This window comes from Aedes albopictus, chromosome 3 (assembly GCF_035046485.1).
Source record: "Aedes albopictus strain Foshan chromosome 3, AalbF5, whole genome shotgun sequence".
NCBI lineage: Eukaryota > Metazoa > Arthropoda > Insecta > Diptera > Culicidae > Aedes > Aedes albopictus.
In genome coordinates this window covers 401,740,188-401,800,779 of record NC_085138.1, presented here as the reverse complement: position 1 = coordinate 401,800,779, position 60,592 = coordinate 401,740,188, and the positions used below count along the sequence as shown (strand labels likewise).

General features: G+C 41.2%; 2 protein-coding genes across 2 annotated transcripts; both read right to left on the bottom strand.

Annotated features, from left to right (window-relative positions):
* Positions 1 to 7,296: 7,296 nt before the first annotated feature.
* LOC109426511 (probable G-protein coupled receptor Mth-like 14) lies at positions 7,297 to 23,249 on the bottom strand. The gene is made up of 6 exons (XM_019702035.3): positions 22,087 to 23,249; positions 8,700 to 9,345; positions 8,545 to 8,638; positions 8,300 to 8,421; positions 8,019 to 8,244; positions 7,297 to 7,954 (listed from the first exon to the last, which is right to left on the bottom strand). Exons 1-6 carry the CDS (start codon positions 22,600 to 22,602, stop codon positions 7,621 to 7,623), a joined length of 1,938 nt encoding a protein of 645 aa, XP_019557580.3. The 5' UTR covers positions 22,603 to 23,249; the 3' UTR covers positions 7,297 to 7,620.
* Positions 23,250 to 32,617: 9,368 nt separating this feature from the next.
* On the bottom strand, positions 32,618 to 47,201 carry LOC109408993 (probable G-protein coupled receptor Mth-like 14). Its single transcript, XM_019702036.3, has 5 exons — positions 46,469 to 47,201; positions 33,832 to 34,447; positions 33,568 to 33,768; positions 33,296 to 33,506; positions 32,618 to 33,231 (listed from the first exon to the last, which is right to left on the bottom strand). The coding sequence occupies exons 1-5, from the start codon at positions 46,889 to 46,891 to the stop codon at positions 32,949 to 32,951; spliced, it is 1,734 nt and encodes a 577-aa protein (XP_019557581.3). The 5' UTR covers positions 46,892 to 47,201; the 3' UTR covers positions 32,618 to 32,948.
* Positions 47,202 to 60,592: the final 13,391 nt, after the last annotated feature.

Genomic DNA, 60,592 nt, shown 5'->3' with positions numbered 1-60,592 from the left:
GCTTCAGTCCGCACAACGCTTTCTTGAACTTGCAGGCGCTCTTCGGACATCTGTGGTTGACGATACCCTTCGAACGCTGTATGTGTGGATGGCACCTTGCATAAACGCAGTTACATGGCTATAGCCATGTGAACTTTTAGGTTCTAACCAGCGGCATCACCGAATAGCGAATCGAATGGGACCATACCGGACCACGGGCAGCTCGACACCCTTGACTTGACTGTAGCTTTTGACCACGACACGGGCCTTGTGCTTCTTGGCAGATCCGTCGAGATTTGTCTCACCTTATACACCCAAAACAAACAAAAAAACTGTTTATTATTGAAATTAATGGTGTGAACTGATCTGGATGTTTGAATCTTCCAACGGTTTTGATAAAAATGTAGCCCAACTGACCATCTGTCCGGATAGGTTCTACCGATATGCATCCGGATGCAATTTGGTCACGAAAGAAATGATGTCTGATATCTATGTGTTAGCCCGTTCTTGAAGTCGGGTCATTCCAATGCATCCACGCTTGTTCTAGGGATGTACTTACCTTACCTTACCTTACCGGTCAGACTAAGACCTGAGTGGCCTCTGCTGTACAAAGCAGCCTTCTCCATTCTTCTCGGTTCATGGCTGTGTGTCTCCAGTTCCACACTCTGCAAAGGATCCATAGATCGTCCTCCACTTGATCTACCCACCCCCCCCGAGAGACGAACCAGCCAAGGGCTGAAAGTCTCTCTAATAAAGACAAATCAATCAATTGATCTACCCACCTAGCTCACTGCGCACCACGTCTTCTTGTACCGGTCGGATGACTCTCGAGAACCATTTTAGTTGGGTTGCTATCCGACATTCTGATGACATGACCCGCCTACCGTAGGACGATGGTTGGTTCTCTTAGCAGCTGATGCAGCTCGTGGTTCATTCGCCTTCTCCAAGTCCCGTCTTCCATCTGCACTCCGCCGTAGATGGTACGCAACACCTTCCGTTCGAAAACTCCAAGGGCGCGTTGGTCCTCTGCACGTAGGGTCCACGTTTCGTGCCCATATAGGACGACCGGTCTAATCAGCGTTTTGTAGATAGTTAACTTCGTGTTACGGCGAACATTATTCGATCGTAGAGTTCTGCGGAGTCCAAAGTAAGAACGATTTCCTGCCACAATGCGCCTCTGAATTTCTCTGCTGGTGTCGTTGTCGGCGGTCACCAGTGAGCCCAAGTACACGAATTCTTCAACCGCCTCGATTTCATCACCGTCGATAAAAATTCGGGGTGGCGGGTGCGGTGATTCCTCCCTGGAGCCCTTTGCCATCATGTACTTTGTCTTTAATGACATTAATGACTAATCTGACTCGCCTGGCTTCACTCTTTAGTCGGATGTACGTTTCCGCCATCGTCTCAAATTTTCGAGCTATAATATCATCAGCGAAACCAAGCAGCTGAACGGACTTCGTTAAAATCCCCGCTCTCCTAATTGCACCCTCTAAAGCAATGTTGAACAGCAAGCACGAAATACCATCACCTTGCCGTAACACAATGCGAGATTCACAGCAACTCAAGAGTGTCCCTGATACTCGAACTACGCACATCACTCGATCCATCGTCGCCTTGATCAATCGTATCAGTTTATCCAGGAATCCGTATTCGTGCATAATCTGCCATAGCTGTTCTCGATCGATTGTATCATACGCCGATTTGAAATCGACGAACAAGTGATGTGTGGGCACGTTGTATTCGCGGCATTTCTGCAACACCTGCAACACGGATGGTGAACATCAGGTCCGTTGTAGCGCGTTCACCCATGAATCCAGCCTGATATTGCTCCACGAACTCTCTTGCTATCGGCAATAGATGACAGCATAAGATTTGAGAGAGTATTTTGTAGGCAGCGCTCAGTAGTGTGATCGCGCGATAGTTCCCGAGATCCAACTTGTCGCCCTTTTTGTTGATGGGACACACGATACCATCCATCCATTCTTCCGGTAATACTTCCTTCTCTCAAATCAGTGTAATGCCCTCACCAGTGCTTCTTTACCGTATTTTAGAAGTTCGCTTGGTAGTTGATCTTCTCCAGCGGTTTTGTTGTTTTTCAACCGGCCAACCTTCTCCTTAATCTGTTGGAGGTGAAGCTGTGTATACATTATGTCATAAGGGGCTGTTCATAAACCACGTAGACCAAATTTTGGCCTTCTCAGACCCCCCCCTCCCCCCTCGTAGGCTTTTGTCCATACAAAAATTTTGAAATTTGTATGGAGCGTAGACTTTTGCCAGATAACCCCCCCCCCCTCCAAAGTCTACGTGGTTTATGAACGGCCCCTAAATAACCATGACCCGAAAGGACCTGAGGTCAGGTGGAATGTTACTCCTTTGATGGATCTGTCCCATGCGCGCTGCTTTGAGAGGCAAACCTGACAGTCCTGCGTATGCGCCTTCCTGAGCAGAAGAAAATAACAAGAGAATAACATATCAAGGTATTTATCTTAAATACTACCATACCTTGATATGCCCTTCATTAGGTGGTAATAAGAGGCAAAATAACAAAAACGAATACCAAAATTTTGTATAAATAACACCTGGAAAATAACAAGTCTTATTATTTCAATAATGAATGCATACCTAAAATTTCAAGTGCAGTTTTTGTTATCCCAAAGTTATTGAATAACAAACTAATAATATTTCTTGTTATTAAATGTTTCATTTATTCGATAACTTCATGATGTAATAGCAAATCTTGTTCTTCGGTTATTTTCACTGCTAAACCAACAAATACTACATCAATACCAAACTCTGCTCAAATACCTCCAACTGTTATTGTTATGTTCTCATAACATTTCGTAGAATAACGCAGCAATAACAGTTTTAGGTATTAGAACACATGTTGCTCTTCGCATGGTATTTGTAAGGTATGCACTTCTGCTCGGGGTACCGCGCATTTTGAAGTATCCTCCTAGATAAGGATGTCGATAGACACTATACGGGTGATGACACAGAGCGCATCGTGCGGCACAGTACGGTACGCACTCTCAGGCATATTAGCCTCTAAGTGCTTTGCAGCTTACCACGGTAGCTATCGGTACTTATTTAGTACCGTATCCCAAGCCAGGCCACCATAGCTTAGTTTGGACAGAGTGGCACTAGCAAGAAGCTTGCGCTTTCTGGTGCAAAGCTATTGGACATCATCCGGGAAATTGCCGTTATAACTGTGAAGGCCCTCTTGCAGGCATAATCAACGTAGCAATCGAACCAAAGGTAAGGTTATCGTCGATCATCATCTCCAAGTGTTTGACGTGGCGCTTCTAAGTAATAGTGCATTCGTCTACGCAAATCACCACTTTCTGCTCTAACTCCCGGTTGTTAACAACAGACAGTTCAGTTTTGTGGTGAGCCAATTCCAATTTTCTGGAGTTCATCCACGACTCTACAACGCTGATCGAGTGGACTGCAGTTGATTCCACTACATCGATCGATTCATTTGTAGAACTCCAGCAGTAACAACGTTAGCAAAGCCGACGAAGGCAACGCCCACCTGGAACTTTAATCTCAACACCTTGTTGTACATGACATTTCATGACACTGGATCCAGGATGAAACCTTGTGGGACTCCTGAAGTTATTTGAAAGCACTTTCTACTCATCACTGTGAACTGTAAACCAGTACTCGATTCTGGAAGAAGCTTCCCAGGTATCCCCAGACGCTGGAGCAGAAAGAGCAAGTCACTACTGCACAGTAGTCAATCCTATTTCACTGGAGCGCTGTCTCGGCGGTTATTTTAACCGACAATATAGCCTCAACTGTAGACCTCCCTTTCCGGATGCCGAACTTGGCAATAGTACCAGGCTCTGTCGCTTCCAAACCTCTGTCACCCTGAGAGGCTCTGAATTAACTACTTTTAAGGCCAGGTTTGGAACTCTGACCGGACCTGGGACCTTACCTACGCTTAGGGATTTTGTAATTCCCGAAAGTTCCTCATCGGTGACCCTCCCCTTTTCACTAGCCCCAGCCCCCAGCGATACTACGAAAGGTGGCCAAGGATTGCGATCTTTTCTGCAGACTGCTTTGTTGGAGCCATTACACCTCTTGTCTTGGCCATCACGATCTTGTAGGCATCCCCTACGAATTCGCATTGACACTCTTAACCCGGGCGCGGTCGCGTCGTGTACTGAGTACACGTACCATGAAAAATGCACGCATGTGGTACACAGCGTGAGCGCGGCTTCGCTGTAGGTAGTCAAAGATGTGACTGCTCGAGGGTTAACCTTCCTTAGTCCCTAAAAAAAATGTAAGACCCTGGGGTCAGTTTTTAACCCCAAACTTTGGACAGCTCGCAAAAATCTGTGGCTTGTCCGATTTTGGATCTCTTTGGATCTCTCGATTCCACGGATCCCTGAACGTGGTCAATTGTGTAACGACAATTAACTTCTTATAATTATAATTATAATGACCTGAGAATTGTCAATCATTTTGAGGTTAAGTTCGTTGGTGTAATAAAGAACTGCACCATGCGACGTAAGCAAGAGTACGATGATACATATTGCCCCTAAGTGGCATTTTATCAGATTTGCTGGTATGTCTGACACATACTGGAAAAAACTTGTAATTAGAAGGCACGAAATGTTGCTAATTAACAAGTTGCGAGATGAAATCCGTGAAAATAAATCGCGTTCTGGTGGGACTCGAACACACGACTCCGTAATGCTAGACCAGCGCTTTAACCAACTAAGCCACAGAACAGATAACACAGCGTAACAAAAATTAACTTTTTGCCTGTCTCAACAGCAAACTTATGTGTCTCCGAAGGATTTTGGGCCGCTGAATCCGAATCCGGGCTCAGATTTGCTCTAACACGTCACAATTTTGAGCTATACCTCAATTTATAGGACAAAATATGCGATTTTGGGCTTTTGTTACTGCCAGCCATTAAGCAAGGAAATATTTGTTTTAAGCAATCAAAAGGTTAATTGGTCAATTATCATCTAAATTAACGACTCATGCAAAATATTTCGTTGTACCAAATCGAATTTGATAGTTTTAAGCGATTTATGTTAGGTACGATATTTCCCATACAAGTCATCCTTCAAAAGTTGCATGCAAGTTTTCATACTAACATAAAATGCTTAAATCTATCAAATTTGATTTGGTAAAACGACATATTTTGCATGAGTCGTTAATTTGGGTGTTAATTGACCAATTAACCTTTCGATTGCTTAAAAAAATATTTCCAAGCTTAATGGCTTGCAGTCAAAAAAGCCCAAAAACGCATATTTTGCCCTATAAATTGAGGTATAGCTCAAAATTGTGACGTGTTGGAGCAAATCTGAGCCCGGATTCGGATTCAGCGGCCCAAAATCCTTCGGAAACACATAAGTTTGCTCTTGAAACAAAAAAATGTTGCGCTGTGTAATGATTCTTAATAGGTTTCAGGGGCATTTCAAATTGATTACGTAAATTTCAGGGACGTTTCATTGTGGTCATGGAGGTTTCATGGGCATTTCGAAGCATTTCACGGGTGTTTCAAAGGGTTTTCAGGGTCGCTTTAGGGGGGGGGGGTTTGGGATCCTTTTGTGGATGTTAAAAAAGGTTTCAGGCAAGGAAGTGGCATCCCTATCTCACCAATGCAATGTTATCGTAGCCAACATAACTGTGACTCAAGCGTAGGGCTCAAGCTGACAACCTATCTTTCAACAGAGCAGCATAGTTTTAATGCGGGGTAAGAAAACCATAACAGTCCCCTGGTTTCAGGCGCATTTAAAATGGCTCCATCTTGATCCTCTCTAGGACTCCGTTAAACTGTAAACCACATGAAGCCCCAATTAACCGTTTTGACACCCCTGTGAACCCTCTGAATCCCTGTCAGATCCCCTGAAACACCTTTGAATATCCTCTGAAACTCCTTGGGGCATCATTGAACGCCTCTGAAACACCCTTAAAGGCCGCTGGAACTCTTTTGAAAACCCCATTCTGTCCATTGAGATCAGTCTTCCCAAACGAACACTGAAGTCGCTAAGTACTGCTGTATTTATACTCCGCCTGTACTCCTACTTCGTGTTTAAACCGTAACACATAAATTTGTACCCAAACGTGCACTTTGAAACACAAGAACGAACATGTGTACAGTACATGAGTATCACGTGAAACGAAGTGGGAAGCGATCCTACAAAAAACTTTTTCGAAAAACGATTGACAGTTTAATACCACTTGTTCACCAATCCGAATGCCGATTTAGCGTTTTGTACTTCGATACGTACACAAGCTTTGTACTTGAGTACGCTTCCGTACGGAGTACGCTAGCAAACACGGCCGCACGGCGTTGTTTGGCGTTTGATGTTCAGCACAAGTACGAGAAAATGTGCAGAAGTTGAACTTGAGTTGAGTTCGTGGGAGACTGCTTGGGACACCCTGAAAGGCCTCTGAAAATCCCCTGAACTCCCCAGAAAATCCGTATGATCCATTTGATGGTTCCTGGAGTTCCCTTGAAAGGCTCCTGCCCTGAGACCTCTAGGTACCCCGCTAAAACCCGCTGGTACCGCATGAAACGCCCCATGAGTCTCCCTAAACTCCCATGAGCAGGGATGCCAGATGATTTTTTGAAAAATCTGTATCACTTTTTTGAAAATCTGTTTTCAATTCAAAATAGCTTCCCTAGCTCAAAAATTTGTATTTCACATAAAACGAAATCTGTACGGATGTTAAAAAAATCTGTATACAAAATAAAGATAAATCTGTATATATGGCATCTCTGCCCATAAGACCCCCTGGAACGCTCATCAGATCTCTGAAGGGCCTCAGAGACCCCGTGAATGCTCCGAAACCCCGCTTAAACCCCTTGAAACGCTCCTGAGACCTCCAGGTACTCCCTGAGGCTCCTTGGGAATATCTCTGAGACTCCCTAGAGCGTAAATGAGACCCCCTGGAACCTTCGCCCCCTTGAAACTCAATGGAAGCCCTAAAAACACCCCTGAATTCGGCTCTTTACACCATCAAATTATCGTATTTATTGAATATTTCGTTGAGAAGGATGTTGAAATTTCATCGATGTCATTTTGAACTTCCGGAAGCTCGCACCACAGCTCTACACTGAGCGTGTTAAGAGAAACCCCAGTGAATTCACCCGCCTGGGACCTTCTGAAATCCCCTGAAAATCCTCTGAGATCCTCTCAAGTGCCCCTGAGATCTTATGTTACCCCTTGAGTCCCCCTGAAACCCACTGAGTTCACCAGATACGCCTCTGGAACCCCTGAAACGCTCCTGAGATTTCCTAAAAGCTTCAAACCGAGTCATGTAACGAACATTTCTTCATGTTTAAGCCAAATATTTCATCATAATAGCACTATTTATTCGACATATGACGAGGCATTGTAACATTATTTGAACATTTTTAAGCGTCAGCGTAACACTTTTTTAAGGTTATGAATGAAATAATGAGAAGAATTGTCTTACTTACTTGAACATGGATAAAAGTGCATGGCATGATTTGATTAAGACAATCTGTAAGCCTATCAACTAGACGTTAAAACCACTGATGATCAACATTTAAAGTCTTAAAATAAAACATTAACTCTGATATCATCTATAAATAACCTATAACCTAAATACTGAAATTCGAAGCTTGGAGAAACCCTTCCCCGCATCACCAACTTAGGAAGCCTTAGCATTATTCAGCGGAACAGTTTCTTTGCCATTGGCAGCGTGACTACCACCATCAACCCGGTAATGCCGGGCGCCTCGTCCCCGTCGCAAATCTATGGCATCCGGATCTTCCCGGCATCCGCACAGTTCCCGCTTCTGGAACCATGCCTTCACCGTCCGGAACGGCCGGGGTAAACAGATGAAGATGATGAAGATCAGAATTCCCTGCAACCCGAACAGGATGTCGTACAGGATCGGAATGGTTCGGGTTGTGTAGTAGGTGGCTATCGTGATGACCCACACCCCGGACATGACCATGAACAGCAACGCGGTGTATTTGGCCCTGGAATTAAGAAGGGAGCTGTAATTCGGGGTTCATGGATGATATTTGTCTAAAAGGAACTTACATGTATTTGACCTTTTCGACGTCGGCCGTGTGGATGTCGGGCAGTTTGGCCAGGATGGCGTTCGCTGCTTCGCCTCCATTGCTGAGTCGACCCCGGAGGGTGAAGTGCTGAATTTGGATGTCACTGACTCGCTGGAAGCCCCAGAACGTGATGAAGAAGCTGATGATGTTCAACGCTATGATCACAATGATCGGCAGGAAGAAGTAGTGCTTCAGGGAGGTGGTATCTAGAAGGAATGCTGGTCAGAGTTTGATATTTTAGAGAATCTTGTCAAATGTTACCCCCAGAGTGCGCGTGTAATAAGATGATTGCCAAGGGTGCCATTTGTGCGAAGGTGATGTACAGAAGGAAAGTCCGCTTTTCGCCTCTCATTCGTACTTGAATTCCGTTTGGCAAAAAGTACCTATGGAAATATAAATTTGATAAACTGTAAGTTCGAAGAGCATTCATCCAGCATATCTTTTTCATGATTTTCCAATAGTAAAACGACATGATGACTGGATGGAGTCTTAATGAAGATACTTACCAAGCATGAACACAGTTGTTCATGCAGTTCACCAAAAGCCAGAAGAATGTTGCCAGAATAAAGTACTCCGCATAGTTTGCCATTACGATTGTATCTACAACAACAAGAAACATCAATAAACACTACAAAAATATCAGTATTTGCAATAAATTTACCATCAGTAGATCCATTCCCCCGACTCTGGTGTTGAAAAATACTCTCCAGCAGCAATGCAACGGCAAAGTTGATGCAATTCAGCGTCAGTGCCTTTCCATGAATGTCGTTGAACTCCGGAATAGCCACATAGAAGAACGCCGTAGCCAACAGCAATGGAATGGCAAACACCAAGCATAGCGCCAACGCCATCATCTGCCCCTTGAAAATGTCCCGCCCAATCCGGAACTCCGAAGGACACACGTAACCATTCAGCGTCCTATTAACTCTATCCACATCCAGGCAGTAGCTATTGAAAAGGTCGTACTCTTCGGCCAATTCGTTAACCACCAACAACGACCCATTCTGTATCACGTACAACCGATCACTCTCCTCAGCTCCGAACCGTATCAGACCACCCTCGGTCGGGCACGGATTCCCGTAAACCATCCCCAACGGGGGTGACTCCTCTTCCAGATCTTCGATGCACCCATGGAAGAACCGAGCGATGATGGCCTCCACCTGGAAGGAATCCCAGGCCGCCCCGGGCGAAGGCGCGCAGTGCACCGGTCGATTCTTATCGCCGAAGAGGAAGCTCTCGCCCGGTGGACAGCACATTCTGATTACGTTGAACGTGCCGTTGATGAACCGGGGCTGAGTCGGCAGTTTCTGCGAATCAATGGGGGAACGAGAAATTAATGTCGGTTTCTGGATTACAGCAGCGGTGATATTTTGACGCGGACTGATAATCGCGGAGAACGTGGTCATTGATAAGGCGGAAAGTACCTGACACTCGTCGTCATCGTTGCATTCCTCGGTGATTCAACGTGGGGAGATGCTTATCGCCAACAACGGTTTACAAGAAATGTTGTGTGGTAGACTAGGCTGCATATTGGCTTAAATTTCAATTCAACAAATCATATATCACTGGCGCACCGACAGCATGACAGTGACATATGGGGTATCATCATTACTTATATCAAGCCTTACTTTACCAGTATCTAACAAAATCCACGAACGGAGAAAATCGAAGGGAAGTTCGCTGTTTCCGCATGCATTGAGCATTTCCGAAACGTGAAAAATCCGGATATTTTTTTACGAATTACCCCCAAGGGTGAGTGATACAAGTAGTCCTTAATGAAAATCTCTGAATTGTACCTTTATGTAGATTTAATGCAATCAGTTTAAGTACATTTTCATTCATCATAAGAGAACTTTATATTTGTTCGAAAGCTGCTTGCAATTTATTTACGAATGATTTACAAAACTGCAGATAACTTTTGATAGGAAAAAAAGACATCGCTATTTTTTAATGTTGTGTATAAATGTCTCAGCTTTCAATTGATGCAAAATTTGTGAAAATCGGTGGTTGCCAACATGATGAAAAAAGTTTTATGCAATTCAGTATCATAATTTATATTTCATATAACTCATTTTGGAATCATAATAACCAATTTTTCCCAACTGGCTCATTATGCAACTGAAATGAGTTGCATAATGAAAAATAGTTGTATAATGTTCATAATGCAACTCATTTGAGTTGCATTATGAACATTATGCAACTCAAATGGGTTGCATTATGAAAAAATCATTGCATAAAAATTTGTATGGAACTCGTTGCAAAACTCGATTTTTTCAGCACTCTTCGTATTTATCCAACTCGGCAAGCCTCGTTGGATAAATGTACGACTCGTGCTGAAAAAATCAACTTTTTGCAACTCATTACATAAATAACTATTAGTATGAAAATCAAAGATGGCGATGAAAATCAATATGGCCCACACAACTTTTTATAACTGTAAATTGTAGCTCTATCATTCCTCTATCTCCTCTCAACTCATTTCAGTTGCATAATAAACCAGTTCGGAAAAAATGCTCATTATGATACCGAAATGAGTTAAATAAAATATAAATTATGATACAGAATTGCATAAAACATGTTGTGGCTCTAACTAACGGGGGATTCATCAATTTGAGTCTGCCGTGTGCAGCATAGTTGTCCCATGTTACTTTTTGGCGATTTTGACTTTTTATCATCAAAAGGTCTATTTCGCATATACTTTCAGAATCTACTCTCGATTAGTATACTTTGTTCAGAAACTCCATGAAAACAACATCAAGTCAATTTGTCCCATGTTCAGTTTTGTCATCATAAGTTGTCCCATGTTCCATTTTGCAGCATATGCAGTCCCATGTTCATTTATTTTTTCTCAAAAGCTATATCATGTTCAGTTTATACGCATAAAAAGCTGTCCGAGCATCTCTGAGGGAATCCTGAACATTTTCCGGAAATCCTGATATCATTTGTAAAATTCAACATGGGACAGCTTATGCTGCAAAACTCGACATGGGACAGCTTATGATGAAAATTACAACATGGGACAGCTTATGCTGAACATCTCACATGACATGGGACAGTTTATGCCGAGAAAATCCCGAAAATTGCTAGATTTATCGGCATAACAGTCTCACTAGAGTTTTTCTTTAAATAATCAAAGTAAATTGTATGTTTATGAAACTTTTTGTTCAAACTTCAATGATAAATACCAATTCTAACGCTATGATGGTGGATTCATTTTGTGTTTTTATTGCACTTGTCCGTAGAGATGGAAACAATGCTGAAACTTAAAACGCGTTTTTCTCAGTTTGCTGTTTTGGAACATGGGACAACTATGCTGCACACGGCAGAGTAATCAAATGCATTTTCCTTACTTTTTTGGCGAGGACTTTCAGAAAATCGCCACTTAAACCATTTTTGAAGACAAGGTGTGAATAGAAATGTTCCTTTAGTGAGTGTTTGAGGCATTGTTCAGGAAAATAATTTAGAAAGTCCTTCCAAGATTTCTTCAGACATTCCTACAGAGACTTCTACAAGGATGCATCGAAGAATTTCTCTAGGAATTTGCCTATTGCTGCCTTCAGTGATTCCACCATGGATTCCTCCAGAGATTCCTTCGGGGATTGCTCAATGGATTCCTTCTAGAATTTCACTAGAAATTCCTCCCATAATTCAATCAAGAATAATTTGAAGTATTTCTGCAGGATTCTTTTTTTTTTGCTCCCCTGTTGGGGAATTTAAGCCACTGCGTCCAATAAGCTGAACTTTTGTGGCAGGATTCTTTTACGCTTTAACTTTTTTGTTTCAAATTTCTCGCCAAAGTCGCCTAAGAACCACTTTTAGAGCTTCCAAAAACGCGCATTTTTGTGTGCTGAGAATGTTGCTACGTCATTCCGTTCAAAAGATATAGATGATTTTCTAGAAAAAATTGGCACTTTTCAAGTATTTTTCACTTGAGTTACAAAAATAACACCCCTCTAATTTTTTGATATGTTTTATAACAACATTTCTTCTTTTGAATGCGGGCAAAAGATATTTTTTATATATGCCCCAACTCGTCATAACACCTTTTTCAAAAACTATGATTTTTTAAGAAAAACACCTGCAACTTGAGAACCAAAAGAGTAACGACCATCTCAGCGCACGAAACGACGCGTCTTCAAATGCTCTACAAGTGTTTCTTGGGCGACTTTGATGAAAAGTTCAAACAGAAAAAGTTAACGACTGAAAACGGGTTTTTCTTGAACCACTCTAAGCTTATTCAGAAAAATACCACTAGATCAGTCAATTTTAAAGCTACATAAAAAGTGTCTTCAGCAAACTTGCTCAAAATTGATAGATCTACAACTTTCCCGAAAAATGTATATAGTTATTCTTGCAAATAAAAAAGTTTGCTTACCAATTTCTTTGAAAATATGGAACACCCTAATTTCCATGCACATTGGAAAGAGGGCCTTATTATTAGGGACAACTTTGTAGAAGACCATATTTGTCTAAAAGCTCATTTGAAGGTGTTGAATGCATCTTTCTTCGTAAATCTGGTTCGTGGACCACTGTGATTGGAACCAACCGGTTACAGAATTCCTCCACAGGTTCCACCAGGAATTTCTCAAGCGATTCTTCCAGGAGTTTCTCGAGGTATTCCTTTAAGAGTTCCTCCAGGGATTACTCGAGGAGTTCCTCCAGGAATTCCTCCAGGGACTCCTTTAGGTGTTCCTCCAGGGATTTCTCCAAGAGTTTCTCCAGGCATTCCTTCAAGAGTTCCTCCAGGAATTGCTTCAAGGAATTCTCCAGGGATGCTTCCAGAAGTTCCTCCAGGAGTTCCTTCGGGAGTTCCTCCAGAGATTCCTCCAGGAGTTCTTCCAGGGATTCCTTCAGGAATTCTTCTAGGAATTCCTCCAGGAGTTCCTCCAGGGATTCCTCTAGGAGTTCCTCCAGGGATTTCTCAAGGCATCGTTTCAGGATTTCTTGCAGGGATTCCTCCAGGAGTTCCTCCAGGGATTCTTCCAGGAGGTCCTCCAGGCAAGGGTTGCCAGATGATTTTTTGAAAAATCTGTATCGCACTTTTCAAAAATCTGCATCCCATACAAAATTTGTGTGAAAAATCTGTATCCCATGCAAAAATAAAATAGCCTCTCTAGTTCAAAAATCTGTATTTCATATAAAACGACATCTGTACGGATGCTCAAAAATCTGTATAATATAGATAAAACTGTATATATGGCACCCCTGCTCCAGGGATTCCTCCAGGAGTTATTCTAGAGATTCCTCCAGGAATTCTTCTAGGGATTCCTCCAGGAGTTCTTCCAGGGATTCTTCCAGGAGTTTCTCCAGGGATTCATCCAGGAGTTCTTCCATGGATTCCTCCAGGAATTCTTCTAGGGATTCCTCCAGGATTTCTTCCAGAGATTCCTCCATGAGTTCGTCCAGGGATTCCTCCAGGCATTCCTTCAGGAGTTCATGCAGGGATTCCTCCAGGAGTTTCTCCAGGGATTCTTCCTGGAGTTCCTCCAGGGATTCATCCAGGAGTTCCTCCAGAGATTCCCCCAGGAGATCCTCTAGGGATTCCTCCAGGAGCTACTCTAGTGTTTCTTCAAGGAGTTCCTCCAGAGATTTTTCCAGAAGTTCCTCCAGGGATTCTTCCAGGATTTCTTCAAGGTTTCCTCCAGGAGTACCTTCAGGAATTCCTTCAGGGATTCCTCCAGGGATTCTTCCAGGAGTTCATTCAAGAATTCATCCAGAACTTTTTACTGAAATTTCACCAGGAACTCCTACAGGAAGTTTCTTCCTATCGAAAGCTAAGACAAATTAGGAAATTTCGAGTTCCTCAGGTAACATTTTGACAAGGGCTGAAAGTCTCTTTAATAAAGACAAATCAATCAATCAATCAACATTTTGATGCTGTACAAACGTTTTTCCAACTATTTTAAATCAGCCTTCATTTGAACAAAAGTTGAGCACAAGAGGTACAATCCTTTATTTAGCTCCTAAATATCTAACTTTGTTAATTTTATTCAACCTTTAGCTGACTTGAGGTTCATTGGAAGGCTGATTTAAGGCTTAGTATACGCTTAATCAATTAAATTTATTTATTGTGTGAAAATAAAATAAAAACACTTTCGAGAGCCTATTTTACCATTAGCTGCATCTATTTGCAGAAGAGATGTTTAGGAATGTATAAACTAATCTGTGGGAAAACTGGGAATTGAACTCGGACCTCCTGATTTAAAGTTACTCACCTTAGAACCAACATCACACCCAATTGTAACAAATCCTCGAAAACAAGAACATTACTTGCTGTGTCTGAATAGTCAAGAACATAAGTTGAACTAAGTATGTATTGAGTCTGAAGAAGCGATGTGGACTTCACGAAAACCATGCTTGGGTCAGCTGTCTAAAATTATTTGATTAAAGGTTGAACAACAGATGATTAATTCTGCATGTTGGTGTATGGTTTACAGCTGGTAACCCAGATAAGTACCCAAGTAACACACTTGTCACCGAAGAGTCACGGCGGCGCAGGTTTTTGTTACGCAGAAGTCACTGTGACTTACTTCTAACAAATAAATACTTACTTGCTAAAAGTAGGTCACAGTGACATTTGCGCAACAAAAACCTGCGCCGCCGTGACTCTTCGGTGACAAGTGTGTTACTTGGGTAATATTATATTCAGCCATCTATGTATTGCTGATTAAAGAGGTTGAACAAGCCATACTTCAGACCAATATTCAGCTGTCATTGTGTTCAGCCATTGACACTATTTTGGTTGAAAACCTAAAATAGTTAGAATAGTTAGAAACAAGGCAAAGTAGTGAAAAGTTGCCAGTTTTTTCGTTTTGTCCTGTAAAATAGAAATTAATGAACAACAAAAGCTTGACAAAAATTATCGAAAACAATTCATCTGACAAAGAACTCAACTTTTCTAACACTTGAAGAAGATTGAATATACAATCGAACCGTCGGGCGTAGAAAACATGCTTTGATTCTGACCGATCTAAAGACGGAAAGCCGAAAAAGTCTCCCGGTACAAATTCTCAGCAGTCGAAAGCATCCAAGTAGATGTTGTTGCAGTGGTGTTTCTAATCCAGTTTGACTTTCTTTTTCGCTGAATCGTAGCTTGTTCTGTGGCACAAGTGGTAACTTTTTCACATTTTTTTTCTCAATTTGTCAATTAAACGCTACAAATGCTTTAAGTTTTAACTTCTATTTCAGACATACTGGCCGACTGGTATAGTCGGAAAAGGGCAATGAAATAATTGTCATTGAAATTATTTCCTGTTTTCTTAAAGGACCCCGGAAGAATGTCTGAAAAAGAAACTCTTAAGTATGTTCAACAGGCATCGATGTTTAAGTTTCTGAATGTAAACACCTGGAGATTTTTTTGCAAAATTTACTGGACAAATTCCTGAAGATATTCGTGGAGGATTTCCTAAAGTAATACATACCAAATTTTCTAAAAGATTTTTTTGTGAAATTTCTTGAGGAATCCTTGGAAGAATTGATGAAAATACTTTTTAAGAGTATTTCCAAAAAAACTGTAGGGGTACTTTTTTACGAAAGAACTTTTGAAATGGAGGTGACAATGGGTCAGAAGGGCGAGATCGGTTTGAAACATTATCTGAAATATCTCATCAAACATTGCGATTATCGAATCAAAGATTTTATGGTGTCATCCTCGTGGTTGCCAGCAGATCTTGTCAAAAAATGCCAATTCAAAGGATCCAATGGGAATTCTTTTCGATATAAGTGCTGGGATTCCTGCCGGTATTTCTTGAACGATTCTTTCTGGGATTTGCCAATGATTTATCTCGGATCCCGGGATTTCTCCACTAATTCCTGCCAGGGTTTCTACTGTGATTCTGTCAGGGATTCCTTTCGAGCTTCCAGTCAGGATTCCTCTCAGGATTCTTCCACATATTTCTCCCACAATTCCCGTAGGGAATCCTACGATGTGTTGTATCTTTAACGGTACTTAAGAGAGTTTAACTGATATGTTTGATTTACCTACTTTATCGGCGCTGCAGGCTTGGGGAATCAAAACGACTGTTTTAGATTTAACCCGACGTTTCGACTCTATTTCTAGTCTTTTCAAAGGGAAAATGCAGGAAAAGTCAGAATTTTCCCTTTGAAGAAGACTCGAAACAGTTTCGAAACGTTAGGAAAAATCTAAAATAGTCGTTTTGATTCCCCAATACTGCAGCGCCGATAAAGTAGCTAGTTGTATCTTTAGGAACGGATTACAGGCGTACCCTCGATAGTACGTACATTTTGCCTCGATTTAGTTAATTTTTAATCTACAAAAAATAGTTCGAATCATTAGTAGGCGTATAGCAGAGACTCTGATACTATGAATTTGTGTTATGCAGACTCCTATAACACGGATTTTCAGTAAACCCAAATTTTTTAGGTGTGCGACCCCCTTTTGTCAGTTGACGTGCATTCGGCGACTCACCATAGAAATTCCGTCATTTGTTGTCTGTTACAGTAAATAATTCAACTGACCCTCGCGACCCCCTGGATGAAGGCCGGCGACCCTCCTGGGGGGTTGTGACCGACCATGGAACAGTTTTAAAATGTAGCGAAATGAAAGGCGTGAACGAATACGTTTGATGTAATGATTGCAGTATTCTTCGCTTTACAGAGATATTTTCTGCCAGCCATAATATCTGGCATCATCATTCTGGCGTTACATCCCAACTGGGGAGGACTGCTTCTCAGCTTAGTGGTCTATAAGCACTTGCACAGTTATTAACTAAACGCTTTCTTTACCAATATAACGTTGTAAAAGAATAGAAAGGCACATGATGGCTCTTTTTTGTGTGGTAATAAAAAAAAACTAAATTTCTCGGCGAAGATTGCTCTCCAAAACATGAGTCAAACCCATCAAGTTACTTATCCAAACCATTGATTTCAGTTCACTTATTTGTTTTATTTTTTTCGTTTTCCAACAATTCGGCACCAACATTTCAAAAGGGCGTAACTGCATTTACAACCAATGCCTTCTCACAAAGCTGTGGAGCGTATCCCATCCCTCTCGAGCAATCCACTAGCACAAATAGAAAGATAAAATCCTCCTCTTTAGAATAATGGATGTGAATTGCGTGAGATGAATGAAATACGACCCACAGCACTGTGAGAAGGCATTGGTTGCAAAAGCAGTTACGCCCTTTTGAAATGTTGGTGCCGAATTAAGGTTTTTTTTTTTTGCGATGCGTATAAAATATTTGACAGTTTTCCATGAGTTCGGAAATTTAAACAATTTTGAGTACCGTAGGGCACTGCCGCGATTGCTAAGGAAAATGTTCTTAGTTTTTGTCGTTGCGCGGCTACGATTCGGACTTAAAAAATCATCAGCTCTCGCATTAAAAAAAAAATTGCCAGCTTATCATGAGTGGTTAGATTTAATTCAAAATAGGGGGTATGCGTGCATGTGCTGTTTTATAACTTGATGGTGGCTCACCTCATGGAGTTCCTTCTGGGATTCCACAAGAATTCCATCCGGGACTCTCCTCGTGGTTTGTCCACAAATTTGTTCCAGAGCTTTCTTCTGCAATTCCATAAGCTCTTAATGAAATTCTTCCGGAAGTTTAATTAGCATTCCTTCAGAAGTTCCCTCTGGGGTTTTCCCAGAAGTTTTTTTTTTTCTGCGAGGTTCCGCCTGGGGTCCGTCAATAGCTCTTGCCAGGATTGTTCCAGGAAGTTCCCCGAGATTCTTCCAGAGATTCCTGGATTTCTGTAGAAATTAATTTCGAGATTCCTTCAGCATTACTCCTTCTAGGATTACCTTAGTATTTTTTCCTGTAACTCTTCCAGGTATTCCTTCCGTGGTTTCTCCATAAACTTATTCTAGAATTCCTCTAGGAGGGAGCTGTAACTAAGTTGCTTTTTTCTGTGTTTATTCAAGAAAATCTTACAGAATCTACATGAGGAATTCCAAAAACAAAATACTCCAACAAATTTATAATGAACTCCAGGGGGATTTCCATTACAAACATCTGAAAGAATTCCAGAAGGGTTTGCAGGAATTCTTGACTGAGCTCTTAGTAGAAACCAAAAAAGAGTTTTTAGATGTTTCCTGGAAAAAGTCCTCGAAGAAATCCCGGAATCAGTTTCTGAAACAATTCCTAGAAGAAGATCTTAGAGGGATCCCGGAAGAAGTTCCTGAAAAGTAATTCCTGACAGTCACCAAGAAGAAATTCTCGAAGGAATCCCGGAAGGAATTTCCGAAAGAATCCTTGAAAACCTGGTGAAATTATTGTAGAAATCCCAAAAGGAATACTTGAATCAGAAGTAGCTCCCGAAAAAAAAACAAAAGATGTTCCTGGAGGGATGTCGGAGGAGCTAGTACTGTCAGGAATCTTGTGGTATTTCTGGAAGGGTTTTAGAAGGAATTCCTGAAGAATTTCCAGAAGATGCACCGGGAAACATCTCGTATGAAATTCCAGGAATAAATCCTTACGGATTGTTACAAGGAGTTTTTGAAGGAATCTCGGTAAGAATTTCTGATACAATTCCGAAAGAACTCCTAGAGAAATTCTGGGTGAAGTCGCTAAAATTTCCAGGAATACCATCTGGAAGAACAAAAAAATAAATCCAGAGACATCCTAAAAGAAACTATTGGGAGAATCTCTGATGAATTTCCTGGAGGATTCCGGGGACTTCTTGAGAAATTCTGGAAGAAATCGTTTGAACTCCGAACGTAAACAAAAAGGTCACAAAACATTAAAAAATCTTTAGCAACCGCGGCTTGCATTGTCCTATAGGCTGCACCAATTCAATTGTTTCTGAGTGAACCCGAATTGTGGGATTCGGGGAAAGACATTTCGCGTTCTCGCTTGCTTAGGGATTTCTTCAAGTTTCAAGTTTTTTTCAGTTCCGAAATTCCTTTAGGTGTTGGTTCTGAGATCTCTCCAGGAATTCTTTCTGGGATTCCCTAGGGATTCTTCCAGGAGTTTCTTCTGCGATACCTTATGAAATTCCAGGGTCTCTTTCAGAGATTTCTGAAGAGATTCCTTCTGAAACTTTACCCAGAATATCTTCTGTAATACTTTCGGGACTTCCAGGATTTCTTCAGGAATTTCTTCCTGAATACCTCCAGGAATTTAGTTCTGGGATTTCTTCATGAATTCATTCCAAGATTCCTCCAGAAATTCATTCCTACAAGAATTCTTTCTAAGATTCATCAAATATTTTTTCCTTGAATTTTTCCAAGAATTCCGGGATTCCTCCAAGAGCTCCGGGATACCTCTGGGAATCCCGTCTCGTAAAAAATTTAAACTCTTGGAGGTGTCCTAGAAGGAGCAATGTTCAGAATATTTTGAAAATATGCAAGAGAAAATACTTATAGAATGTTTCTATAACAAGATATAACTGATCAAGATCGATTTAATTATATCTAGATCGGTTTGAAAAGATAACTCAAATAAAATCAATATAAGTTTCCAGAGACGAGATGCCTCTACGAAGCATCCCCAGAGCACAAGAAGATTTTTCCAATAGATAAAGATAGGATCCTAAACAAGCAAAATTACGTAATTAATAAACGGACCCTTAGGCCACATGTGTTTTTTTGGCAATCCTGACGTTCTAGAAATAACATTCTTTGATTTGAAAATGAAATTTGAAATAAAAATTTGTGATTCGATGGTACGTAGGGAGGTGGGGGTAAGACGGACATGATTAGGAAACACTCTATTTCGACAGTGTAAACAATGCGATAATTAAAATTTTATCTCCATAATATATACTTCAACTAAGGTACTTTACAGTCTGCAAGCCGATTTTGCAATAAAATTTGATTTTCCATGACTTTTGAGATAATTAAAAAGTGATCTCCAAATGTATGTTTTTCAACAGTGTGGGTAAGACGGACCGGTAGGGTGGGTAAGATGGACACGTTTGGTAATTTAGCTAATACGCCTCTAATTGTGTTGAATGATGTTTGTGGCCGTTTGTATTCGGTAGATCAATCATAGTAGAATCTAAATTTGGCCTTAAATCTCCTAGCGAAAGGTGTTTTTGCAAATTAAAATCTATTTTGTAAATTGGAAACCTCCACAGACTGATAAACGCCTAACAGTATGCAATGCTCTGGTAATTTTACAAAGTTCAAACTGTTCCAACAACAAAAATTCTAATATAATGAATTTTTCAACAAAAAATCAATAAGAAATGCTTTATACGGCTTCCACAATCATTTTTGTACTCCATAGATTTCAATCTGTGAACAATGTGTGGGTTTTAATGTGTTTCTCATGGCACTATCAAAGTAACCCCAACACTGTCCGTCTTACCCACCCTCAAGGCGGACCGTCTTACCCCCACACAACGCAAAATATTCATTCCACCACCGTTATTCATAATCCATGAAATTTACCTGAATTTCGTTGTTTATAGGACGGAACAGTTTAGAACTACTGGGAAACTCAAAATAAAATGCAAAAACTTAGCAATTTAATGTTAAAAAGCTTATTTATTGCCGCCTCAAAATTAGATCCCAGCACAAAAGCGTGTAGCCTGGTAAATGATTGATTATTTGTTGCACTTTTGACATATGTATTCTCTCATGGAGTGGTTCAATAATCATCAACTGATAAGAAGATAGAGTTAATCGTAAAAGAAAGTCAAATTTCAGCTCTTAAGTGACAGAACTAGTCAGTGGTCCGTCTTACCCACCCGGTCCGTCTTACCCCCCCCCCCCCCCCCCTACGTTTTGATAGTACGTACACTAAACGAAGCGGTGGTGTACGTACAATCGAGGTATGCCTGTACAATGAATGTATAAAAGTTGTGCTAAAATAGAGTTTTTTGGTTTTTTTTTGAAGCACACTATTACATAACTTCCAATTTTTTTTTCGTGAAATCATATTTATTTCATTGGAACTTGACTGTTGATTACAATTATTTATGAAATTTATATTGAATTCTCTCCAAACTTGAAATTTTTTACAATACTTTTCAAAAATATGCTATGTGCATTTGCAAAAGTTCTTCTCTGCTGTCTTCATTGTTCAGCGCAAGAGCTTACTATCATTGACATCCATCTAAAATTTAAAGGTTTTTCATTAAACCTTAAAGAAAATTCCAGTAATGAGCTCGAACACATAATTTTTAGAAATGCGTCGTTTTGACGTACCACCCCAGCTGCAATAAGGCCTGGTTCTCAACTAAGTGGTCTATGAGCACTTCCGCAGTTATTAACCCGGGAGCGGTCGCGTCGTATACTGAGTACACGCACCATGAAAAATGCACGCTTATGGTACACAGCGTGAGCGCGGCGGCGCTGCAGGTAGTCAAAGACGTGACTGCTCGAGGGTTAACTGAGAACTTTCTCTGTCAATGACCATTTTGCATTGGCATTTCGGGTAACAAGCAAGAAGGTGGAAACTTTATGCTCAAGGATGACAAGGAATATTAATTACGAAAAAGTCCTGGATCAACCAGGAGGATCAACCCGTCATCCTGAGCACAGTGCAGAATACGTGATTACCTTAGCTTATTTATTATATTGATGAATTTCATGCAGTTTAGTATGAAGTATAGCTAAAAGCATGAAGTATACTTTTTCCATGATATATTTTAAATGTTTCCACGTATGATAATATGCTAAATTCTGTTGTTCTATAAATAAAACCGATGTTCATCTAGTTACAATTTTCTAGTTCAGACTTAGCGAGCAGTGATTAAAAAAACCCTTGTCAAAGTTGCTTCACGAAATAAAAACTGTTCAAATCAATTAATATGGATAACATACGCGACAAGTAATGTTTATTCATTTGTACGTGTTTTTTAGAATGCATAGACATGGGAACAATGTTTATCCATGAAAAATGCTGATGCCCTGTATACAACCAATTTCCCTGTATCAAATATCGCTACATCGGCTTGTCTGAAGAGCTACTTCACATATTATCGAAACCTTCTTTGTTTACTCATAATCCACGTCCATTCAATGACCATCATTCAATTGATGCATTGTAAGTCGTTGTAAACGTAATAGCTACCCTACGAAAGAATCGGCCTTATCAATGCACGAGCTTGCGATGCAACACCTTCAACGGTGCTATATTTACCTGGAATCCTCGACAATCCGGCGCCGGTGTGACGGCCAGATCTCCTCGTGGCGCATTGGCCAGTTGGATGTGATCCACTGTTACGGTTGTGTTCAATTTAGCACTTTCATCCGATTCGAACGTTTCCAACAACCCGAAACGAACTGGCGTTTCCACCAGATTAGTTGCACTTTCTTCCGTGGACCCTAGCGAAGATGGTTCGCTGTCACTGTCCACCTCTGGAACCACTATCTCCAGCGGTGGCTTAGCCACGGATATGTTCAAGGGTGTCCCGTATTCGTCGTCATCTTCCGGATAGGAAGTGTCTTCAATTGGATCTAACACATCATCGTCACTAGAAACTTTCATAAGCGGTTTACTGGCACTAACCGGTTCTGAACTGTAATCGTAATCGTAGTCTCCGCTTCCTTCCAGGAGGATTGCTGATGGTAGTGCCCGGACTTTCGAGGCCAGGAGCAACCCCACCGTAATCACTGTTAACACCATCACCGCTGTCGTCACTCGCTGAGCAACCATTCTTACGAATAATATTGTGTAATTGGGCAACTGTTTGCGTTTCGAGATAAGTCCACCGGGTTCCGTGCGTACGTATCCAGGCCTTAGGTTGGGTCGCTTGTTGACACACACTTTGCGAAGCCTTCACGCAAAGATAACGCCAAACGACTTTGTCACCCAGCTTTTATTGATCACACTCACATTTTATCCCGCCCCGATTGGTTATTAGTAGCACACTTTTGGGCTCCGAATAGAACGCTGCCACGGCACTTGTTGGGTTGTCCCAGGTTCCTTATCAGTTGGGAATTGACGCCGCTCCTGAAACTCGTGGAAAGCTATCTACGCAACACTAGTAATATCCCTCTTCACGCTTCGTCACTTTCTATCGATGACCCGCACACCACAGGTATTAGCTGTTCGGAATGTTTGCCCAATCGCTGATGTAATGTTCGCCGGTTTTGGTTATTGACAATTGAATCACTTGCTACCACCACCGCCGCGACGTCGGTATGCTATCTGACTGACTGACTGAGGCAGGGTTTGCCTAATTGTCGATGATCGATAAGAGGTTCTTCGATACCGCGAACCGCGTGCGCGAAATGCTTCCGAACCGAACCGAATCTGAGTGCTTTCTGAGCGGGATACTGGCGCGCTACAGTCCGACCGAGGTTTGAAGGTGATGATACTCACCACACTCTATCGGGCGGGGTGTGATAATTCTGGGTAAGCTTATCAGCCGTATGTCGTCGTCTGCGCGCGGAGCTCTTGGACGGCCGAGGAGATGATAAGCCTGAAGACCGGTTCGAAAATTGCAACTAGGGCCATTCGGGACACCACGAAGCAATTGTTTGATTGACGATTGTTTGTTTATGATTGGAACATGTTGATCTAATGTTGAACAGAATGGATCGGTAGGAACAGAAAATAGAGTATGACTTGCTCTGTGAAAGTTATTCAACGGAATGTCATTGACAATAAATTAGCAATATGATCCACATCACGTTTTCAGAACGTCATAATGCTTGAGGAATTTCGTTTCATATTTCGTATGTGAGTAATTCGCCAAACATTCGATATCGTAAGTGGATTATTCACTAAAAATAGCGTATCCAAAGGTCGTTAGTTTGTATTTTATATGTGAGTCATGTTATAAAACCCATTCCCATTGGTACACGAAGTGAGCCATTAAATTACTAATTAACTGCATAAAAATAATTCAACCAATACGCATCGAATTCACTCAGCGTAAAGCTGTGAATGAAAAGATTAAATTATGACCATCGAATTGGTGGCGTTTTTGGTGATTATTTGCTCAGTTTAATTTGACATAGAAATTTCAAACAGGGTACTAAGAGAATTTGGGCGTGGGTGGGGTGGGGGTCAAACATCAATTTTATCCGTTTTGAGATGTTAGTTCAGTAGTCGGAATGAGATCACTTGGACCACTAAGCCCCAGAACTATGATTCCCATTTTTTTAATTCTTCAATCACTTGACCTAATTTACAGCTCTTTTGTCCACTGCGTGAGCGATTCCAATTGGAAGCTGTACTTACACTTTGTACAGCGCCTAGATGTATTCTATTATAATTCTACTAGATTGAACTGGATTTCGTTGCGCTGCTTTCACTTTCTACCCTATCATGGTAGAATGATGGGCACGGGGATGTTGATGTGTGGCTCTTGTTCCTTTTCCAGTCCTATTGGGGGTCCATTATGAGTTGCCGTTAGCCGATATCCAGATTTCCGGGTCTGTTGGAGCATATGCTCTGAAGAGGGTCAGGTTCCAGTCGCTCTCGGGGGGAAGAGCAACTGACGAAAAATTGCAAGTGCCGGAGCTGGGAGCGAACCCATGACCATCCACTTATGAAGTGAACGTGTAGCCACTACGCTACGGGCCCCGGCTACTATGATTCCCATTAAGCGTTCGAAATGATCTAAAAAAAATGATCAATTTTTTTTGACCATTGTGGACTATCAATAATAAGTGAAAACAAGTCCAAGATGCCCACTGAATCATAAAACTGAAATTCGCCAATGCTTGAACTGTTTGTACTGGTTTGTAATTTGCATTTATTTTTTCGTGCATAATTCCACGGCAGTAGAAAAACATCCCGTGATCGTCTAGATCCGGTACTTTTTTACACTTCCCATTTAATTTGAATTCCCTTAAATTCCATTTCCTAATAGAAATTTATGTTGAATGTTGAACGCATTCTCCAGATAGTTCATCCTAATGTTGATTGATCTTCACTAATTGTTGTACGGTAGTTAAAATTTAAATTTATCTATTACTAGCTGTTCTGGCTTTGTTTTGCCAAGTTGTGTTGGTTTGACGATTGTTAAGGTCATTTCAGTACGGCTCTCTAGATTAGTATCATTCCGATCATGTTGATTTTCTTACCAGATTTTGCGAAATATGCACTTGAACCGGGATCGCTCAAGTAATTTTCGTTCAGTGCATTATTTTTCTATGACCGGAATGGTCAAGAAATTTAACACAACAAGCCCCATTTGATTTGACGTTTCATTTCAGCTCCATACTAGGATTCCTTGCCTGAATTTTCCACGTATCGAGGCCAAGAAATTTCTTACGATCTGCGTACTACCCATTATGAAAAAAAAGTACTTTATCAATTTTCTTACTTTTTCAGTGCAACACTTCAGAGGGGTTTCCAAGAATCGAAGGAAAATTTCAAGAGGGGTTTCTGGTATGTAACAGAAGACATCAAGGCTTTTCAGGGAATTTCAGGAGGGTTCTAACGATATTTCCGTTGGATTGGGGGACGCTCCTAAAATCTCCTGAAATACCATGGAACGCCCTTTTAACCCCATGAGACCCGTAGAAGATCCATGATACGCCCATGAAAGCTTCAGGAATCTCCTGAAATCGCCTTAAATCGCCTCGGTCGCGCCCGATGTTCGCCAAGTCACGCTCCACCTGGTCCGCCCATCGTGCTCTCTGCGTTCCACGCCTTCTTGTGCCAACCGGATCAGTTGCAAACACCAGCTTTGCAGGGTTGTTGTCCGGCATTCTTGCAACATGCCCTGCCCACCGTATCCTTCCGGCTTTGGCCACCTTCTGGATGCTGGGTTCGCCGTAAAGTGCAACGAGCTCGTGGTTCATCCTTCTCCGCCACACACCGTTCTCCTGCACACCGCCGAAGATCGTTCTTAGCACGCGTCGCTCGAAAACTCCGAGTGCTTGTAGGTCCTCCTCGAGCATGGTCCAGGTCTCGTGCCCGTAGAGGATCACCGGTCTTATTAACGTTTTGTACATGATGCATTTGGTGCGTGCGTGAATCTTTTTCGACCGCAGTTTCTTCTGGAGCCCGTAGTAGGCCCGACTTCCGCTGATGATGCGCCTCCGAATTTCACGGCTCACGTTGTTGTCAGCCGTCAGTAAGGATCCGAGGTAGACGAATTCCTCCACCACCTCGAAAGTATCCCCGTCTATCGTAACATTACTACCCAGACGGATCCGGTCGTTTTTGGCTCCGCCTACCAGCATGTACTTTGTTTTTGAGGCATTCACCACCAGTCCGACCTTTGCTGCTTCGCGTTTCAGGCGGGTGTACAGCTCTGCCACCGTTCCAAATGTTCTGGCAATAATGTCCATGTCGTCCGCAAAGCACACAAATTGTCCGGATTTTGTGAAAATCGTTCCCCGGCTGTTGAGCCCGGCTCGTCGCATCACACCTTCCAGAGCGATGTTGAAGAGTAGGCATGAGAGTCCATCACCTTGTCGCAGTCCCCGGCGAGATTTGAATGAACTAGATAGTTCACCCGAAATCCTTACGCAGTTTTGCACACCGTCCATCGTTGCTTTAATCAGTCTAGTCAGCTTCCCAGGAAAGCCGTTTTCGTCCATGATTCTCCATAGCTCTGCGCGGTCGATACTGTCGTGTGCCGCTTTGAAGTCGATGAACAGGTGATGCTTTGGGACCTGGTAGTCACGGCATTTCTGGAGGATTTGCCGTACGGTAAAGATCTGGTCCGTTGTCGGCCGGCCGTCGATGAAACCGGCTTGATAACTTCCCACGAACTCATTTGTTCTAGGTGAAAGACGACGGAAGATGATCTGGGATAGCACTTTGTAGGCAGCATTCAAAATAGTGATCGCCCTGAAGTTCTTACATTCCAAATGGTCGCCTTTCTTGTGAATGGGGTAGATTACCCCTTCCTTCCACTCCTCCGGTAGCTGTTCGGTTTCCCAGATCCTGACTATCAGCCGATGCAGACAGGTGGCCAACTTTTCTGGGCCCATCTTGATGAGTTCAGCTGCGATACCATCCTTACCAGCTGCTTTGTTGGTTTTGAGCTGGTGAATGGCATCCTTAACTTCCCTCAGCTTGGGAGTTGGTTCATTTCCGTCCTCCGCTGCACTGGCGTCGTCGTTTCCTCCGTTGCCGTGGGCTCCCGTGCCTACGTTCTCCACGCCGTTCAGGTGCTGATCGAAGTGCTGCTTCCACCTTTCGATCACCTCACGTCCGTCCGTCAAGAGGCCTCCGTCTTTATCCCTGCATATTTCGGCTCGCGGCACGAAGCCGTTGCGGGATGCGTTGAGCTTCTGATAGAACTTCCGTGTTTCTTGGGAACGGCACAGCAGTTCCATTTCTTCACACTCCGCTTCTTCCAGGCGGCGCTTTTTCTCCCGAAAGAGGCGGGTCTGCTGTTTCCGCTTCTGTTTATAACGTTCCACGTTCTGTCGAGTCCCTTGCTGCAGCATTAGCGCCCTCGCTGCATTCTTCTCCTCCAAAACCGTTCTGCACTCTTCGTCGAACCATTCGTTCCGTCGATTCCGTTCCACGTACCCGATGGTGCTCTCGGCTGCGTCGTTGATGGCTGCTTTCACTGTACTCCAGCAGTCCTCTAGAGGGGCCTCATCCAGCTCGCCCTCGTCTGCCAACGCGGCCTCGAGATTCTGCGCGTATGCTGAGGCGACATCCGGTTGCTTCAGTCGCTCTAGGTTGTACCGTGGCGGTCGCCGGTATCGTACATTGTTGATGACGGAGAGTTTTGGGCGCAATTTGACCATCACCAGATAGTGGTCGGAGTCGATGTTGGCGCCACGATAGGTCCTGACGTCGATAATGTCGGAGAAGTGCCGTCCGTCAATCAGAACGTGGTCGATTTGAGATTGCGTCTGCTGTGGTGATCTCCAGGTGTAACGATAAGGGAGGCTGTGTTGGACAAAGGTGCTACATATGGCCATATTTTTAGGCGGCGAAATCAATGAGTCGTAGGCCGTTTTCGTTCGTCTGCTGGTGGGCGCTGAACTTACCAATCGTCGGTCTGAATTCCTCCTCCTGGCCTACCTGAGCGTTCAAATCACCTATGATGATCTTGACGTCGTGGCTTGGGCAGCGATCGTACTCGCGTTCGAGCTGCGCGTAAAATGCGTCCTTGTTATCATCAGTACTTCCGGAGTGTGGGCTGTGCACGTTTATTATGCTGAAGTTGAAGAATCGGCCTTTGATCCTCAACCTGCACATTCTTTCGTCGATCGGCCACCAACCGATCACGCGCCTCTGCATATCACCCATCACGATGAAAGCTGTTCCCAGCTCGCGTGTGTTGCCGCAGCTCTGGTAGATGGTATGATTACCTCTAAACGTTCGCACCATGGATCCTGTCCAACACACCTCCTGCAGCGCTACGATGCCGAACCCGCGGTCCTTCAGTAGATCGGCGAGTATGCGGGTGCTCCCAATGAAGTTGAGAGATCGGCAGTTCCACGTACCGAGTTTCCAATCACAAGTTCTTCTTGTTCGCTGGGGTCGTTGCCGTTGGTCTCGGTTCGTATTATTCTGTTGCTGATTTTCCGTTACAATGGTTTTTTACGGCTGGCTCGTAGGGCCTGACACCAACCCCCTACTTTCCGGAGGACCATAGTGCACAGTTGAGCTTAGAGTCCTTCTCTGGCACTCGGACGTAGATCAGGCACCCCTAACATGGGGATCAGACGCTGTTGTGAGCCGCTCTTCCTGGAGAACAGACGCTCAGGTTTACCGAAGCAAACCCCCCCCCCCTTCCCTGTCAGCCTAAGTTCCCACCGGGGTTGGTTACCCGATCTTCTCTAAGGTTGCTCATAGTTTCCGGCCGGTACCGCGTGGAGGTAGGGATAGGAGTTGCTGGGCAGAGGCTAGTGGATCACAATGGGATCTGTATTGCGCAGCATACCCAGCCTTTACCGTGCCATTTTCATAGGTTTATTGATTATATTAAAAAAAAAAAATATCGTACCCTATGTCTGGAACATGCTTCGCTTTTTGGTGGGATTCGAACCCACGATTTCGTATTCTCAAGACCGGTGATTCAACCAACTAAGCCAAAGAACAGGTAACGATTCTGCGTAATAGAAAGTCAAACTGACTCCGATCCTACACCATTAACATTCCTTTTTTCACAAATCCATCTCGCTTTCGGCTTAGGTGCCAAGCCACACCACACTCACGTTTGTGCCCATTAACTACAAGTGAGAGCGAATTGTTTATATGAAGCCGAGACTGACTTTTGCAGTCCGCATACCTAGCCACCAAGCAGTCTGTTTGCTACTGTCCAATTTAGTATGTGTCGAAAGTGAGACTGTGAGAGTCTGGTCAATTTCAGTCGTGTCTCCTATTAGACGCTGCCACCCTTTTTACGCCCACCGCGTTTTCCAGGCTGTATTCTAACCAATTTAGTTCATTTTTTGTATGTATATGATGAATCCATAGTAAGCACTAATTGCGCTAAAAAAATCAGCTTGATTGAATGCAAGATAGCTGAGAAATCGCGGTGGACGTAAAGTTGGTGGCAGCGTCTAATAGGAGACTCGACTGTAGTTGATGCATCAGTTCAGTTGTGTTAGGCACTGTTGAGCTTGCTGTTTTGCAACTGTGAAATTGAAAATGGTGGGTTTTGTCTTGCCACATCGATGTACCAACTAAATGACCAGGCACTCACAGTTTTATGTAGAACACCTACACTACCCGTCAAAAGTACGGACTCACAAAAAGTATTGCAACAATATTGCATCACCCTGACTCAGCTCGATATCTCCAAAACCTGAGGACTTACAAAGATACTGTCTTCAACAAAGTTATTCAGAAGCTCAAAAGCAACAACTTTTCTCAAGACGGTATTTTTGAAAGTGTTCTGGCGTTAGAGATATCGAGGTTAGTCAGTATGATGCAATATTGTTGCAATACTTTTTGTGAGTCCGTACTTATGACGGATAGTGTAAGACCAAAAAATGGGTTTCTTTATTTTTCATTTCTTGTCACTTCAACAACACAGCCGCTTAAAGTTTTGCTCAAACAGCATTAAATATGTTAAGGAATCATAATATCTAGGCTTCTTGTAACCGAGATTTCATCATTTTACCATACATAAATTCAGCTAATTACACTAGTTTACAGCATTTTTGAACTCCGTAAGCTGATGATCTTTTTTGGTGTAGAATCATGCCCTGAGTTCGAAAACGCGAAGGAAAAAAATTACACTAGAGTGGATTTTTTTTCGACTTTCCATACAAGGTTGATGATTTGAAAACGATTTTTGTTCTATTTTTAAGCAACGTCGCTCACTTCACACATCTCATTCTCCGTAATCAATGCTCCGATTGAGCTGATTTTTTTACTTTAACTCGCCTACGTATGATATGTAAAATAAACGTTGAGAAAGAATTTTTAGATTGTTTTTTTCTTACTTTTCTTACATATATTTTTGGAAATTTGGCTAAAATTTAAGGAGATCGTCCCTAAAACTCGCCAATATCTTGAATTTCATCAATCTGACGCAAAATATGCATTCAGATGATCGAATGGTATTGTATTCAGCTTTCAAATTATGGAAAAAGATTTGAAATTGGTTGAACAAAACGCAAGATACTTGAATTTTAGTAAATTCCATATTTTTAAAAGTTGTAGGACTCGATATTGAGCTAAAACTTAAAAACGGCTCTACTCAAAATTTTTTGAAGCACGGTTTCGAAATCAGTGCTAAATTGTACTTCAAAAATGTTGGTCATTGACAGAAGTTCACTACTTTCGTTTTATTTTGTAAACTAGTGTTACTTACATTTAATAGTATGTACAATAGATTTGTACTATTACTACACTATTGGTTCAAAATTGACATCGGAACAACGTAAAAAAGCCCAAAATAGAAGCCCTATCGAGATGGTTCCACTTCCCTACGCTTTTTTATTATTGCGGGTATTTAGTAAAGTTTTTCGTTCGTCGCGTAATTTGCGTGCCACACCCAAAAAAATGTTTTAGTTCCTACCGAATCCGTGGTAAAATTAAGAACAGCACCAACAATTTTCAACCGAATGCAAAATTCTGTTAATTGTACTGAAACATTGTCAATATTGCCATGCCACCGTTGACTGAAAATATTCTTGATGCTACTATTTTGGCACTGTAATTTCGACCATGTCGACTTGAATGTTGCGCGTCTTGGATAAACATGGTCAAAAATACAACGTCAAAATAGTAGATCAAGAATGTTTTCAGTCAATGGTACCGTACGTATGGCAATATTGACAATGTTTTAGTACAGTTAACAGAATTTTGCATTCGGTTGAAAGTTGTTGGTGCAGTTCTTAATTTGAGAATGGTTTCGGTAGAAACCACAAAAAATTGATTTCAGTGCAGACAGTTACGCACAGCCAGTGCTGCGAAGTGTCAGTATCAACCGGCATTTAAAGCTGAAATTGAGATAGGTAACCACTCTTTTTTCCATTTAGCATAGGAATATCAATTGACTACCTTCTGATCATTCAATTGACATCAGTTCCAGCCTCAGTCAAGGCACATATTATTCAATTGAGCCACAGCTAGGTAGAAAAAAATGTGGTGTTGTAGATTTGAAGTTTTTACCATCATTGATGACGTCAAACCTATCATTCACCTATTTTTATTTTGGCCACCAAACCCAACATAGATCCAATAGTTGTTCGATGTTGGTCCAACATTTGACCCGACGTAACCCAACAATCGATATTTTTTTCAGTCTGGCGGATTTTGCAGGGTTTTTCGTGTTTCTTGCTCAGCTCCTTCGAATGACAATTTATTCAATTGACAAGGTTTTGCTTCTCATTTGATAGGTGCTTTGATTGAATGAAATCGTTTTGCACATAACTAGAAGGAAAAATGACTGAAAAAATTTGTTGGATAGAGTTCAAATGAATGAGATGATTTTTTGCAACACTGCGCACAGCTCCTCTCCAGTTGCGAAGACGCGACAGCTCGGGGATTAATAAAGATCAAAAAAAAAATTCTCTCAACACTGTCATACAATATGATATACGTGTCTTGCTATATATCTTGACTTATAGGCAGATTGACATAGATCGTCCAATAATTGAGGATACAAAAGTCATAGTTCGATTTATGATGCACCTTTGCAGTTTAGGACGAGCAGGGTTTGATTGGTATGATTAATCTCAGCTGCGTTAAAAGCGCGTTTGCAATCTTTACTTTTAACACGATGTTTTGACATTTGAAATCTGCAACGGCAAACAAACAAGGTACAAGCTGTAGCTCGAAAGAAATACATCATACGTTTTATTGGGATATTCCTTGAAGTTGTGCATATGCATGAGTTCTCAAGTCGACACGACACGGTAAATAAGTCACACTCCGGCAATTCCTTCGATTGATGATGCCAGTATGTAGATTACAGTTGCAATCCATTACGGACAGGCGACAATGTGGGTAATACCTGAAATAGGAATCTATGGGGTGGTACAGATGGTCCCTGTATTGTTTTAGTGTTTCTCGATATGAAAAACGTTCTGACGAGGAGCGCAGCGGGCAAAAAAAAGTGAAGCAGGTTGAATACCAGCAACATGGGTGTCTGAAGATGTGCAGTAAAATTTTAGTAATGGCTAGTCAAAAAACTAGCAATGTTTATTTTTTATTATTGCGTATTTTACATGTTGTGTGGGAACTTCACCTTTGAGGGGTCATTCTGAATATCATCCTCAAATGTCTTCAGCAATGCTAGCTGGAATGTTTTCTGTCATCATGAAGTCAACTTAGTCAAATATTCCGCAAAAGTTTAATTATTCTATTTGTCGGTTAAAATCTCCAATTTCTACACTAATTTAGGTTCTTTTCGCCAAAATATATATTAATTAGTCGACATTATCATTATTCTGGTCATACAACATCCGTACATCGGGTCTACAACATTCTGGCTATTCAATACTACAACAGGAATAATACAAAGCAGTTCCTTCTTAGAACTACTCAAACTCGAATAAGCGTATACCGTTAAAACTGGTAATCCACAATAAACTCGTATTCGGTCGGCCTTAAAATACTATATAAATACACAGTTCATTCACTCTCACACTCGCACCTCCTCCCTCCAGCTTCTACGACTCTATCACAGGCTTCCGTTCCATGGTTCGCATCTCCCGTTCCGTTTCCACCGCGTGCAGATCAATCGATCCGGAGTAGCTCCAGCACTCCCGAATGATGGTCCACTTTTTGCTTCCACCCACGAACAGCACTCCCACGAGCATCCCCTGGAAGATAACCGCGAATGCGGCCCCCAGCCGGAAGATGTCGTACTGACTGTCCAGCTGCTGCTCCATTAAGCTGAGTACCACCCAGCAGATGACGGTGTAGATGGCTTCGATCGTACATAGGCGGTTCCTAGGAAGATTTTGGAAGGTTGAACGTTGGAATCGTGTGAAGTTCAGCACGATCGAATACTTACGTGGTCCGCACTTCGTCCAGCCGTTCCTGGTTAATTCGAGGCTGAGCATTGACCGCTTCCGTGTAGGTCAACTCGTGATAATTCTGGTGCGACACTGTAAATCGGATGAATTTACTGTTCGCCAGTGTTCGTATGGCACGGTGGCAGAGGTAGAGAACTACGGCTATTGCTGCGTAGTATATGTATAGAGCGATATGGAAGATGAGAGCTTCTGTAAGAGAAAATTCGGGATCAATTGAGAACTGATTGGGAACATGAAGGCGGTTTTATACTTTTCCACGGGAAGAACATAGGAATAACGGTGATGGTGTAGAGTACAGCTAGGAAGAAGAACACATCGGTTTTGTTTTTGGTATCGAACTCCAATCCGTTCGGGAGGTAGTAAGCAGCGTAGACATAGTTGTAGACATTCATCAAGACAAAGGCAAATACAGATGTTATGAGGAACACATGGCCAAATATTGCGAGTCCGTCTGAAACAAGATCATTTCTTTAGAATTGATGAACCATCAAGGGAAATTTCAGCATCAACTCACCAACCCTCCCATCGGGAACGCAACGATCGCCGCAAGCTGCCAGCGACATCAGTATCATCCCCACCAGGAACGATCCCGCGTGTCCGACCAGCAGATACCCGAACACGTCGTTCAGCTTCGGTACGAACGCATAAGCTACGCAAGTCAGCAGCAAACCCAGTGAAGCGATCGCCAAGCCAACGTAGATCAACACAGCTGTAGATCTCAGCACGATCGGTTCCACTTCGTCACACGCTTTGGCCAAAAGCTTACCCCGGGTATCCACCTCGACGCAGTAATGATCGAACACCGCCATGAATTGGCCTTCCGCGATCACAAGCAACGAACCGTTCTGGATTACGAACATCTCGTCGCCTTGCTCCTTACTATACTGGAACGTCAAATTGTTCGAATAGCACGCATTACTTGGTTCGTAGTCAAAGTGGATGAGATGGTCTTTGTCTTCGATACACTCTGCATCGCCGTAGAACACGGCGTAGATCGTTTCGATGTCCAGTTTGCGTTCACCGGGGGTACAGCGTAGACGGCCGGAACCCACGGATTCGAATATTTCTCCATGAGGGCAGCACTTTTTGATGTGTGAATCTTTATCGTAGGATGGTTGATGTGGGGATATCTAAGGGAGTGAATAAGAAGAGGTTGATTAGTATTTTGAGTAGTTGTTATTTGTTCAATAGTCAAAAACATAAAAAAAAACCAAAATGCTTTGAAAATTTTAAGTAATTTCTGTAGTTAATATAAAATCCCAAATTAGAAAACAAATCATTACACTTGTAATTTGGCATCCTGCTTCGGACCCCGAGGGAGAGATTGATTGATCTATTATAATCTTGGGCCAGTAGTCTGGCACCAGTAGGTCCTTGCCATTAGCAAAAAGAGCTGAAAATGTCTACTGTATTGAGTCGATCCACGAGAAATGTCACCCACAGAATTTTAGGAGCCAGTCAGTGATCCGATACACGTGGTGTATTGGATCTAAGACACCCCATTAGCAACGAACATCTTCCAGCGACTTAGAGAAGCGCGCAGCCAGAGAAATCACCAGACGAGGAATTCGAACTTCGGAGAGGATGGATTGCGTAGTGTGGACCATATTCAACACCTGCTGATGTTTTGCTGGCAACGGAGAATCCCACTTGCAGAAGACTCTATCCTGCTTCAGCATCAATTACCACTACTTGAAGACGAAGAGCTTTGCCTTCACGATAACTGACCATAACAGACCCAGGAGGTCGCAAATATGAGCGATATATGACATCACTTTGCGCTTGGTTAGGATAGCAGCGGAGAGCGGTAGGTCTAACATTAAATGAAGCGTTTGACACTCATTTCTTCAGGGTAAATCCAGCGGACCCAAGACAGCGATTGCTTGCTGTTGGAGAACTACAGCACATTCTGCGTCCGGTGCGCCAGTTTGCGGCACCGTATGTGACGGTTTGTAGTTCATATGTCTCGATGGGATCGGACCAAGGTTGCGACCATTCATTTGCAAAGATTTACATTCATTTGTTATTATCTCAGTTCAGAAGCATGCTATCGAAAAACAATGTATGGATGAATTAAACCTTGTAGTTTTATCTGAAAGTTTGCCGAATAACATTGGGGTCGCAAACGTATACCAAAGTCGTGAGCGAGCTGTGAAGGTAACTCTCCACGCGGTGAATGTAAATTTCATTCACGCTGTGGAAAGTTGCCTTCACAGCTCGCTCACGACTTTGGAATGCGTGTGCGACCCCAATGTTATTCGGCAAACTTTCAGATAAAACTACAAGGTTGAATTCATCCATACATTGTTTTTCGATAGCACGCTTCTGAACTGAGATAATAGCAAATGAATGTAAATCTTTGCAAATGAATGGTTGCAACCTTGGATTGGACAGACTGGTGCGATGGCGTTTTCGGGGCAATGATAGATCCACGGGATGGTGCAACACATGCCTGTACGTGTACATCTTCTCCACATCTGCAACGACAGTGATGTTTCGCTTCGGAACCTCAAGTAGATGGAATAGAGGTCCTGCAGGACAACCGGTCCAACCAGGAGCGTGTCTTTCAAAGAGTAGCCCTGATTTTCCCTAAACAATATGGAATACTATCATCAGCCCCCTCATTTGTTTCATGCGACAAGGTGCTTATACTCGTCCATGAACCGATCGTAGAAGTCCTTGGTTGCAGGATCTCCTCCAAGACGGCGTTCCAGGCCCAGAAAGCGTCGATCGACTATCCATTTAGATTCTCTCAGAACCTATTCAGGATCTTTGGTCCTTATGAGGCGAACGTACAGATCTTCACAGCTGTATTTTTCGGACGATCGAACTGGACTCGATGGAATTGTTTCCATGTCCCAGACTTTGCGTAAAGCGGCTTCCAGTCGATTTTCAGTGGCAGGGTTAAAGCCGAGCACGAGGCGGGACCAGTAAGCAGTGTGGAGTTCCCAGTAGCTTTCACCAACCGATGGCTGCACACTTGGCAATTTCCATGCCTAGATGTCTATCGGCGGAACTCATCAAGATAAGTTGGCCACCTAGGTAGCTACCTGCACCAGCAAATAATGCGGATCTGGGAGACCGAACAGCTATCAGAGGAGTGGAAGGAAGGGGTCATATGCCCAATCTACAAGAAAAGTGACAAGTTGGAGTGGGAGAACTTCAGAGCGATTACAATTCTGAGTGTCGCCTACAAAGAGCTATCCCAGATCATCTTCCGTCGATATCAAGCCGGCTTTGTCGATGGCGGGATCGCCAATGGACCAGATCTTCGTTGTGCGACAAATTCTCCACGAATACCTGATCCCAACGCACCACCTGTTTGTTCATCGATTTTAGGGCGGCGTACGGCAGTATCGACCACACAAAGCTATGGAAAATCATGGACTGCGTAAGGATTTCAGGCGATTTGCCTAGTTCGTTCGAATCTAGCCGGAGACTGCGACAAGGTGTTTAACCCTCATGACTGCAGTTCAATATCGCCCTGTAAGGTGGTATGCGACGAGCCGGGCTCAACAGTCAGGGTACGATTTTGGCAGGTGGATCCGGGAACGACAGGGCAAGCCTAGGCAGCAGTCCAGCAGTGTTAGGATAGACGGGGATACATTCCAGATGGTGGAAAACTTCGTCTACCTCGGATCCATATTAACGGCAGGCAACAACGTTAGCCGTATAATACCAAGGTGCATCATCAGTGAAAGTCGGGCCTACTATGGGCTCCACAAGAACCTGCGGTCGAAAAAGATTTACCCCCGCACTAAATACACCATGTACAAGACGCTGATAAGACCGATGTGGTTCTCTACGGGCACGATACTTGGACTATGCTCGAGGAGGACATGCAAGCACTCAAAGTGTTCGAGTGACGGGTAATTAGGACCATCTGGTGGTGTGTAGGAGAACTGTGTGTGGCGGCGAAGAATAAATTACGATCTCGCTGCCCTCTACGAAGAATTTAGCATCAGGAAGGTAGCAAAAGCTGGAAGGAATGGGCAGGGCCATTTGACCCCTCCGGCTCCAAAGGGTTAAACTTTTGCTGTTAAGTAAAACATTGGGCTTAAATACCCCAACATTAAAGATGGGCAAAATAGCTCGGATCCGACCCGGATCAATCATTCTAGTGCATAAGTTCCCAAACTTTCAGATCACGCGGCCCCCCTTTTGCCAGCTGACGTAGTTTTCGCGACCACACATAGAAATTCCCTCATTTGTTGTCTATTACAGTAGTATATTTTACTGTCCCTCGCGACCCCCTGGATGAACGCCGACGACCCCCCTGGGAGGTCGCGACCCACAGTTTGGGAAACCATGCTCTAGTGAATCCGATCCTTTGAATGGAACACGAATGACCGAACGATCGCATTGCTTGCAGTTCATAGGCTAGAGGAACTGATCATCTAGCGTGAATACACGCAAAAAAATCCATTCCGATATTCCTGAACAAAATATCACGAATGAAGGAACGTGCAACACGATCACAATCGTGATTTAGCTCTCGTAAACGTGACTCCGATAGCCACATTACACGAAGACCAATCGTAAATTCAAGAACTCAGTTCCGGCCAGCTCAATTTCAATATTCGTTTATTAACGCATCGAAAACTGTGAACATAAATCGCGATAGGGTATCGCGCCACTTGGGCGGTTACTTCTATATTCGTCTGTTTTCCACAATAACTCAGTCAATTTTGAACCAATTGACTTGAAATGTTGTACACGGGTATCTACTATACCTATCTCACCACATTCCAAAAGTTGTGTCCATTTGTTCAAATTTGACTGAGTTATAGTGGAAAACAGACTAATATAGAAGCCACCGCCCAAGGGGCGCGATTCCCTACAAGAAACCTTAAAATCAATTTTGGGACTTTGTTCCTAAATGCGAGAACTCTGTTCACGCGCGCTGTCATCCACACGACACTCATCAAAAGTGCCGCGAGAGGGAGACTTTTTTTCAAAATGTATTCCTTCTGTCTTCTGTCGATAACTATCATTTGTGATTGATGTTGTGAAAAATAGAATAATCAATTTCGGCAAGTGGCGATTAAGTAATTAAGTGCTTCTTACTGTTAAAGTGAAGGCAGCTTGTAAGTGCTTTTCAGATTTTTGCGATTTGTGTGCTCAAAAGTTGGTGAGGCTGTTGCCGTTAACTCGTCGTCGTTCCCCGGATGCTGCTGTTTCCCAAGAAAAAAGACCCCGTTGAGGCATTCAAAACACGTAAGTTTGTGAAAATGAGATAAAAATATTCATATTCTGCAAAATTTAGACCACGAAAACTGTGTTGCAGTTGCCAGATTATATATGTATCTATATCGTTTCAAAACATAAATTTATCAATGATGTGCGGAGCGGACCTGGCGTGATGGTTAAAGCACGTGACTATCATGCCGAGGATCTGGGATCGAATCCCACTCCTGACAAACTCAGAAAATGTGAGTTCTTCCTTCGGAAGGGAAAAAAAGCGTGGGTCCCGAGATGAACTAGCCTAGGGCTAAAAATCTCGTTAATACAGATAAAAAAAATATCAATGATGCATTTTCTATAGAGAGAATCGTAGGTTCACAGTTTTATAGTATTTGCATTTGTTCCTATAGCAGACCATGAACTAAGTTCCACATCCCGTGATTCAAGATCCAGTTCCCGTTGAACAACCTGTCACTTTCGCATTTCATTTATATGAAGAACCTATTTATTCTCTTCGTTAAATTCATCCACATTCATGTAATTCCTTTTACGAATTCTCACACACAGTATACGACACTCACTTTCTTGATTTGTCATAGCATCCGCATCCGCATTACCCCTTTCTTATCATCAAACAACATACAGCTGATGAACTGATGAACAGAAAGATAGAAGCAAAATGCGTGAGTAGTAGCTGCATGTTTTGGTTCACTCTCCTGCTTGAGCATCGTGTTCTTTGTTTGCGGACTGCATATATAAAGTCTTCACCAGAAAAAGAACGCGGCTGGCAAGACTGCGGTGGTGAGGGTACGTCATGAGCTAGGATACACATCCTATACTAGGTCATGAGTATAGACCAGAGCGATGCGTAGACGGTCGAACGCTTCTTTTCTCGGTCTTTGGACGGGAGAGAACCGGATCTCTCTCTGGAAAAAAAAAATCACGGATCACTTGCTTACTGCACTGATCCGTCTCTTTGCATTGGCTCCGGATCTGATTGCTTATCTCTACTCAACATTACAAGGCCCACTACTGTACAATCTGCAAAACTGATTATTTCTAGATTTAACCAAGAGTTCTTTTGGGTTAATTACAAAAAATGATTTGACATTTCCACCGGACTAGATAGAAGATTAATTTGAAAAGGAGTCACCCACATCCAAACATTCGTTCCTCCTTTCGCAGTTTCTTACAAAATTCTTCCTACAAGTTCTTCAAACCAAGTTTTTTTTTAAGTTTGCCAGAGTTTTCTCAAGCCAGTTTCCAGAGGGTTTTCATGCATGTGTTGCCATAAATAGCTCGTTCCTAGATTGTTTCGGTGTTCTTTCAAAATTTCTGCATGGTGTTTTTCATGGGATACCTGCTGTAGTACCTCCCGGGAGATTCTTCCAGAGATTTTCCTGATATGCCTCCAGAGTTTCTTGCTGGATTACTCACGGAGATCGCTCTAAAATATATCCAGAGTTCCTTCAGCAATTTATCTTAGTGGTTTTCCTAGATAGCTTTCCATTAATTTCTCTCGGTATTTTTGCGAGATTTTTGCATAAGTTCTTCCAGGGATTTCTTCAAGAGAGTTTCCTCGTGGGATATTTCCCGTTGTTCCACCCGGGATTTCTGCAAGGGATTTTCAGAGTTGGATTTCGTTAATATTTCCTCCCGGGATTACTACCCGGGAGATCCCTAGATATCCCAAGATGACCCAGTTTTTTTCTAAGAATTTCTTTAGAGGATCTTCACTCTCAAGATTTATCCAATAAATTATGACAAAGAAAAAATCCCTGCAAGAGCTTCGGGAGCGATTAACAATTAAATCCCCAAAGGAGCTTCCTGATTTTGAGTACAATTTCTTGTAGGAGTTCTGCGAGAGATCTGGGAATAAACTCGAGTAAATCTGTACAAAAAATAATCTGGCGTGGATCACTGCAAAAAAATCGGGGAACAACTACAAGAAAAAGCATGGAAAAGCTCTGAAAGAAATCATGCGAAGAGCTCCCATATCAGCAATGCCTGCAATACCAGAAATTGCAGAAGGCACACCGAAAAATTGGGAGAAAGTGCAGGGCAAATTCAGAAAAACTACAAGAGAAATCCTAGGACCAACAGCTGAAGGAATTCCTGAGACAAGTTCCGATTAAAACTCCGAGAAAAGCTTCTAATGATATCCCACAAGAACCTTTGGGAAATATCGCAGCTGAAACTTCTTTAAAAATATACCTAGGGAAACTCTAGAAGAAAGCTCATGGAAATTTCTTGAAAAGAATTACAGGAAACACTTTTGAAGAAATCCCAAGAGGAACTGCTTCGAGGAGCTCCTGTCGAAATTTCAGGAATAACTCCAGTTGCAACAATAAGAGAAACCACGAGAAGATTTCCTAGGTAAGTCTCAAGAGGAATACGGAAGGAATCGCTCGGGAAAAAACTTCAACAGAAATCCCGAAAAAGATTCCGCAACAAGATTTGTGATACATCTTTAAAGGAACTCTTGTGGAGATTTCAGGTTACATCCTGGTTGATATCGCACAAAAATCTATTTGGGAAAACACAGGACGAATTCTATGAGAGACTCTATGAGAAATAGAGGGAAACCCTCTGAACGATATTCTGGAAAGAAATTTTGTAGGATTTGCGTAAAAAAACTCCCGGATTTCTGGAATCCTGGAAGATTCACATGCAAACATCTTGGCAAGGCATCTTGAGAGAAATCCTGGGAGACATTCCAAAGAGTATTTCTGGACAAGTTCCAGAAAGAAACCATGACGGAATTTCTGATTGAAAAACTCTAGGATCTAGGAAGAATCCGAAGCAGTATTCAACGTCTTCGCGTCTTCACAAGCTTACAGTAAATATCTGCAGCATTATGGGAAAACTATTTGTTTTGATAGTTCTGACTAAGCACATGTTCGAAAGACGTGCACACTACATATTCGAAATATTTTCTATTCATACCATCAATGCAGTGGCTTCGTGGTCGTGCGGCTAGTGTCACCAAGCATTTAGTCGCATCGTGCTAAGGAGCGCGGATTCGATTCCCACCGCAGCTGTCAGGAAAAGTTTTCGGCTGTGCCACTGGGCGTTGCATGCTAGTCCGTTGTCTAGTGTCGTGCTTCCTTCAAAGAGCGAATAGCTTTCTGGAAGCATTGAACGTGTCCGTGTCTTTTTTTTTTTTTTTAATGTAGTGAATTCTGTGAACTCTGATTCTGAGTAGAACTACAAGTAGTAAAGTTCACTACTTTTTGTTCATTCGACCCACTGTTTTATTTTTATTGGTGCAAAATTTCCCTGAGTATTCCAGATTATTCCCTGTGAAATAAAATTCCCTGAAGATTCCCGGTTTTCCAGGTTTTTCCAGGTAGTAGACACTCTGAATAAAGAATTTTTTTGCTGAAATGACAAAGAAAGTCTTCTTTAGAACATCAAGCTACTCAAATTAACTTCTAGGCACTTGTAAGTTCCAACAAAGTTCCGAGTAGCATCTTAGGCAGCTCCTAAGCTGCTTAAGAGGCTACCAATGAGCCTTTATGGAACTTACAAGTGCCTAGAAGCTCCAGCAACCCAGATAACAATTTGATGCTGTACAAAAGTTTTTCTAATTGTTTTAGTAGGCTTCATTTGAACAAAAGTTGGGCACTGGAGGTACAATCTTTTGCTCTGCTCCTAAACATCTTATTTTGATGATTTTATGTAGTAGTGTAGTAGCATGTAGTAGCATGTTGGCATGAAGAAAAACTTCAGTCATATTTACAATGTTTTGAGATGCCATAGAATGAAAAATTAGGTACGACCCGAGTTCTTTAAATTACGAAAAGTTACGTACATATGTACATATCCATCTAAGTTCAGTTCAGTAACCTTGTACTACTAACCTCGATACTAAGCTTCAGTTTGAATACAAATTTGAGGGTGAACAAGCCATACTTCAGAACAATACTCAGCTGTCATTATTGTGTTCAGCCACTGGCAGCTAATACTCTCACTGTTTAGCATTTATTGATACTTGGGAAGAAGCCTCTTAAACAGCAAGAAAGACTCTTGCGGCAATTTATTTGAATTGCATTTTGTCATACGAAGCGGAACTTTTGGTTACTTGGGTAAGGATTTAAGACCGATATAACATGACATCTAAAGCTCAGTTCAGAAGCTAGTTACAGGTCGGACTCGATTATCCGGAGTCGGAGTCTCAAACATATATCTTGGGAACGGAATACTCTAATAAGCTGACATTTTGCCAAACCAACTTTGATTGGTAGTCAGTCAAAATTTCAGCTTCTTACTGCATTACGTTTTCGAGATATGTATTTGGGAAGCACCAGAACCCGAATGCGGATAATCGAGTTCAACCTATACTACAATGTGATGTTCGGGAAACTTGTAGGCTTTTTATATTTTAAAACAGTTTTCATTTTGTATTGTTTTAATTTTTGAGAAAATTTGCTTATGATTTCACAAAAGAAGTTTGTCTACGATGCTTCGTTCTTGAGTTATGTTTTGTCAATGTAAACGACTCATATGCAGCGATGCCAGATGATTTTCTGTATCACTCTTTCAAAAATCTGTATCCCATACAAAATTTAGGTGAAAAATCTGTATCCTAAACAAATAAAAAATATGCATTCCATATAAACACAATATGTATAGCTGTTTAAAAATCTGTATAATACAGATAAATCTGTATATATGGCATCCCTGCTCATATGGCACATCTGAACGCATCTTGAAATTTTTACAGAGTATAGACTGTTTCAGAAATTATAAATACATTAAGTTTTTAAATTAAAATAACTGTTCTAATGACTTTTATCGACTTCTTTCAGAGTATAGCATATTGCACTCCATATTTTTCTATTTCCTTTAAATTGTCTTGATATTTTAAAGAACAGTCGAGTTCTCTAACAAATAACTTAATTTTTAAAATTTGCATTTGCACAAAGGTGTTTTTTGATGATTTCAACATTATTTATCATTAAATACCAAAAACTATCTAAATTTTTATCACATTCGATTTCTTAACAAGTTGTCTAAGGAATTCCTTGATCAAAATTTGGGAAAAATCGATAATGGCATTTCCACAACATATTTTCGGAGATCAAGTTTCTTATTTTTTAAGGGTTTCTACGGAACATAAGAACTACCCCACAGTTTCTTATCTTTCCTGAATTTAACATAAACAAACTTATTTTTCCAGCTCATTCGATCCTGCAGATGGCATAATTTGTCATACCATAAAAACGAATGCAGTAAGCAGTAATTAAGATATTCGTTTGCTTAACGTTTGTTGCTACTGGTGTTGTTGAGAAATTTGCAACAAAAAATTTTGTATTGAGAAGGCCCGTAATGGTGGTTTTGATCAAATATTCCAGTAAAAATTACTCTTACCAATCGAGAAATATCTTTTCTTATCGATACAGCCATTTTTGTTGTGTTTGGAAATTTAATATTTTATCTGTGAGATTTTTTTCCTTTCTACTATGCTACATTTTTTGACCACTTTGTGCAACTTCAAAATTTAATCATCTAGTTTATAGAGCCCTTTTTTAACTTTTACCATAAACATCAACAAAATTGGAATCATTTGCTTCGTTAGTATGTTTACTATAAGAGCTAGAAGATACTTTTTTGAATATTGTGCTTAAATTGAAATGGCAGTTAATCGTTAGTGTATTTAAAATTTCTGAAACAGTCTATATAGCTTATAATTATCCCTTTCAAAAATATTATTTTTGACAATTTTTACATAGCTTCCTAAATAGTTTTCAGACTTTTCCAACCGAGTTCTAGTGAAAAATTTAGTGAAAAACAATTTTCATTTTGTTTTTGTTTTTATTGCTGAAAAGTTGTTCTCATAATTAGACAAAAGAAGTGAATTATGAACCTATTTGTGAAAAAAAAAAAACATTTTATTTTAAGAACCTTCGTACCAATTTGAGCATAAGCATGAGCATGATTGACCGCCCGCGGTTGCTCCTCTGTTATTGCAAGGACAACTACATTTACACAAAGAACCAACAGGTGATGCTTGGGACTAGCTTTCTCCTCATTGTGTAAATGCTGGAATCCCAATACTTTTCAATAAGCAATACCAGCGCCGGCCGCGTCCGAATGCAGGTCAATTGAGGATAGGGAAGGAAGTGATGACGTGATTCTCGCTTAGGCCAATAACCGAGGAATTCTCTGCGTTACTACGAGAAATCACCAGGAGTTTGGATATGGGAAGGGAAGATGTACTAGGGATTTTGTCTTGGTAAACAAATTGCTACAATGAACGGACTGATTCTTGTTTTGTTTTGCGATGAAAGATGCACACGCGAAAAATTCCCATTGAAATCGTCCTCGCATTCGCGTCATTTTCAGGAAAAATTAAAAGTGTTTAAGGGGTCGAGAACTTTTCCACACGAAAACAAGCTAAAAAGAAAATCCTATCGCGCGTCTCCACTCCATTAGGAAGCAGAAGTCTTAAGTCCATTTCACACAGAAATGAATCGAACGCGACGTTTACCCTAGCTTAGACTGTCTTAGGAATGCTTGTAAGTGAAGGTATTCTTAATACAGGACGCAGTTTGGTAGGTGACATCATCGCACATCATCATGTTAAAAAATATCTCAATTTACCTCAAACAAAAAACAAGGAAGTTAATAAAAAATAGTAAAACCACTTCAATAAAAGCTGTTTTTTCTTACACACCCGCGACATTTCGAATCTAAGAACCTTCGTACCAATTTGCACGACAAAAAAAAAATCCCTTTCAGCTGGCTCAAACCACAATGTGCGTCACATTTGTTTATAAGCATGTTCATACCATTCCAGCACAAGAATGGCAGAAACGCTACATTGACTCACGGAGCAGGACGATACTTTCGACTTATTAATATGCTGCTAATATGATAAGGATTTAACGGCTTTCAGTCTTTCAAAGCTGCTTTGGTGACTAACAGCATACAATTAACATTTATTCTCAGTTCGTCCGTATTGACGTTGCCGATCAGATGAAAAAAAAAAAACAAAATTATTACAACTATTGAAAATATTTGGTTTCAAAAAGTATAACAAATTTCGCAGTGACACGCCGAGGACTTGGGATCAAATCACAGTCCCGACAGACTCACAAAAAAGTGAATTCATCAGAAATCTGAGTGTGCCAAAATATAAAGCTACCCGTCGAGGGTTAAGTCATCCAAGCATTGGTTTTACCGCTAATGCGTAGGAGACAGACAATTCCGTGTCTGATATATTTTGAATCATGTTAACTCAATTAGCACTAGTTATCGTTTTCCCAATTCAGAAGTGCCATACTCTCGCTGCAGACGACGACGCCAGGTATTACCGGGCAAACCTGCTTCAATTCAGATCATATCACGCCCAAATGATTGGCATGTCCACAACGAAAAAAAAATGATGTCTCCATTCCAGAGGTTGTACCATTACACAGATCGAAAAAAGAATGTAAAATTGTGTGACATATGATGCACATGATTGGAGCGTGGGATATCACAGAAGTTTACATGGCATATCATGTAAATGTCATGAAATATCATGTAAATTTCCGTTATATGTCATGTAATTCAGCATGGCACTGAGTATTTACATGACATACAACGGAAATTTACATGATATATCATGTAAACCATCATACCAGTAAGTTTACATGACTAAAATGAAGTTTACATGACGTGTAAATCTCATTATTTTTATCTGTGTATCTGTGCCAATGATCCGTTACTGCGCAAGTTGCTTGAAGCATTGTGAATCAAAATAAAGCCTTCGACAGGCGCATCAGACATCAACGTCATCCACTTTTTATGTCCCCTTTCCCAAGTACTAGTTCGTGATTCACATGTAAAATATTCCCCGTCACGCTACATGCTTTCGCTCGGGGTTACACCCCGAGATAAAAATATTCTGCCTGCACAGACTGCACCCGGTTACTTATCATAGATACACCGCTTGAGTCAACTCTCTTCAATGTACTCACCTCAAATTCCAAACAGTTTGGTAACTGCTCGTGACTAGTGGCAGTGGTAACTTCCGGTACAAGTTTGGGCTTCTCTGTGGACGTAGTGCTGCTACTTGCCGGAACTTCTTTGCTTGTAGAACTTCGACCGGTGGTTTCGACAACCGTGGTCGTCATCACTTGTTCCGTTGTAAATTCTTCTGTTGTTGTTGTTGTTGTTGTTAGTGGTGTTGTTGTAATCACTGTTGTTGCAACAACCGGCGTCGTGGTCAGCACCACTGCTGGGGAATTCGTCACATTCGGCAATTTTGTTGGCCCACCGTCTTTAGCCGTAACGGTATTGTTAGCCAGGTCAACCCCCACCAATTCGGTTCCATTGACCCGAAGCGTAATTATCAGCACAATCAACGCCAGCAGTTTAATTCGACCACGTGAATGTATCATTTTTGCCTACTGTCGCGCACCTCACTCAATTAATCAATACACATAAAAACACCCTCGCAACACCCGAACCGTCGCGGTGTGCGACCGAACTTCTCCGGTGGATGATCTCGTACCTACTGTTCGCACTGTGGGCTTCGGCCGGCGCTTAGACTGTCAACAAAGCTCACGAAACCGTGCAATTAAGTCACCAACACACTATAAGCCACCTTCCACCTTCGGCAGCTGATCATCATTACGCGAGCGAGGAGCGAGCGACGGCAACGGCGAATCCAAGTCACCTAGCTAAATGAGCTGCGCGCGCGAACGATACCTACCACTGAGGACAAGCGACGAACGATAGAACAAAAGATATGGCTCATCAACGAACGAACGCCCAACTAAAGTTCCGGTGCGTCATCAGAGCCGTAGAGCCGTGTGTGGAGACAAGAGAGCGAGTACGGCGTGGTGGTTTTACCCGTTTTACTCAATGACCTGAGTTGCGATTCAAGGCGGATGGGCATGTGGTTGTCCGTCACAAATGTCGGCGTCGGCATCGTCGCCATCGTCATCGTTGCGATTTTCGTCTGTCGTTGTGGCCCCCAGTCTCATTCATAACGGAGAATCATAAGAGGCAGGCTACCTTAGGCTGTGACCATAGTGGGTAAGGTGAGATGCGATCGGATGCGATGAGTTATGAGATGAGAAGAGGGAAGTTTGATAGGCCATAGTGCATGAGGTTTCAATGAGGGTGCGCATGTTGTTATCACATCCTTTTTCGCCTATTTCGTGCGCATCAACGACTCGTATGATTTGATCGATGAAGTCGCTTGTATGTTGAAGCGCTTCTTTGGATGTTGGTAGTAAAATGATCGTTTCATCTATAAGAGCGGAAAGATAAAATGCACCCGCTTTTTGTTTTGCGCGGGCCGTTTTTGTTTGCTATAACTTAGTCAGTTTTGATCCTGTTGCAATAGCAAACACCGACCAGTTAAAAAAAATCTGGTGTATCTGTACAAGATTGAGATTACTGAATTAATTATTTGAGAAAAAATGTATAAAATGTAATAATATCCGCGTGAACGATGGCTTTATGTATACACATATTTTTACTTTCCGGACTGGGCTATCTGAGTGTTGATTTCAATTTAAACCAATATGAGACTGTTATACTGATTTTCGGTATTGAAACATTACTTGATTGTGCTGACCTCGGAAAAATGTAACAAAAATTTGGCAAGTATGTATTATTTAAAGGTATAGGTTTTTTTATTACAAAATTTTCAGCGATATCTACGAGAAAAGATGTCTCTAATAAGTACCAATATTCATCATATAATTGGTAAAAGAGTATCAATCGAAATCAATGTCAAACATTTTTCGTTAAGGGATCTAGTTTTGCCTGACAAAGAAAAAACAGAACCTTTAAATCAGAATCCTTTTTGCGATTAAGTTGAATACCATAAAACCTTAAACTTTTTAACTTGCACATGAATAACATGCACTGATCAAACGACCATATCAAACATTGATCACTTGATTTAAATCCCGAACAGAGAAAATAAAATGTTTTCTTATACACATCAAATACACATATAATAACAAAATTATGCTATAAAAAAACTTAAACGATTTGATGGAATACTATTTTATATGCAATGAAATATGTTATTTTACATGGCGATCGATAGACAGCATGATAAATTTTTATTACGTCTGGTCCATCAAAATGCTAGTCATGTGAAAAAGCATTGAGTTATGTTTAAGAACAACAACATATTAACGCATTTTATATTACCTACTAGCATACCCAACACATTAAATCCGCATTGCTTTACATACACAACGAGCACAATCATAAAATCCATACCCGACAAGCGTTCTCTTGCGTACTCTTGCGTTCACATGCGTCGAAGCAGCTCCATCGCATCTCCGCACTCATCGCAACTCATCTACTATGTACGGTTCATGCGTTTTGTATATAGTTTCCACAGAGTGTGTTTCGACGCTTATCCGATCTCTTATCTCTTTGCATCGCACCTCACCCACTATGTGCTCAACGTTAGCCGACCTCGGCGCTTGGGTTGGTCAGTGGTGTAGGCAGGGACGGAACCACTTGGAGCGTTTCCATTTTGCCATGCAGGTATATATGTTCCGTTTTTGTCACTATTCGATGTTATCAACATATTATTCCGTTTTTGTCAACTTTAAATCTTCCTTCGAGCACTAAGTTCAACATTAATGTTGAGGCAATGCATTCATGAATGAATTAGAACTAACCACCCATAATGGCATAAAAGGCGCATAGGCCACAGTAGCTTACAATTTAAATTTTGTTGTAAATATTGCAAATTCATGTTTTCGCACAATTTTATTTCTTTTTTGAATTTTTGAAAAATTAAATTAAATTCAAATTTCAATCATCAAATTTTCTTCAAGAACATAAACAGTTATTAACCCAAGTAACATTTTGATGGTGTTCGGCCATTTGGCCGAACGCCGTTTGGCCGAATAACGTTTGGCCGAACGCCATTTGGCTGAATGCCATCTGGCCGAATGGGTCGTTTAGCCGAATACCGTTTGGCCGAATTATGATCAAACGAATTCAGAGAAAGTTTTTGACAGTCTTACTACCATTATGATCATCACAAATATTTCCTTCTTTTAATCATAGGCTATTCTTTCTAGTTTTGACATTTTGGGATTAATTGGCGTTGAAACTGTCAAAATTTTATCAAATATGTTTCCTTCTTAGTCACTTAAATTCATCATGCATACAGTTGAGACTCTTATAAGATCACTGGTCGGGGGGCGCAATAGGAATCCGCTTAATAGGAGACTAAGAGCTTATGGGATTTCGGCTTTTTGGGGGTGTGGCCTATTATCTCGGGTGTGTTAAGAGTTAGCGCAATACTTTCTTCGGCAAAGTTTTAGGGCTTGATAAGATCTACCATTTAGAACTTTGGTTCATATGAATAGTTGGCAAATTGGCCGCTAGAGGGACCATCAACAGTTTGATGCTAAACTGCACTACAGGAACCATATCAGGTTGTCAAGCAAACGTTACGATATGCGACAGCTCGAGACCCTGATACTTTGGAAGTACAGTGTCTTCGGGAAAGTTGTTGGGTACGCCAATAACTTACTGACGATGTCTTGCGAAGTTCGAAATTCCTCCACTGGGCGGCGCTAGTGAGAAAGTGAATTTTCAAAACCTCATATCTCAGAATCCCGATAACTTAGAAAGTTGGTGTCTTCGGCAAAGTTGATCAGTATGACATGAAATTACATATAAATAAACACTTGTTCCGCAATTCTGCCACTAGGTGGCGTTAACCGAATTTCTCGTCTTTTTGACTTTTTTTTGGGTTTTTCGGCTTGGCAAACTAGTGTCGCTTCTAAGTGATAACTTAGAAAGTTGGTGTCTTCGTCAAAGTTGATCAGAATGACATAAACTTACATAAAAATTAACCCTTGTTTCGCAATTCCGTCACTAGGCGGCGCTAGTGAACATGCAAATTTTAGAAATCTTATAGCTCAGAATCCTGATAACTTAGAAAGTTGGTGTCTTCGGCAAAGTTGATTAGTATGACATAAACTTACATAAAAATAAACACTTGTTTAAAAACTAGGCGGCGCTAGTGAACATGCAAAGCCGAAAAACCCCAAAAAAGTGAAAAAAAATACGAGAAAACCGGTGAACGCCGCCTAGTGGCAGAATTGCGAAACAAGTGTTATTTTTTATGTAAGTTTATGTCATTCTGATCAACTTTGCCGAAGACACCAACTTTCTAAGTTATCAGGATTCTGAGCTATGAGATTTCTAAAATTTGCATGTTCATTAGCGACGCCTAGTGACAGAATTGAGAAACAAGGGTTAATTTTTATGTAAGTTTATGTCATTCTGATCAACTTTGACGAAGACACCAACTTGCTAAGTTATCAGGGGGAGCGACACTAGTTTTGCCAAGCCGAAAAACCCCAAAAAAGTAGAAAAAAAGACGAAAAAACCCGGTAAACGCCACCTAGTGGCAGAATTGCGAAACAAGTGTTTATTTTTCTGTAAGTTTAGGTCATACTGATCAACTTTGCCGAAGACACCAACTTTCTACGTTATCGGGATTCTGAGATATGAGGTTTTGAAAATTTACTTGCTCACTAGCGCCGCCCAGTGGAGGAATTTCAAACTTCGCAACTCATGGTCAGTAAGTTATTGGCGTACCCAACAACTTTCCCGAAGACACAATCCTTCCAAATTATCAGGGTCTTGAGCTGTCGCATATCGTAACGTTTGCTTGACAACCTGATATAGTTCCTGTAGTGCAATTTAGCATCAAATCATTTATGGTCCCTCTAGCGGCCAAGTTGCCAACTAATCATATGAACCAAAGTTCTAAATGGTAGATCTTATCAAGCCCTAAAACATTGCCGAAGAAAGTATTGCGCTAACTCTTAACACACCCGAGATAATAGGCCACACCCCCAAAAAGCCGGAATCCCATAAGCTCTTAGTCTCCTATAACGCTCACCCCTGTCTAGTAGGAGTTCGTTTAATAGGAGTCCGTTTAATAGGAATTCGTTTAGTAAGAGACTCGACTGTATTTCGACCAAACGGCATTCGGCCAAATGACATTCGGCCAAATGACCCTTTCGGCCAAATGGCATTCGGCCAAACGGTATTCGGTCAAATGGCGTTCGGCCAAATGATCCGGAACCCATTTTGATGACCAATCCCAAGTAACCAAAAGTTCAGATAAAAGGGTACTTTATAAGCTAAGCAGCTTGTTCGAGGTTGCTCATTATAGAAGGCTAAGCAGCTTCATTTTTAAGTAATTTTGGAACTTGAAAGTTCACATAAGCACGCTGGATAGCCTTCTAAGCAGCTTCTGACAGAACTTTGACAAAATTCATGCAGAAACAAAAATATGTTTTTCAGAATTACAACCCTGTTGATGGGTTTGTGATTCATGTCTGGAAATTGCTTCTGATAATTATACCTTTACACTTGTCGCTGCAATGTAGATTTGAACTGGATCCTCCTTCCTGCGTGATAGCCTGCCGACTTACCGCTGCGCTGCTGAAGACACTTGACAAAGTCAAGCTAACTTCATTACTGTACAAATGTGCAAAACTAGCTGCCGACAGAAAACCGATTCAAGTCAGACTTTACCTGTTGTCCACTCAATCGCAACTGTAGTACTGTGGTAGAGCGTAGGGTTCTCACGCAGCAACTATCGGTTCGAATCCGATGGGCGGCAATTTTTTTGCTGGTATTTATTGATTTGATAAATTCATATTTGTCTTTTATTCGTGTATGCTTAAACAGTTGTTTTCTGTAAAAGAAATAAATTTAATCCTCATTGAAACAAAATGCTACTGAACTGCACTTCTCTGAACTTGAAAGTTCCGACAAAGTTCCGAGTAGCACCTTAAGCAGCTTTAAAGTTCAGCGAAGTTCAAATAAAGTTCCGAATTGAACTTTAAAGCTGCTTAAGAGGCTAATAATGAGCTTTGTCGGAACTTGTGACCGAAGTTCCAGCAAGGCTCATCATTAGCCTCTTAAGCAGCCAGAAAGTTCCATTTGGAACTTTATCTGAACTTCGCGGAACTTGAAAGTGCATTTTGTCATGGGAAGCGGAACTTTTGGTTACTTGGGATTATTCTTATAGAGGTTTTGAGAACCGTCGTAAAACCCTTTTCCTTTTATTTTGGCTTTGTGATGGTTTTAAGAACCTCTTTAGGGCTGTTTTACAAAAAAATGTTGCTTGGGAATTGAAGAGCTGTTAGGCAAGCACAATGTTACACTATGCCTAGGAAGTCTAGAAAACTTTACTGATCGGAACGGGAATCGAAGAATTTTATCCGAGATTTCATCTTTCGCTTGCTCCAAAATTGCTTCAATAATTTTTGCTAGGGATTCTACCTTGTATGCCTTCTGTGGTTTCCTTCAGATTGCTAAATGGATTTTTTCTGTAAATTTCTTCAGGAAATGATTTGGAAATTACTTTAAGTGAATAAGGAGTTCAGTCTATCAGGATCTAGTTTCTCTAGAAAAGAGGAATTTAGTTTGGGATCCAGGAATTCGTTCTGAGGATTTCTTCTGCAGCTCCTGAAAGATTCCCAGAAAACAATAAAGAAATCCCATCTATTCTAAAAGCTTCCCACAATGAACTCTTGTGGGATTTCTTGAAAGAACTTCTATACGATTCACGGAAGCAACTTCTCAAGGATTCCCACAAGCAATTTTTTGAGGATTTTCAGAAATAACTCCCCAGAGAAGAACATCAAGAGGATTTCCAGAAGAAGACACATTTTGAGGATTTGAAGAAGGATTCTTGGAATAAACTTAGCAATCCAGTTCTAGGAAACGCAGTAATAAATTTTCGAGAAATTTGAAAGATGAAAGGAATCCAGCAAAATTTATTGGAAGCATTCAAAATCAAAGTTCCGGTAGATGATTCTGATGTGCACGAATACTCAAACAAATCCTGTAGGAATCCTTCAAAGACCTCGTGGAGACATTTTTGGATGGAGGACAATTCGGTGGAAAATATCATAAGAAACTCTTTAAAGAATCTAACAAAGATCTTTTGATGAAATCCTAGAAAAAACTTTCGAATGAATCGTAGTAAGAAATTCTGGAGGTACCCCAAGAAGAAATCCTGGAGAAATATCCGAATGATTTCACGGAGGATTTTCAGAAAATAATTTTGGAACGGAGAAACTGCTGTAGGAATTTAGAAAGTAAAATCTTGGTGATTCTCGAAAACAACTCTTGTGTGAATTTCGAGATGATGTCTTGGTTCGATAGCTGAGTGGCAGCGTGCGAGCTTGGTGATCGATCTGAAGGTTCTTGGTTCGAATCTGGCTGCAAACAGAAACGTTTTTTAATTACAAATCAGATCCATGGTAAAATTGAAAACATCAATCTATAGAATTGAAACGAAATTCAGTCTGCACAAATTTAGTGGCGTTGTGTATTAAAATTGACCCAGCAGAATACACAGAACCGCAAGCCCTCTGTCAGTGTAGTAAAACTTTGAATTCGTATACAAATGTTGCAATATATTTTGTCATATATTTTGTTGCTTGCGACATTATTCACCTAACGTTTAATAAAACCTAATTTTCTTCATCATGCCTCGAAAACAGTTCGTTGGATTAAAATGATGTCTTCGATTATGTGTGAGGATATTTGAAAAGCTTTTAGAAAAAAATCTACTGTGAGTAATATTCATCGCGAATCAATGTTAGATGTTACATATTTTCAATTTTCCAAAACCTTTACTCTTAGATTTTTTTTTTCTTTTGGTAAGCTGCTTTTCAGCTTCGAAATTTCTAAAGTAGATCAGGACGATCAAATGCTTCCTTTTTATCGAATTTTTATTTTTCATCAATTTTTAAAACTATCAAAATGAAAGGATTTTTTAGATTTTTTTTTAATTAAAAATAATAGATTCCACATATAAGTTCCAAAGAAAAAACAACACATATTTTTTTCCTACATCTAACCATACTCAAGTTACAGTAAATTTTAAAAATCAAAAAAAAAAATAATTAAAAGTGCATTTTGTCAAATGTTTTTCGAGACGGTTTGAAAATTTACAAATGTATGAAATACCTTATTATTTCAATTATAATTGAACCCTTTTTTTAATAAAAACTGTTCAATTCGAAAATTTATTCTGTTAAAAATGATATTTTTTTTCCTGTTTCGTGCTAGGAATGCTCTATGGACGAAAGTTCACGAGGGGAAAGGGGTTTAGTCTGATACTTACCTATTTTTACCTAGAAAAATACCGAAGTAAAACTCATAGTAAATACCAAAGAAGCTGAAAAAATTTCTGAAGGGACCCCTAAACGAATCCCAGAAGTGTACTCGAACATTCTTGCTTAAGATTGGAGCAAAGAGGAACTCCCCGGCCTTGTTCCGAAAAGTAGTCCGAGCTTCAAAAGGTACATGGATGTTGTTGGTATGCAATCTACCAAGTATACCGTAACTACGCTAACGCTAACGCTAAACCCTGATTGTACTCGAAGAGGAACCCTTGAAGGGACTCCTCCAGGCTGGAGGAATTCCTGAACTAACTCCTGAGAGAATACCTGAAAGAGTTCTTGAGGGAATCCCTGGAACAACTCTTAGAGGAATCTCTGAAGCAACTTGAAAAGAAACCACATAAGGAGGTCCGGGAGAAATCACAGCAGAAATCTAAGGTGGAATCGCTGGAAGAACTTCTTGAGGAACTCCTGAAGAAACTCTCGGAAGAATTCCTGATGGAATCCTCAAATGAGTTCCTGGAATGAGTTTCTTGAGAAATCTCTGAAGGAGTTCCCGGCGAAACGTATTTCCGTAGGAAGTTAATCTAGAGTAATCCTTGAATGAACTCTAGAAGAAACCTCTGTCGGATTTTCCAACAGAATGCCCGAAGGAACTCACAAATGAATTCCTGGGGAATTTGCTTATAAATTTCAAGAAAAAAAATCGTGGAGGAATCCCTGAAAGAGCTCCTATAGCAGGGCTGCCCAACCTTTTTTGCTTGTTTCATGCTTGTTTGGTTCGTGTGATCGCAAAAATAATCAGATATGAGATCTTTTAGCATCAAACTAAAGTTTGATATTAGGGCAAATGGCTACATGTGTCGAAATTTAGATTTAACTTATACACTCACCTACCGTGTTAATTTAGTCGAAAAATTGATCCACCACGAAATTGATCCAGTCGAAAAATTGAGAAACCTCTGACGGATTTTCTAAAAGAATGCCTGAAGGAACTCACGAATGAATTCCTTAGGAAATTGCTCATGAATTTCAAGAAAAAAATCCTGGGGGTTATCCATTAAGTACGTGACGTTCCTATGGGGAAGGGGGGGGAGGGGGTTGGGGGTTTGTAAAAGTGTGACAAGCAATGTATTAAGTATAGGAAAAACCCGTACGTAGCGTGACGTACTTAATGGAAGCTCCCCTGGAGGAATCCGTGAAAAGAAAATCCCTGAAGGTATTCATGAAGGAATCCCCTAAGACATCTGAAGGAATCAGATTCATAAAGAAATTTTTGAAAGATTTCAAGGAAAAATTATGGAAGAAATTGCTGAAAAAATGCCTGGAGAAATTCATAAAGAACTTCCTGGAAGAGTCAATGAAGAAACTACTGGAGAACCCCCTTAACCCTAGCAAGATATTGGAGTCAATATCACTTAACAGGCAAACTGAACGTGCACTACGACTTCGTGGTGCGATAATCTTAACATTCTAGGATGGTTAAAGAATTACAACAGAAATCCCACAAGAGTTCCAGTAGGAATCCCTAAAGTTATTCCAGGAGGAATCCCTCAACAAATTTTTGGAGGAATCCCTGAAGGTGTTCCTGGAGGAATCACTGAAGAGAAGAAAATGCCGAACTAGTTTCTGGAGAAATGCCTGAAGGAGTTTCAGGAGAAATCACTAAAGGAATTCCAAGAGAAATCCCTGAAAGAGTTCCAGGAGGGGTCTTTGAATGAATACCTAAAGAGAGATTCCATCAATATCAGGAGAAATCCATGAAGAAATTCCAGAAGGAACTCTCGAAGAATCGCCCAAAGAGTCCCTGCAGAAATATCTAAAGAAATTCCTGGAGTAATCCCTGAAGGAGTTCTTGGAAAAATCTCTTCAAAAATTACGGAAGAAATGTCTCGAGCAGCTTCAGGAGAAATCTCTCAAATAATTTCAGAAAAATCATGCAGGATTCCAATAATAAATTCCGGCAAACATTCTGGAGTCATTTCTGAGGCACTTCCTGGTGACTCCTGGGTAAATCTCTGAAGGATTATCTTGAGTAGATATTTCAGAAAAAAATCTTCAGGAGAAATATCTTAAAGAGCTCCAGGAGAAATATCTTAAAGAACTCCAGGAGGAATTTCTGGAAAGCATTCCTTAAAAAATCCCATAAAGAATTCTTGGAATTCCACAAGAAGCCGCTAATGGAGCTCCTATAGTAATCCACGAAAGAGTTCCTGGGGAAATTCCTAAAGGAATTTCTAGAGAAATCCTTGAAGGAATTCGAGAAGAAATCCCTGAAGAAAACTCAGGAAAATCCATGAACAAGTTCCTGGAGGAGTTCCCGCAAAAATTCGGAAAGAGTTGCTGCACAAAATACAGAATAAGTTCCTGGAAGAATCCCCGAAGGAACTTCTCTTTCAAGGAATTTCAAGCAAAATCCCTCAAAGGATTCTAGGAGAAATCGCTAAAGGAGTTGCTGGTGAAGTCCCTGAAGGAATTCCTTGAGAAATCCCTCAATGATTTCTAGATCTCTGAAGAAATACCATGAGGAAACCAAAATAATCTTTCTCAAGAATTTTCTCAAGGAATTCTTGAAGTATTTCCTGAAGAATTAAAAAAAAACCTGAAGGAGTCTCTTAAGTATCTTCTACAAAAATCTTTGAATGAACTCCACGAAAAATTCCTGTCGGAACATCCAGAGGAATGTCTGAAAATATTTCCGAATGAATCCCTAAAACAATCCTAGAGGAATTGCTTTATGAAGGAAATGCCTCGAGGAACCCCTGAAAAACTTCCTGAAGAAACCCCTGATGGAATCTCTGATGATGAATTTTCTGTTGGAATTAATGAATGAACTCCAAGAGAAACCCCAGACAGAGCTTTTATACAAATCTCTGAAGACACTCCTGGAGGAAACCGAGAAGAAAATTATGGAGGAATATCTTGAGGAACTACTTCTATTTACTTCCTGACGAAACTTCCGCAGGAATCCCCCCGCAGGACAATTGACAGATTATTTTCTGGATGAACACCTTTTTGCGCACGAGCGTTGTTTGAGCCATGCAGCCAGCAAATTTGCTGGAATATAAGTTAATTGAACGCCATCTACTTTTTGTTTCGTTTGGGACTCAGACAGAATTGCCAGTGACGCTGTTTCGGTTTAAATTTCAAGGAACTTCTAGAATATTCAATCCTCCATTCTTAAGTTTGTTCCGCCAATCAAATTACGGAAACCATGCCCGGCATAGAACTTCATCTTCTCCGGTCCATTTTTTCCCTCGCGGCTTTAACGCAATCTTGGAAGTTTGTTGGTTTTGGGCAATCTAATGAGACAAACTCAAGCATCAACGCTGGACGGAACAACGGTTTCAGACCATAACGTATTTTTGTTCTAATCGACCATATCGTGCACTTGTACAACAAGATTATCGGACTTTCTACCTTTCCTGAGATTTGGAAATGTGCTAAGATAATCCCTTTAAAAAAGAAGCAGCACATAAATTCCATAGATAATCTGCGTCCCATCAGCTTGCTAGCAGTATTGTCTAAGATTTTGGAGAAGGGTATGAAGAAACAAATCGCTGCCTACCTTTCTTCGGGAAATCTGTTGAACGATAATCAGGCAGGTTTTCGTCGTGGTCATAGTGTGAAAACTGCTTTGCTTCGAGTGTATGACGATATTGCCGTATTCGTTGACAGAAAAGATAAAGTAGTACTTCTGTTGATTGATTTCAGCAAAGCGTTTGATACAATATCGCATCGTCGTCTTTTATACAAACTGCGTACACGTTTCTCGTTTGCACCTTCTGCTGTGGAATTGATTAGGTCGTATCTCATCGGTAGAACACAAGTAGTCCACTGCGATGAGATGTCGTCATTTGCTGTTGCTGTAACCTCTGGAGTACCACAAGGCTCGGTCCTGGGACCGTTGCTATTCTCAGTATACATCGACGATCTTCCTGGCGTATTGCGATACTGTCGGATACAAATGTTTGCAGACGATGTACAACTCTACTGTTCTCATCCGAATGCGTTAACTGCAGCGAAACGTCTTAACGAGGATCTTCAACGAGTTGTCAACTGGGCTGCCAAAAACTCACTTCACATTAACCATGAAAAAACCAAAGCGATTCTTTTTGGGTCCAACCAGCACATGGATCCAGCATTCCCACCAATGACTATTGAAGGGAAGCAAATCTTATTCACCGATCATGCGAGCAATCTGGGACTTGTCTTCCAAGCAAGCCTGTGCTGGGACAAAGCGGTATCCATCCAGTGCGGAAAGGTGTACGCTGGTCTACGCACCTTACGCGCAACTACATCGGAACTACCTCAGCACATCAAGCTCAAACTGTTTAAGTCCTTATTATTACCACACTTTATCTTCGGAGATGTCATACATCTTGGCATGAGCATGGCGATGGTGTCGAAACTGGAAGTTGCACTGAATGATTGTTGCCGCTACGTATACAACTTAAATCGCTACAATTCTGTTCGGCATCTGCAAAGAAATCTTCTCGGATGCCCTTTCCGCCGTTTCTACGAAATGAGGTCCTGTTTGCAGCTGTGGCGGATTATTCATCGTAATGAGCCTTTGAACCTTGCCCGAAAATTGAGATTGCTTCAAGGACGTCGGTCGCTAAATCTGTTGATTCCATCCCATCGCACTGCATTGTACGGTGAATCTTTCTTTGTGAGAGGTGTGGTTTATAGGAATGCGCAACCTATGGAGCTAAAACGCTTGCGCACCGAAACAATGTACAAAAAGGCTGCACTGGAGTATTTTAATAGTGAATAGTTAAAAAAAATAGAATGATTTAATAATGTTTATTGTTTGCTAGAACTTAAGTTGCCGCTATGTAATAACCTTCAATGGCATTAAAAAGACTTTGTCTTACGTCATGTTTGAATAAATAAACTAAACTAAACTAATTGTTGAACATCGTTTAAATTTTCTTTTGGTATCCAGATCCAAAACAGGAAGAAGGTCATAGCAACGTTTGGGTTAGGTTGTCAAATAAATGAACTCACTGTTCATCGGAAAGCAGGAATGCCATATATGCCGATTTATCTATATTATACAGATTTTTTGCTGAACCGCTCGCGCAAAGGCCTTGTGCCACAGCCCACATGTGCCGAGATAAACACGGGAATCTTCTCACGAGCGAGCTTGACGTGATCGAGAGGTGGCGGCAGCATTACGATGAGCACCCCAAATGGCGACGTTGCAAGCACCGAAGGTGGCGTGATAGCAGATCTAGAAGTATACGTGCGCAGGACGAAAAACTTTCAGCCCCTAAAAACCTCGAAGAGATTGAAGAAGAGGTTGGCCGGTTGAAAATCAACCAAGCCGCTAAAGCAGATCAACTACCAAGCGAGCTTCTAAAATACGGTGGAGAAACACTAGTGAGAGGACTACACTGGGGCTTCCAGTGAGCCTAGTGGTAACCCGACTGGAAAATTATATCAAGTTTGTATCATATTGTTTTATGATGTTATTATTTTTTTCTATAACCTATTATGTTATAAACTAGATGCAGGATGATGTTAAAATAACTAAAATTGTAACAAAAAGTACACTGGTCTGATCAAGATTATAACCTATTTTGTTATAAGCATATCAAAATTATAACAAAATGTGATATGAATTTTTGCCTCAGGATTACTTGTTTCTATCAAAATTTGATATAATTTGTAACATAATTTTTCAAGTGCCGAAGACTCCAAACTAAATTATAACACAATGAGTTATCAAACAACATTTATAACTTAATGTGATATAATTGAGTTATAGTATTTTGAAAACACCAAGGATGTTGAACATGATTGTATCCCAATGAGTTATAAATATCATGTTTTGTTAGCATTATTTTATATTTTTGTTTCAATTTTCTAGTCGGGAAGGCTTTGGATCGCGGTAGACTCCCGTTCCGATCGGGAACTTTTCTTGACTTCCCTGGGCATAGTGTA

What these genes read in the sequence shown, in the direction of transcription:
- LOC109426511 (XM_019702035.3), bottom strand. Translation starts at nt 22,602, where the DNA reads ATGGTTGCTCAGCGAGTGACGACAGCGGTGATGGTGTTAACAGTGATT. An exon ending in CGGATTGTCGAGGATTCCAG is followed by an intron (nt 9,346 to 22,086) that starts GTAAATATAGCA and finishes ATTGATTCGCAG; the next exon opens with AAACTGCCGACTCAGCCCCG. An exon ending in AACAACTGTGTTCATGCTTG is followed by an intron (nt 8,422 to 8,544) that starts GTAAGTATCTTC and finishes ATATTTCCATAG; the next exon opens with GTACTTTTTGCCAAACGGAA.
- LOC109408993 (XM_019702036.3), bottom strand. Translation starts at nt 46,891, where the DNA reads ATGATACATTCACGTGGTCGAATTAAACTGCTGGCGTTGATTGTGCTG. An exon ending in CAAACTGTTTGGAATTTGAG is followed by an intron (nt 34,448 to 46,468) that starts GTGAGTACATTG and finishes TCACTCCCTTAG; the next exon opens with ATATCCCCACATCAACCATC. An exon ending in TATGTTCTTCCCGTGGAAAA is followed by an intron (nt 33,507 to 33,567) that starts GTATAAAACCGC and finishes TTTCTCTTACAG; the next exon opens with AAGCTCTCATCTTCCATATC.